The following is a 60,948-nucleotide window of genomic DNA, read 5'->3' as shown; positions in this document are numbered from 1 at the left end:
AATATCTATCATAATATTTGTGTATACCTTCTTTTACGTCGCATGCAGTATGTGGCCGAGACAGAACAACCATTAAAAGAACGCATGAATGGTCATCAAACTGACTACACCTGCATGCCCAACCTCCCCGTAAGTCTTTATTTGAGACCATCACCCGGGCGCGTACAAGCTGATCTGAAAGACTTTGACATCCTTACCATAGACCACAAAGAGGGGGGTTATTCGTCGGAAGACTTGCTCTGAAAATTTAGTTTAAATATATTTGTTTTTGCTTAAATATGCAAAAGGAATGAGACAAGTTAATCAAATTATATAGTCTTCTGTGCAGAGAAGGATGCGATGTTCTTATTCTTAAACAAAGGTTATGTTATATTTATAACTGGACGTTATCAAAAAACAACCAGTCATCATGAGTTCAGTGAACTGTAATTATTGAATCGCTTAAATTAAAAAAATCCATGTAATATTTGAAACTTATTCAAGTTATATTTGCAACTGGACGAAATATAACAACAATCAATTCATCAATCGGATTCACTTTTTATGAGGACTTTAAGTCAAATTATTTAGTCTCATGAAGTTTTGGGTGTACAAGTCTCTTCAATTTTGAACTGTATAGGCCTAATTTTACTCTTTTTTATTTGAGCATCAATAATGAGTCTTTTTTAGAACGTTCGTGTGGTTCGATTTGCTAACTCTGTAAATCAGTTTCTGTGTATTGGTTTTTATGAACTGTACCTGTTTCTCCATTTCATCTCGGCAATGCTGTCTGTCTGTTCGTTTTGATTTATGATGTAAAACGTATATTCGGTTTTCTGCATGCTTATTTTTTTTTAAACCAACACAAAAACGAGAAAAGTTTGGTTGCTGTAAGTTGTTACTTGTTAATTACAACGAGGTATCCTAAAGGAGTTCCTTCGATTTTCGATGTGTTCTTTATTTTTACGCTATTTTTTCTCTTTTATTGTAATATTTTTCTTGTTATTCTCTATTCTTTATGTTTTGCCACTATTTAATTTTTATTGTCTTTGTTTGTTTTGTCTGTGTTTTTTTCCATTCTATACTTTTAGGTAAATTTAATTGTAGTATTTTGGCCATTTCTGGGGAATTTTTGTTGACCACTGTATAACACAGACAGCATGACTGTGAACGCCACTAATTTCAAAGTGTTTCCAAAATCTTTTATACTTATTAGGATTGCTTGTCATAACGGGAAGTTGATAGAATCATTTAAATTTGTCAAATTTGGGTCACGGGGACTTTGATTGTTGCAACAAATGTTGCTATACCATTCGACTGCTACAATTTGCGAAGCTTATGTCGCAATCAGGTTTCAATTACTTTTTACTTTTCGTTTGAGTCAATATAAAACGTGCTTAGCTATAAACTCGCGGAAGGGCGGTATTTCATGTAAACTCCTTGTACGGGCACACCCATTTGGCTGTGTTTGGTGAAGAAAGACACATTCACGCCTCGGTGGACTTGTATGGGAACACCCATTTGGCTGTGTTTGGTGAAGAAAGACACATTCACACCTCGGTGGACTTGTATGGGCACACCCATTTGGCTGTGTTTGGTGAAGAAAGACACATTCACGCCTCGGTGGACTTGTATGGGCACACCCATTTAGCTGTGTTTGGTGAAGAAAGACACATGCACGCCTCAGTGGACTTGTATGGGCACACCCATTTGGCTGTGTTTGGTGAAGAAAGACACATTCACGCCACGGTGGACTTGTATGGGCACACGCATTTGGCTGTATTTGGTGAAGAAAGACACATTCACGCCTCGGTGGACTTGTATGGGCACACCCATTTGGCTGTGTTTGGTGAAGAAAGACACATTCACGCCTCGGTGGACTTGTATGGGCACACCCATTTGGCTGTGTTTGGTGAAGAAAGACACATTCACGCCTCGGTGGACTTGTATGGGCACACCCAATTGGCTGCGTTTGGTGAAGAAAGACACATTAACGCTTCGGTGGACTTGTATGGGCACACCCATTTGGCTGTGTTTGGTGAAGAAAGACACATTCACGCCTCAGTGGAATGTGGATTTTAATCCGTTGCATCTTTCACTGAGAATTCAATGCTGTGTACACCTTCAAAAATACCTGCTATAAATTGTTCAATGTATGTTGCCTTTAGCTAAATAGATATGTTCTTAATACTAAGAACATCTTATCAAACAACTTAGTTTTTTTTGTGTCAAATATTTCGCGCACTACTTTTCGACCTGTCTTAAGACTGCGTGCAATATTTGTCACTGGACGTTAAGTAAGAACATACCTATAAGTAGTCCCTTTTTGTATTACATGTACCGACCTTTGACTCCGGAGTACATTATTCTCTATTCTTTATATGTAAGCACCCTAGTATTATCTGTTCTTTATTTTAGTATCTGTTTTTCTTTCTTCTTCCTTTTTTCCCATTTTCTGTAGTATTACCGGTAATCCATTATTCTTTTTTCTGTACACCCCATTCTAACCCTCTTATACGGTCGGTTTACAGGCCATGTGACCGAGTTATGGTATAACAGACACTCTTTTTTTATGAAACTACTTCTTGCGCGAGCGTCACCGTACAGTATATTGGCATAGAGCGTTCTTGATGCAAGTAATTCCAGAAAAAGCTTAGAACGCGTCCAATTTATACATTGGTATTTTCGTATATTTGACATTTTCATTTCTATTGATATATTTGGTATGCATTAATAGTCAGAGATTACAAAATCAACCACCAGCTTGAAGGACTGACCTTTGACATGGATATGTACAATGGTGATTTCTGAAAATAGTCTTTGTATTATTGAACATTGTCCTTTTTATCTTTTATCAGTTTATTTTTATACGCATTAATTAGAGGAAGAAGAAAAAATCACGCGCCATGTAAATGAAGATACAGATGTGAAAAATATCCTTATTTTCAAGACTTTTTTCATATTACCGACTTTTGACTCCGGTTTTTATTATTTTTGACAAGTAACCTAATCTGTGGTAAGACATCCCAGTACTCAGTCAAGTAAGAGCAACCAGAAAAAGTAAAATCAAACATTTTATCGATGCAAGAATATTTTTCTTTAAGTTGCTCCTACCTGACTGAGTACCAAAATGTCCAAACACAGAGAAGTTACCTGCCGAACAAAAATAAAATCCAGAGTCAAAAGTCGGAAAGATGGAAGGTATCTAATTGAAGAAGAAAAGCAACACATGTAAAACTAAAACATTACATAATGTTTAAAATATCTCAAGGAATCAACATTCTTTGCTCATTGTTGAAGGCCGTATGGTGACCTGTAGTTCTTAACTTCTGTGTCATTTTGGTCTCTTGTGGATAGTTGTCTCATTTGCAATCACACCACATCTTCTTTTTTATATTCGAAGGTGGACTGTGGAATGCAAATATGGAAATTTTGGTCTTCTTATGATCGACAGTAAATTAGCCTTTGCCAAAGATGGGCGTTTTCGACTTTTCGGTATTTAAAAGTACATAGCCAGGTCCGGTCAAAATGTGGACATGAAATATGAAGCCTCGTGAAGAGAATGTCCAGCTCTTTGAAAGTTAAAAATCCTTGCAACAACTCTTAGAGGGGCCGTGGTTGTACAGTTTGAAGGTTAAATGTCTGTCAAATATATCTTTTATGAGTCTTTTATTTTGCTGTAGCAGTTCCAATTTCTCCGATCTTCATCTCGGTCGGCTCCTTTTAAAGGACATACCCATTATATTTCTTGTTTTTTTTCCTCGTCCTGAATGTTTTAAATCATGCTGCATTTTCAGTTAATAAAGAACTGACTGTCATATTTTGTTCTGTCTGTTTAAAAGTAGCATAACACGTGTGATGCACACTGAATAACCGGCGTCGCAAGCAAGCAGAATAAAAGTGTACCTCACATTTTTTATGTTAACTCGAAAAGAAAAGAAAAAAAAGTTAAAGTCATTCCTTATAATTGCATTCTAAATTCCTTTTCAAAGGTGTAATACATGAAAGAAAGATTTGATTACGTCACGGTCACATGACAAACATTATAAATATTGGAGCTGCGTGTTTATCCAAAATTACATAAAATAAATTAAGGCTGTTTCAAGATTTTTTAAGATTTGTCTCTTTTTGGTCTTATCCCGTGATGTGGTTTAACCAACATTTACGCAGTAAAGTTAATGTAACCCAACTATTGGGGGAATGTATAGAGGAAAGAAGATAAATAACATTTCAACAATCAACAATCAGTGTTTTAAAGAATTATTGTACGCAAACATTTTCTTTCAGTTCATTTATATGCTTTGGAGTTAGTATACACTTTTATTTAAGGGACAGCTGAGGACCATATCCTTATGGAGTTAGTATACACTTTTATTTAAGGGGCAGCTGAGGACCACCTCCCTATGCGGGATTTTCTCGCTGCGTTCATGACCCATGTTGTCTACATTTTGGTTGGGTTGCTGTCTCTTTGACTTACTCTCCATTTCTTTTCTTAATTGTATCAATGGAATGGAGCTCCATTTAAAGTCTATTCTAAAATAATTGACAAGTACACGTTTGACATATTTAATAAAAAAAATATAACTGTCTTTAATGAATCCAATCAGGTTTAATCATTAAAATCATCCTGGAAAATCTCCGCCTCCTGGAAAATTTCCAGGATTTTGTGTGTCACCGCCAACCCCACGACCACGACCAGGAAAGACATTGCCACCACCACCACCACCACCATCACCACCACCACCATCACCACCACCACCACCACCACCACCACCACCACCAGGCATTACTACCATCATTGTACCACCTCCGGTATTCGGTGTCCCTCTGAAATTAAAGAATTATGGGTAATTTCATTGTCCGTACCTCAAAATGAAAATAATGTCACGTCATTGGTTAAATTTCATTGTTTATGACATTTTTAACCAAACAGGACGTTTTGGTGTACACTTTTGAAAATATTATGCAGGATTCATTACATTCTAAAACGGCGAATTATGTATCCCTCTGAAATCATTTCGTAATTGTGCAGTGTTGTAAAAATATTGCGAAACATTGGTACTTGTTAAGAATTGCACAACTGTTTTTTTTGTTGGTAAAATCATTGTACATGTGACATGTAAATTAATGCATAATTGCAATTTGTAAAATTATTGCAATAAGTATTACTTGTCAAGAAATGCACAATTGGTATCTGTAAAAAATATATTACAAAAAAAAAAATATGATTGTGAAACTGAGATTTTGTTCCATGATAATTGCCCCAAAATGGGTAATAATTTATGAAATTGGGAATATCATTCAAAAATGGAATCTTTCAATTGGTTGTAACAAAAAAACAAACAGGCATATGAGTTTTTCTTCACCAATTAAAATTTTACAGTCATTATAACTAAAAAATCAGATTAAGAGAAAAAGTTAAGTTCTAGAAACTTTTTGCTGCTCAGAGGTGAACATCCTTCATTTCAGCTAATTCTCTCCCTTGCAACATACGGGTATCCGATACCCTTGTGGTGCCGTATATCTGGTAGATCCAAGTAGATAAATTACAGCGCGCACCGGTCTTAAATCGCATGTAGGGATAAGTGTTTAACACAATTGTTTGCGATACACTGTATGTAAAAGGAGGAGGGGAATTTTTTCAACTCATAAAAATAACGTTAATTTATGATTCTGTATCTTCAAAAAGGTGTGTCTCCTATATCTTCATCGTTTTTTAAAACTACGATAAATTGTAATTATGGCCATTTAATTATTTTTGATTTTAGCTTAAACAAATAGAGATCGTAAAGGGCCTTACAGAACATGACCCTTTTTAATGAACCTGGGTTATTGTTTTCTGCTTTTTGGCCGGGTTGTTGTCTCTTTGACTCATTCCCTATTTCTGTTCTCAATTTTAATGGTTTTTTTTTATATTATATTAGTCAGAGTAGAGAGTCGATTACAAATCTTGAGAAGGGTTATAAGGGGTCACATCGAATATAAGTGAATTAATGTGTCCGTTTCCGAATCACGATATAATTAAATCCTGATTTCTCTCAATTCCTGTATCTAAATGGCTCAATCTTGTAAACACTATAAAAGAGGGCCCTCATGGGGTTTTTGATTATGTGATTACTTGGCCGTTTTTTTAATGATTATTTGATTATTAAGCCAAATATGTCATGATTATTTGATTACCTAGGACTGTATTTTTAGTTTATGATTATTTGATTACTAAAGATAAGCAAATATTTAATGATTATGTGATTATATTGGCAAAAAAATGGTGATTATGTGATTACTAGGACCCCCCCATGAGGGGCCTCATAAAAGGTCATCCTACCTCTCAATCATGCGATACATACTATATACAGCACTCAAAATTAGGTAACAATAAAAAATAAATCCTCATAATAATAAAACATATTCATCTAAAATTCCGAAAAAAGCAAACATGGCATTGCTAAGCAATAATTTATCATACCCCTAGAATCATTTATCCCATGAAAGATCAAAATTAGATTTTCTTTCAATGCCTGCACAAATATTGATGTCATTTCTTTACACAAACACCATCAAACACTGACAGAATCGAAAGGAAAGTACCCGGATGACAATAAAGAGAACCGAACGATTGAGGTCGGTATCTTAAACAAAACGTCCTCCCCTCCATCAGACGATCATGTATACAGGCTTATGAAACTCAATAGAAACGGAAACAAGAATCTCCAAACTTTTCTCTTAATGACTTAATCTTGAGGTATCTGTGAATTATTTTATAAAACATTGCATGTGGTCCTCGCGTCATTTTCTCCTTTGTGATCTTTGTGCTGCTAGATACCAGAAGATGTGGTATGAGTGCCATGAGACAACTCTCCATCCAAGTCACAATTTATAAAAGTAAACCATTACAGGCCAAAGTACGGTCTTCAACACGGAGCCTTGGCTCACACCGACCAGCAACCTATAAAGAGCCCCAAACATTACTATTATAAAACCATTCAAACTGGAAAACCAACAGTTTAATCTATTTAAAAAAAGAGAAACGAGAAAGACTTATGTACCTTATCAACAATCGACAACTACTGAACATCAGATTTCTGACTTAGGAAAGGTACAAACAATTGCAGCGGGTTTACACGTTTTAATTGTACCAAACCTGCACCCTTATGTGAAACAATAGTGTAACGTCACACCATAGAAAGACACACTATAAAATATCTACTGAAATGGCTTAACTCAATCGAAAGAAATTATGATACAAGTGATCATAATCTGAACGAAAAAGAAGGACGAAATATACCAGAGAGACATTCAATCTCATAAATCGAAAGCAAACTGACACTGACAACGCCATGGCTAAAAATGAAAAAATACAAACAGACAAACAATATACACATGACACAATATTAATCTATGTTGTCTGATTTATTCGACTTCTACTTAAGCTTCCTGTTGCCATCTTTTTTGAACGGAGATATACTTTTTTTTCTTTCGTCACAACTCGGCCGATTCCGTACCTTCATCTAACGGATAGATGAAGTAGCATTCACCCGAGGATTGACGGTTGCATTTATTTTACTTACGCCATCATCATCATTCCCATCATGGTCATGCCTAAAACAGCCGCTGACGCCACTCCGTTCATATCCATTGTTGTTGTTGCTGCTGTTGCAGCTGCTTGGGTTCTCTGTTGTTGTAATGATCTTAATATTGCAGACAAGATTGCAATCCAAATCAAAGTACCAAAAATTCCTAAAAGGATATGTAATGAAGAAAAATTAGAAATTTTAGAGCAATCGAAATGTTTGTTTCAGTATCTGAACAATTCTGTTTTAAATTGAAAGTTGACTTTGTCTTCATAACAATGCATGCAGTTTACAGTGCAGTAGGTATAGACCCTGTTCTGTACTAGACTGATACGGTGAACTGGAATATTCACTTCCTGGTTCACAAGGTTACAGTCCGCAGGAAGAAAAATGACCCAACTTGACCCTGTCCTTTGTCTGTTTTGCTCTGATGCCCGTATGTTGCAAGACATTAATTTTCTAAAAAAAAGTCTCACTTCGAACCGACAAGTCTCGTCACATATTCCTCGTGCACCGCGGCTAAAGCAGCACATAAGATAAAATAATAGCAAAATTAATATAAATAATAATAGGAATAACAAAAATGAGTACTAAAACATATTAAAATTTCACAAATGATGTACAGAAAATATTAATTACAAGACCAGTATACTTTGGCTTAAACGTAGATGCTAAACTATTCCCACGGGGAGAAGTTGTGACGATACCCATACAACGGTCGGATTAATAAATATCATTGCCTAACTATTAGTGTTTCCCCTTAAACCGACATAAAAAAAGTAGTGAAACTCTCTTAGTCACATAAACATTATTATTTTGACCAATCGAGCTAACGATATCTTAAATAGTGAAGAATTGCAGAAGTGATATGTTTACATAATATTTGTATAATATTTTGTGAAATAATGAAAACCGAGAATTGACAGATGACTTCATCCAATCCGATATGGTGTAACATTGCATATTGTCAATTGACAGATGACTTCATCCAATCAGATGTAGTGTAACATTGCATATTGTCAATTGACGGATGACTTTATCCAATCAGATGTAGTGTAACATTGCATATTGTCAATTGACAGATGACTTCATCCAATCAGATGTAGTGTAACATTGCATATTTTCAATCGACAGATGACTTAATCCAATCATACGTGGTGTAACACTGTATATTGTCAATTGACAGATGACTTTATCCAATCACATGTGATGTAACATTGCATATTGGCAATTGACGGATGCCTTTATCCAATCAGATGTGGTGTAACACTGTATATTGTCAATTGAGTGATGATATTGTTCAATCCGATATGTTGTAATACTGCATATTGTCAATTGACGGATGATATTATCCAATCTAATCAGATGTGGTGTAACATTATATAAATAACACATAGCTGAGAAGGTGATAGAGCAGATTGTTACCCCGAGAAAACATTGTCAACCGCGGCGAAGCCAAGGTTGACAATGTTTTTCTCGGGGTACCAATCTGCTTTATCACCCTCTCAGCTATGTGTTATTTAATTTATTTTACTGAATGTCCTATCACTATTATCTTTTACAGATTAATTTTATTTTAAAAGTATTTTCTATTACGTCATGTGCATAACAACATTACGGGTATACATAAGAAAGAAAAAAAGTTAAGCAAGATGTTTTATTTTTTTTATTTTGAAAGTGAAATAATAAAATCTGAGTCAAAAAGTAGAACTTTAGCATTGTATTTAATTACTTGATGTAAATTCAATGCATTGCCCTTCAAATTATCGATTTTTTATTGGTGTACACGAGAGGGTAATTTAAAAATTAAAAAAGAAAATGTCACCCACTCAGCCATGTGATAAATAAATTAACACCATCGTATTAGCCAATCACAATATGGCATTTCAACGTGAAGTAAAATAATGTAAATTGTCAATTGACGTATGACCAATCAAATGTGCTGTAACACTGCATATTGTCATTTGACGGATGATTTTATCCAATCATATGTGGCGTACATGTAACATTCAATACTGCAGACACATTTCTGATTAATATTACTTTAAAATTATCACACGAATATTTTAGAAACATACCTCCGAAACCTCCACGAAAACCTCCTCCTCCAAACGAACCTCCTCCCGAACCTCCCCGTAAACCTCCTCCATCAGAAATAATAACTGGATTTCGTCTGATTGGACCTGCTTGAGCCACCGGAAGTTGATATGGTACATAGTAAGGTAATGGAACAACTCTTGTCCTGGATACACCATTGTCTAGACCATTTTGTGCAGTCGAGCAGGCGATAAGCGAAATCACGACCAATGGTAGGGATAACATCTTTGCCTAAATTTTTAATAGAATACAAAATTAATTCATTTACTTCAAGATTAATGTTCCACACATATTTATTCGATAAAGGAACTTTACGACTGAATAGGGATGCGTTTAAAAACTAAGGGCTCCAAAGAGGCTCTGTAGTAATTTTCATCTTGTAATTGTATCATATACATTTTGTCAATGAAAATCTATTCAGTGTAATTGAATAGATATTTCATGTAATAGAGAGGTATTTGAGAAAACAAACCAGATAAATACGACATTGAAGTCCCATAAAAGAGGGACGAAAGATATCAAAGGGACAATCAATCTAACAGTTCGAAATTAAACTGACAACGTCATGGCTATATAAGAAAAAAACAAACAACAAAAAATTGTACAAAAGACACAACATAGAAAGCTAAAGACTAATCAACACAAACCCCACCAAAAACTGAGGGTGATATCAGGTGCTCCGGAAGGATAAGCAGTTCCTGCTACATATGTGGCACCCATCATTAAAATTCTAGTTAATGACGTATCCATCTACATTACAATCCTGTCTACTGTAAACTAACTTATTTTCGCGAGCGATTTATTTTTGCGACTTTCATGAGTAAAAAAATAACGCGAATAAAAATCGTCGCGAATATGTTAAACTTTTATCTTTTATTGAACTACATCAGGTAAATCGCGAAAGCCGCCAAATTGTCTAGAAATGGTAAAACGCAAAATAAAGTATCCACGAAAATAAGTTGGTGTACAGTATTTTGTCAACTTTAGTGTACATGTACCCTTGTTTTTTGTTGAACAATAAGTTAAAAAATATTAGTACATTTTACGTGGCTTGTGATCGGTAACATTATTACAAAATGTTACTTTCACATTAATTTATCTAGTATTTGAAACATTAAATTTAGAAAAGCAAAATTGATGAAAGTGTATAATTATGTCTAACAGACATTTTTCAAAACAATTAATAAGTAAACGTAAATGTTTTTAAGTAATCAATTTGAATTTGGAATCAAATTGATCTTAATAAATGAACATTTCTCTAAAATTTATATCAGAAAAAAAACTTAATAAAACTGCTTTTATTAACTATGTATTTTTGAAAGGAAAAAAAAATATTGGAGCGCAATAATCATGATAATAAAGTTTCAATTCTACGATTGATAACAAAATCGTGCAATTCCCAATTTGCAATTTATTTATTTATGGAAAAGGTAAACAATCCTAATGTTAGAAAAATTATATCCCTTTTTGCAAAGATAAAGTTTAGAAAATAAAAAAATAATTTTAATTTATTACAATTCAGACTAAAAATTAAGTTTAAAGTCCAAACCTGCCGTATCACATAAGTTCCTCTCCGTTAGTCCGTTGGTACAATCCGTAAGATCAAGCTCGACTACTCTATAATCTAGAATTAGCTGGTTTTAAAGTTTTTAGCAACACCGAAGGGTAGGAATTAGCATGATACCAGTTCAAGTTGGTACGTCACGTGATTAAGGAATAACCGATATAAAATACAAGCCGGAATGGCTACTGGCTTAATGTATTAATAAGCATTAACATTTTCATGTACTTAAAAAAAAAAAAAAAAACATTCATTCAGATCTAAATGTGATGGAACTGACATCCTTGTTTAGTTGTTGTTGATTTTATATTCATAGGTATGCTCTTTGGTAACTGTAGACGGTGAGCCCCGCCTACTTCCAGCCATCTTTAATTTTCATTGGCTGTCAGAATCTTTTCACCAATGGATGTATAAGTCGAGATGTAATTGAATCATTTACGTATCCTTGAAATTGGAATCAATCATATGTGTAATATAGAGTGAAGATGACTATTAAGGGGTGATATTAATAAATAGCTTACCCAAAATCTACCAACTTCCAAGCAAGGACCGAAGCACATAAACTCGGAAATCAATTAAACGCAGGACTTCGGGAATGTCCGGAGAGCCGACAACCTTGCTTCGGAAGTTGAAAATCTACCTGTCTTCTATACATGCAAGTTTGATTGCTCATAATATTTGATTTCTAAAGATGGTGCCAATACCTCGTGATATTTGTGCCGTACAAAAGGCGAATTACGCTATTCTCTGCACAATAAATATTGTTTCAAGAAAACATCAGGTACGCGTAATTTTTTGCTGCAGTATTGTATTCTTCGCTGTCTTTTATTTAACAATGTACGTGTATTCTTTAGTGTTAGTAATTTTAAATGCCACTTTCCACACTATTGTGCTATTTCGTGCTGGTCAGTGTTTATTGAAGGTGGAAGTCGGAGTGCTCGTAGAGAGCAACCGACCTTTGAATGGAAGACTTACAATTCTTGTCAATTAATATGCCGGATTCGAACTATACCCCACAGTGTTGACAGTTAGGCTTGTTAAGCCTACTAGAACACTCGGTACACGATGCCCTGTGTTTGTTTTTGTGTATCTTTCTTTAAGTATTTGTGTTGTTTGGTTAAATGTATTTTATTGTTTTACGAACTCAACTTCCGGTTCTTGGTGGGGTTCATATAGATGAATCTTTAGTGTAGTGTTTTGCGAACTTGTTTTTTTTTTTCGTTTTTTTCGCCAAGGCGTTGTTAGCTTTTCTTCATCTTATGATTTAACGGCATTTCACAAGACAACACACCTAATGGAATGTATGGATAGACAGTTTTCAAACCTTATATGTAGTTCGATAGGACAAACATTTGTATGTCTCTGACCGCAAGGCACTTGTTAATTTTCTCAAAACATTAGTTAAGGAACATAATATGTTTATCATTTGGGAACTAAAAATATTCTGAATCAGAAAAAAGACACATTTTTTCATAGGTTTCTTTCATTAAGTATGTTTTGGTGCCGGAGTTTTCTTTAAGCTTATGATAATATTTCAAATAATTTTCCTTTGTTCGTTGCACTATTTCTCTTATTTATACGATCTTACAATAAATGTAGTCTTTCTAGGATATAATGGTAAACATTGTGCCCTCTATTTTGATAATGCAAGAATAAGTTTACAGCAGTATAAATAAAATCAACAGTAGTATACCGCTGTTCAATAATCATAAATCGAGTAAGCAAAAACAAATCTGGTTTACAAACTATAACCGAAGGAAAGACATGACCTATAACATAAAAACAGAAATGGAAAACAGAAATACTGAACTACAACAAAGGCAAATGCCAACATACACAGAAACGGACTATAAATACCAAATGCCACATTCCTGCCTAGGTACAGGAAAATTGAAGAAAACAAATGATTGATTGAACCTAGTTTTATGGTAAGCCAAACCTCCCGCTGCTATGGCAGTATTAAGCATACCGCTTAAATAACAACACCACGTAACAGGAACACAATACAAACTAACGCAAGAACATAACGGTTCATAATGTAAGATGTATGTTTAGATGAAGTGAGTAGTATTCACAAGTGTTGCACATCTTCTCTTAAATCATAATATAGATTTTCCTATATAAAGCCCAATTACTGTAACTGTATCTTATTGTTTGTTGTATTTAACCACTGTGATGTGTTAGTGAAAAAGATATGAGCGCCAAGAAACATGCTGAACCATGCCAGATTTTGCATATGTCTGTTATAAAAGGGGGAGCTTGTAGCCCACAGTTTAGCTTTTAAATGAACAACACATCGGGCGCCACATATAGAGCAGGATTGGCGTACGATGCCAAAGCACACGAGGTAATACGCGGTTTTTGGTGGGGTTCGTGATATTCCGAGTTTAGATTTGTTAGGTTGTTTTCCGTTTTCCGTTCACGGTTTGTGTTTGTAGTGTATATTGTTTTGCCCAGGCATTGGAAAGGAGAAGGTTCACGAAGGGTTAAAATTGGCCCTGATTTTTTTTTTGTTTTTCAAATTGGGGCAAAAAATTACAAATCTCACATAGAAATACTTGTGATAATTCTACTAAGACAAAAATATTTTTTTCTGTCACTTTCCTTTACTATTTATGGAGCAATGACCCCTTAAATGAGCATAATTTGTATTAAAAGGTCAATTTTGGTACTTTTTGTCCATAATTTTAATTGTTTTTGGCATAATTAACCTTGGCCTCCATCTACGATCCAAAAAGTTTTTATATTGATGAAATCTATATCAAAATTGGAATCTTTCGGTTACAACACATTCTGGATCGTAGGTGGCGGCCAAGGTGTTTCAAAAGCTTTTAGGTCTGAAAAATGCACAAAATCATCATATTTTGACAAAATGTCCAAAATCGGCTTACTTTGGCTAATATCTTGTAGTCTTATGAAAAGAACTGATATATTTAGCATTTATACTTTTGAAATAGACCCATTTACGAACCAAATTGAGACCTTTTTGGTGTTTTATGATAAAGTTGATATTTTAGGCCATTTTGTGCCATTAGTGAACCTTGTCCTTTGTTCTCGACATCTGAGTTTGGTTATTTCATTGGTATGATTAGCCACTCTTTTTTACCGTTTTGACTGTAAACTGTAATTTTTTTAGTTGGTTCTTTGATTGTTTACTTTGATGTGCGAGCTTCGATTTAACCATTTACATATATACCCTACATTTCTACTATTGATAGAAGTGAAAATGCCAAAAATTGTAAGCAACACCTTATGATATATTTCATACGTGCAACGCGCTGTCATGGATTCACCTTCACCAGAGACGTTCAATGCCGAGTATATACCCAGGACCTAGAATAATAGCAAAAGTCCATGAAACCTTAGTTTCTTAATAATCTATGAATTTATGAACGGAAACTTTAGAAAGGCTTGTTATAAATAATGTCGGCACCCAAGTAATGACTACTGAGCTGATGATACAGTCGGGGACTAATAGTCTACGATCAGTGATATCAACTCCTGAACAGTGCAATGAAAATTAAAAAACAATATCTTATGAATTGCATTCGTCCGTAGCACTCTTCTAGGATTTGCCTTCATTAGGAACAATCAAACTGAAACATTTAGAAACCAAGGATGTACAAATGAATAAATGTTGAGTAGCTAATATAAATGACATAAAGACAATACATTACTACTGAACTTGAGAAACGGAATGGCAAACGATACATCAGGTTGAAGGTCCGATACATTGAAAAATCAGGTTGGAGGTCCGTTTATGCATTATATATGTCAACGAACACGAATAAAACAAAAAATAAGTAGAATAACAACAACAAAAAACGAACTCAACAGGAAATACAAAAGGTAATTCGGTTATCAATGGTACTTAGTACATCCATTATCTTATGTAGAAAATGGTGGATTAAACCTTTAACGTATTTGGCAGTTGCCTATAACTCGATTATATTGATATGTGTCAGCAAAACAAACAGATGTAAACATGTCAAACATTGGGGTCTTTTTGGTAATATAATCTTCATTACTATAAAAACAAATAGCTTTTTAACTTTTTAACAAGTAACTATTTACCAAGTAATTAAGTAATATGATCATATTTTGAAAATACGCAGGATGCTCTACCCTAGGAATAAATTGCCTTCGCTATATATGGCTTAACCTCTTGGAATTTCTCCCAAATGCTCTTAAATTTAGTATTTTATTTGGAATCACTGATGAATCATTTGTTGTCTGGAGTACAACATTTAAATCCTGATATCTATGACGAGTTTATATTTTTTTTATATTAATATTCGACTGATATTTTAATCATTCTTTATCATTTGATTTCCAATCATAAAATGTCCTTGGTGTCTGTTTGTAATCTAATTTTTAATGTGACATTTTTCACTTTACTACAAGTAGTTGTCTTCGAAAATCCAATCACAAATATATTTAAAAAAGTAACCTCTTTAAAATATTTTTCAGGTAATACCCATGATACCACACATTTTTGGTGTATCCTTACCTGAAGTGATGGTATGTTTTCAGGTGATGAATTGGCTTGTTAAACTGTTTTACAAAAGAACTCTTATCATAGAATATGGAATATCACTGGATAGTTTGGCTCATTTACCCACTGTTTGATGTTTTGATTGTTTCTAGAGGATATGGAAACAGTCTTTGATACATCTTTTATTGTGTCAGCCTTGGAACCTCTCCATTTCACTATCCAGACCCCAAAATGCCAATCTGGGTGGAATTTTGTGTGAACAACTTCCATTATTGAAAACTGAACTGAATTGTGTCTGTTGGTCATATATAGTTCTCCATAGTCCATACCTTATTAAAGAAAGACAAATTATAATCCTAACTGATATGCATGAAAATAAAGGAAAAGTCAATATGAAACAGATCGAAACAGTAACATTTGACTCACCAAGTTTATACATAAGACAGTATTGCATAGTAAATAATGTATGTTTTATCACAGTATTCAGTCCACTAGGAGTTGTTATGAATATTGAATGAAATGCCTAAATGGACCATATCAATGCTTGCGAGACACATTATGAGAACGTGATGGGAATTAGATATTTAAAATCAAAGAAATATAAGTTAGTCAACATATATATAAAAAAAAAATGATGTGTACCATTATATTTGAGTACCAATATCTTCAGTTCAAAATTTAAAGTATAATTACTATAAACTTATAATACCAGTGGTGTGTGCTCGTCTGTCTTATACTTACGCTATAACTGTGTTCTTGTTCTTGTTCTGTCCGGTACAGTTATCCATGTGTAATTTCACATCAGTTTCATCATAACTTTTATACCACATGCTGGCCACAAAGTTTGCACCGTTTCCTGAATGTTGACCGTCATCATCTATGTTAACAATTTGGGACCCTGTAAAACAAACAATTTATCTAATTAAACTTGTTCCCTAAACATAATGAAACAAATCATGTATTTGTCAGACATACTTAAACTTTTTGACTGCAATTTAAAAGCAAAATTTTAATTTATGTAGTAACTGTAAATACAATTTTTAATTGTTTTCGTCTGTGTTTATCTTTTCTCCAGGTTTGTCTTAGTCCCTTGATTTCCTACTTCTTGACTAACATGACTTTATAGGTTGCATTTCTGTAAATATTGACAATGCAATTTCCCATAGGAACTCCTTTTACGGCTAAAACTGTACCACTTTTACCATGAAGTTTTGAAAAAAATCTTATCCTAGAATTGAAAGTTCATATGCACTACAATTTTTTTCAAAGGTCAAAATATAGGGCTGTGCGGCATATTTTCAACGTTTATATGCCCTGAAATTTTCAGAGTTTAAACTAACACTAATTTTCCTAACTACCCCTACCTCGAATGAAGGGTTACCACACATTTCAATGTAACAATATGCACATGTATATTTACTGGTAACATTCGCAAGTTATGTCTCTATGAGATGGAACACAGAGAGCATAACTGGGAACCAGTATGTTAACAAAATTAATTTTATATGAATTCTTAATCTCCCCAAAAGAGACGTGGTTTGAAAAACACCTGTATTTAAAAAGTGCAACCTATAATGCTTTGGTTGTCTGCCCTTTTCCCTTTAATCCAAAGCATTTATTTACTTATTTACAGAACTTAATTTGACTGAATACTGTCAAATTAAATTAAAATAAAAGTATTAATGTACATTAACACGAATATTACCTGAACATATTCGAAAACACTGGCACTTTCTGGGTGTTTTAAACAAAATGTTAAAGAATAGTGGTCAAACCTGCAGAGCCTAATGTGGATACTGCACTTGCTGCGTTATAATGTTGTACCCCTTCCAAAGACTATGTTTTCTCGGGGTAATAATTTGCAATATCACCCTCTCATCTATGTGTTATGTTTTAGTGTGTCTTTCTATGTTGTGATGTTACACTATTGTATAAGGTAAGGGTGAAGGTTGGTACCTATTAAAACGTTTAAATGGTTCTCGTTTCTCGTTTATTATATAGATTAGACCGTTAGTATTCCTGTTTGACTGGTTTTTCACATGTCATTTTTGGGGGGGGGGGGGCAATGGCTCGTTCAACTGCACTAACAGTGCAGCATGGATATTTGTATTACATGCACATTTGCCATCATCATTCAGACCAATCAGAAGAGTTAAATGGACAAAGGCCTATAACATGTATAAGATAAAATCATAGACCCGAGAACACAATTATTTTGTGTTGCATTTTTTTAGACAATAAATGAAAATAACAAAAACTCTTGCGCTTTCTCAATAATTTTTTTTCAGTTTGTTGTACTACTTTGGAGAATTATATCAAATTATAGAAAACTGCATCCACTCTAACTCAAAATATAAACAATTTTATGTAAAGGGGTCTTGAAATCTTTTAACAGCTTCCGAAATGCTAATGTTTGACCTTTTTTAGCTGGACGAAATCACTACTTTACCTAAAATTCATGACCCCAATTTTGTTTACAGTGTAACTTCATCCCCCTACTTACCATTTAAGGCATGAAACATGAAGAAATAAATTTGTAACGGATATAAAAGAAAATTGGCAAGTAACATACTGCCACATTAGGGACTACTAGTATATAAACTAATCACAGAAACCAGGATTAAAATTTTAAATTTGGGCCAGACTACTTAAAACTCATCGGTGACGCTCGAATAAAAAAAGGTTAAAAGGGCCAAAAAAAGTACGAAACTGAAGCGCATAAAGGACCAAAAAGTCCTTAAGGTTTTGCCAAATACAACCAAGGTAATTGTCCATCGAAAACCGGTTCATTTTGGTACAGAGATATCGGAAGTTCCGAATTTTGCTAGGTGTTAAAAAAAATGATTCGTGTGAGTGATCAAAGGGCAAACGACAGGATATTTTTTATGCTGAAAGCGTTTCGGCTCGACATATATACTGAATATTGATATAAAAATTAACACTTCCGAAATGGTCTTGGGTGAAAAGGTTTGAAAATGTAAACAAAAATATTTATTTTTTATGTAGAAATTAGTATGAACTTAACAAGCTGGCCTGGGACACTGCTTTAATGTTCTCGCATTGAAAAACATTCCATTTTGTTACTTTAAACATCCACATGGTAAAAGTTAAAACAATTCATATACCTGAAAATATTAATTTTTATATTGTAGTTTGATAATTCAAAGGTGTTTTTTTATCATATAATTTCCATATTCATTTTTTGTATGATTTCAAATTTCAATGGTTTTGTGGTATCAATTTCAAATGGTGTTGATAGAGAAGGTATCAACGTCTGCTGCTAATGCTTACAAATTTGACGAACGTGTTGTTCTGTTTTCTCATTTCAATCTTAAAACTTGTAATCCGAACAAGCAGTGTTCGAACTTAAAACACGATTGTGGACTGACTAGTGATAACCACTAGGTCACCGAGACACAAGGAGCATACAACCCCTGTTTTTAATTCATTTCACGTATGAAGATACACGAGCCTAGGATACATGAACGACTGTTACTATTAACAATTTGAAAAGTGGCAATTCGAAAGTTAATAAAACATTCATTACAGATTCTATTGTGAAGTTTTGCATTAGTATCAATATCGATGATAAAATCGTGTCACGAGGCATACCTCCTTAATTCTGTAGTATTCTGAATCTCAAATTCAATCGGATATATCATATGCAAGTAACCACTGAAATATAGAGTATTATGTGACAGGGTATAATTATTATATCTGATGTACTAACTATAGTTAAGAATGTAAAATGCTATTTTTTTACGTTATGTGTGTATATCGCTTCATACGAGTTATTCAGTAAAAGCATTCGTTGCTTAATCCGACTATATGTTAACATATTCATCCATCAGTCGCATCAAATATGTTCCCGGACAACATGATCAGCATTTTGATTACTAGTATATCAAATTCGATGTGATCAATCTTTTTTTTATATTATATCCTAAAACATTAGATTTTTATCTACAAGTCTTATTGTAGTAGAAAATGTTCTGTTTTATAAAATGGTAAAATCGATATTTCTTTTGACCATGAACAGTGAACTAGTTCTCAGAAAATCAGAATTGAGATATTGCAGTAAACTGTAGAGATAACAATTGAAAATTTTTAGTCAGTCCTTTTCAGAAAAGCAAACTTCATGTTGAACACCTTAAAATTTAAAACGAATTTAAAACTTTATCATTATTTATGCTTATGAAAATGATAAAATTATTCAAATAAAAGGCAACAGTAGTATATCGCTATTCATTTGTCCAGAGGAAGAACATCGAGATATTAACCTACCATCTGTCAATGTCAAATGGTATCAAACTAAACAAATATATTAAACAACCTGTCGTTTTAGGAATAGATGTAGGAAGTCACCTGAATAACCTTTTAACTGGCAAACGACATCAAAATAAGATATCAAATATAACATATTGACCCGTAATTAGGACTACATACATGTCATTTGAACAGTTTGGTAACACGTTCATTGACGTAAAAGGATCAGTTTTCCTCGGAGTTCAGTATTACTGTTATTTAAGCTTTTTTGCCAGCTTCGACAGTTGCTAAATTTCATCCTCTATCGTTGTAGGTTTCGCATTCAAGATTTTTAAATTCAAACCTAAATATTTCTGTACAATTAAAGGACACAATTCCAATGCAAAGCAGGGATAATGACCACCCTAAAATGTTAGCATGACTTTCTCAGGTAGTTTTTGGTTTCGCGTTCTATAATATATTTTATGTTTTTGCTTAATTGAATTATGACTATTGAACAGCGCTACACTACTGTTGCCTTTATTTATCCGCTATGTTTACTTAACAATAAAAGGATGTGGTCTGATTGTCAATTAGATAACTCGCCACCACAGACCAATTGACATAGAACATTGCAACTGTTTAAAGAGAGAGTCTTTTGGACTCCTGGAATGGAATTTTATTGTATAATTTTATATCGACTCTAGATAGGCAAATTTACAATCCAAAATCTGAAACTGTAATTTATTGGTACTTTGTGATTTGATTCGTATTATCGCTCGTAGCCAGTATTGAGAACTAATACTTTAAGTTTATTCCAAAATTGTTTATAAATTTCCGCCGTAAGGCAATCAAACCCTGTAGATTTATAAAATTTCATTTTTTGAATGCCTTGTATGCATTCCCCCATCGTTAGTTTCCTATCACATATTAGTTTCTCATATTCGTCAATTTTGTTTTTTAGCATTGTGTCATTGATATATTTTGCAGTTAAATTTTTATATAATTTTCTTTTTACATTATACAAGTTTTCATAGATCTATACTTATCGATTTTTTGTTTCAATTGCTTCTTCTTTTCTATACCAAGGAAACAGGAATTGTTTTTGATGTGTCTATTTTTAATATTATAATTAATTTTGTGTATCGATCATTCCTTCTATATATTTTATATTTCGATTAGCTGTGTATTATAAAACACGTATAGCACAAGTCATAAATATGCTGATGAACATCTTAATTACAAGAGCATGTATGTTAATACCAATCAGTTTGCTTAACAATCATACAGGATAAATGCCTATAACATAACAGGAATCAAAAATATATTACACAACACAACGGACAACACAAAACCTACAACACATGTAAATGCTTTGTATTTTATTGTAGATTACAATGGCAACCCTATCGATCATCACCGTCGTGTTGATTGCTGTTTCATTGGAGTAACTCAAGGATTTTTTCCGGGAAATATACCAACACTGGGAGCTAATATAGTACCTTTTCCAAGAAATGTACCAACATACGGAGCTACTATAGTACCTTTTCCAGGAAATGTACCAACAAACGGAGCTAATATAGTACCTTTTCCAGGAAATGTACCAACAAATGGAGCTAATATAGTACCTTTTCCAGGAAATGTACCAACAAACGGAGCTAATATAGGACCTTTTCCAGGAAATGTACCAACAAATGGAGCTAATATAGTACCTTTTCCAGGAAATGTACCAACAAACGGAGCTAATATAGTACCTTTTCCAGGAAATGTACCAACACGTAGAGCTAATATAGTACCTTTTCCAGGAAATGTACCAACACGTAGAGCTAACATAGTACCTTTTCCAGGAAATGTACCAACACGTAGAGCTAACATAGTACCTTTTCCAGGAAATGTACCAACACGTAGAGCTAACATAGTACCTGTTCCATATTATGTGCCATATAGAGTACCAGAACGACAAACACCTGCCCGAATAGTCATATCACCTGCCTCTCGCTCTAGATCTGGTGGATCAGGAGGATCTTTCGGAAACTTTGGAGGTAAGCTGTGTTTTCGAAACAGTGGGTTTTGTTTTTTTAAAGCTTGTAAATGTTATCAATTTATATTTGTTACCAATTGGCAGAAAGTTTGAGGAACTATATTCTGTTTACCATATATCAATACAATGGTGAGATATGTTACCATTTTACAGAAAAAGATTCTTTTAATCATAAACCAATACACGAGCTGGACCACAGCGGGTTTTTTAATACATATTTTAAAACTAGTACTGTTATTAAGATCGAGAGAATAAATGTAAGGATATTTTGTTTCAAACTTTATTGAACTTGTATCAAACAGACTTGAACGTTAGTTGGCAGTTTGATCCAAAATGCATTCTTTGTGTTCCTGTTCCAAGTTAGGAGCCTGCATCACAGGGGTTGTCGGTCGTTAGTTTGTGTCTGTTTTATTTGTAGTTGTAGAATATTTTTTTCATAAATTAGGCCGTTAGTTTGTTAGTTTTTCTCATTGAATTGTTTCATATTTTCCAAGTCGGGGGATAAGGTCACACTCAGCGGCTTGTGGTTATTTTCCAAGTCACACTCGGCGGTCACACTCGGCGGCTGGTGGTTACGACGATTGAAACATATTCATCGTCATCAGTGAAACAGACCATATTGGCACACAAACTAGTGATGGTGTTCATATTTTTTTCGATAGGAGGATTTCATTTTCACCTTTTGGAACTGTTCGTTTAACAGCAACCTACTATGATGATTTTGTTGGCTGTTCTATAATATTTATGTCACAGATGACTATGGATGTGTTATAATCAGTGAATTCTCAAATCAACATCAAAAGAGCACATCACCGAATCTACACTTACTAAGTGCAACATATCAGATGCCACATGTCAGAACATGATATCTACTATTCCTTTTGTTGTGCTTTGTGGGTTGTTGTTTGTTTTGTCGTAATTTTGTTTTATTTTGCCATAATGATGTAGGCTACACTCTCACTTGTGAATTTTGATGTTACCTTGACTATCTTTTGGTCAGTATCATTCATGTTATTGTACATAGGAAATGCGTAGTTATCATAATGTGTAATAAAAAATCTATGCTTACTATATGTCACCTGTAAAAAGTAAAATCACAAAAATACTGAACTCAGAGGAAAATCAAATCGGAAAGTTCCTAATCACATGGCAAAATCAAATGACATAACACATCAAAAACGAAGGAACAAGAACTGTCATATTCCTGACTTGGTACAGGCATTTTCAAATGTAAAAAATGGTGGATTAAACCTGGTTTAATAGCGCCAACCCTCTCACTTTGTTGACAGTCTCTAAAAAGAGTTGATAATTAACAGTTAATAAAAGTTATAACATATGTACAACAAGCCCCTGATTATAAGTGAAGTAACGTTGTTTTTTTTTAAATTTTGTTTTCAACAATCTATATTATGAAGTCTACCCTCTAACAGAAGTAGAATGTACTAATAATTAGTAATTCCGTCATCAAATTAAATACGGAAATTGACATTCAGCGACAAGTATGCGTAAGCGTGCGATAATCGCAACTTATGGTTATGTAACTCTCTAAAGGAAGTACTTTCATTCTATAGATATCATAATTTCGTTATAAACCACGGTTGATACCTGCGTTAATCACTCATTAATTAATAATAAATGCAATACTTTACTGTATTACAAGCTTAAATAACCCGGATTTGTTTTTTCTCTATCGATTTATGAATTTCGAACAGCGGTATATTACTGTTGCCTTTATTTAAATAACATCAACAGTTCTCTTAGCTTTCAAATTTAATTTCGATACATTTCATAAATCGCTATGTCAAATCAGGAACTGACAAAGAGAAAGATTGTCAGTATGTGATAAGTTATACACGACGGGTGCCACATGTTGAGCAGGATCTGTTTACCCTTCCGGAGCACCTGAGATCACCCCTAGTTTTTGGTGGGGTTCGTGTTGCTTATTCTTTAGTTTTCTATGTTGTGTCATGTGTAGTAGTGTTTGTCTGTTTGTCTTTTTCATTTTTAGCCATGGCGTTGTCAGTTTATTTTTGATTTATAAGTTTGACTGTCCCTCTGGTATCGTTCGTCCCTCTTTTATATTATTGTTATCTTTTTACGATATCAAACCTCATCATTTTTTTGTAAAAATACAAAACAAGATCACAAAATAACAAAATGTAGAGCATTTATCTAGACCAGGCAATCATCGTGATAATTTCAATTCAGAAATGTTCTTAAAACTGCAGACTGTTTCGAGATAGGGCTGAATTAAGGGCATACGATACAGTTTTGATCCCGTATTTACAGTTTGATAAAAATTTCCATATAGACTAATTTTTACATGATTAAATCAAATATATAATAAAAAATATACCTTCATGTGCTACTTTTTGAACAAAATGAGGTCGAAATTTTGTATATTTGCCCAAAACTCGGATTTGTGGCCGTATTTTCCCTTTCGAAAGATAGACATAACTTTTTTGTTTTAAAAGTTAAACACAAATTGTTTTTTGTTGAAAAATTTGTAATTTCTGTATATTATAAGTATTTTAAAAATTTATATTTTTTTTTCTTCAGAAATAACTCACATTTATCAAATGTTCATGAATGTAGAAAAAAACATCATTTTTTGCTGTATATTTTTCAAATTTAAAAAAAATCACTATTTACGTTCTCATGAAAATTGGCACACATAATCTTCTTACGTAATCAAACCAAATGGCATTTTAAAGAAGAGGGGTCCATGAACTCGTTTTCAAGTTAAATAAGTTTGAATGATAAAAATCAGTCGAAAACTGAATCTTTTCCCGATAAGTCATAGTTTGACGTCGCGAAAATAACAATTTACGTTAGCAACGTCATTACCTCCCCTGTAACTGTATCGTATGCCTTTAAGTAAATAGTTATCAAAGGTACCAGGATTATAATTTAGTACGCCAGACGTGCGTTTCTTCTACATAAGACTCATCAGTGACACTCAAATCAAAATATTTATAAAGCCAAAGAAGTACAAAGTTGAAGAGCATTGAGAATCCAAAATTCCAAAAAGTTGTGCCAAATACGGCTTTATAAATAAGCTAAATAAGTTTTGTAAACAGGAAATTTATAAAAAATGACCACATTATTGATATTCATGTCAACACAGAAGTGTTGACTACTGGGATGGTGATACCCTCGGGGACGAAACGTCCACCAGCAGTGGCATCGACCCAGTGGTGTAAATAGTTATCAAAGGTACCAGGATTATAATTTAGTACGCCAGACGAGTAACACATGGGATGAATGATAGGCTTTCGATGCAAATTAGACGAAAGGTCAATATATTAAATCCTGGTTAAATGTGTCCTGTGGTTTGATCTGGTAGTTGTCTCTTTGACACAATTCCTGTTTCCATTCTCAATTTATTAGCCCACTTTTTCTCACAAACTCTATGTATCAAGTGATTAATAGTATATTGAAGATATTTTACTTGAAATTGAGCAGTGTAAATATGGACATATTTTCAATATAACTAGACGTTCAAAATGTGTGGTTTTTTTTTTTATCATTTTAGGTATATTTTCTCTTATCATTTGGCTATCTATCCTGTCTTCAATTATTATGGCATTACAACGATCACAAACGATGCAGCAAGTTACAATGGCAGGTACAAATACTAACAACATGGCTGGTACTGCAGTTGGAGCCGGAGCTGTCATGATGGGCATGATGGGTATGATGGCAGGCATGATGATGATGTAAGTATTGTAAACTATATTGTATTACCGTTCATAGTCAGATCCGATTTCGAAAGTATATAGTATAGGTAGCGTCCTGTTGAAGTGGGCACATTAACCTCTGTCATCAATTTAGCAAAAATTAGGAATCTATTTCCTTTTTCAAGTTGAGGGTCATTCTGTTTGTAGCTTGACTGCAAGTTTTTTTAATGTGTGTTTTATTCATTAAGATATGTTCAAGATATGTCTAGATAGGTTAAGGCTAGTGTTAACCTGTAGATACCATAATTGTGTACGCCAGGCGTGCTATCGCTCAGTGTAAAATATCGACAAATATAATGCTTACCAATGTAAAAATGAGCATAGAGCATGACATGAAGGAATTATTTTTAATTTTATACTGGATATAGTCTAAGGTTCTGGTTCGCTTTTCCCGTTTGTTAGTATGTGTTAAAATTGTGTTTAGATATAGCAATCAATGGATACTAGATAGCAGACATTAAATCATCTTGAATATTGTCATATGGCAATCAATGACCAACAGGTTGATGATATTTTGAAAAGCAAACGTTAAATTCATTTTAAACAATGATGTATACAATTATTTCGTCATCTCTGTTATAGTGAGCGCGTCTTATAAATAAATATTCAAATTTCAGTTGATCTAAACATGCTACACCTGTACTGATAATATAAATCATCTTTGATAGAATATGGTATGGGTTTTGAGCATGTAAACATGGTATATCGCATATAAAATATGTACCAAGAACAACAAAAATTCAATATTATAGCTTTTAAAAGTTTACTGATTTTCTTTACAGTAAAATACATTAACTTCGTACTTTATTTTACTCGGTCTTTTAAAGGCGAGCCCTGGTATCTACACGTTTAACATATGATTACGTACGGGAACAATTCGCCGTTTCAGAATCTAATGCATCCTGGGTAATATTTTCAAAAGTGTACACCAAAACGTCCTGATTGGTTAAAAATGTCATAAACAATGGAAATTTAACCAATGACGTGACGTTATTTTCATTTTGGGGTATGAACAATGAAATTACCCATGATGCTTTAGATTCTGAAACGGCCAATTGCTTGATAGTTTTGATTATCTGCATGGACATAAGCTTGATATTTTTTTTTATTTATCCCCTAGGAAACACTAGCTTCATCGCTTGACGGTTCTAATTCTAATTTTGCAATTTGATATTGGTTCCTAGTCTGGCATTTAGTACTGGATAGGATTTAAGAATCGTCCTGGCTCGACAATAAATACTGGGATGGAGTTTAGAATCTGTTACTGGCTTAATACTTTGTGCTATATGAGATTTTGAATACAGTCCTGGCATGACAATTGGTACTGGATTGGAAAATTTAGTTCAGTTTGTTCCTGGCTTGCCACTAAGTACAGAATACGGTTTTTGGCTCCGTTCCTGGCTTCACACTTAGTGTTGGATTGGATTTTGGTATTCCTTTCTCGTCACTTTCACAACTTGTATCTTTGATGAGTTTTATAATACTTAGTAACGAATGGAGTTTCTGAATTCGTTTCTGGCTTAACACTTAGATCTAGTTGGGAATTAGGAATCCGTCCCTAGGACTTTTTTTGGGGATGGGATAATATATTTTGTTCCAGTCCCGTCATATGATACTGGATTGGAGTTTTCCATCAAATGAAAAGTGATGCACGCCTACTTTAACCCCTCAATAAGTGCCCTCCAAAATTATAATTCTCCTGATTGGGTCCTTTTATTGTAATGGTTTTAATTTTTGGGTGAATTTGATATTGAAGGCAAATCTTGGATAATTCCTGTTAAATTCAAGTCGACTCGGTGTAACTTCTACCATTTTCTACATAAGAAAATGCCTGTACCAAGTCATGAATATAACATTTGTTATCCATTCGTTTTATGTATATGAGCTTTTGATTTTAACATTTGATCAGTGAATTTCTGTTTTGAATTTTCCTCGGAGTTCGGATTTTTTTTTTATTTTACTGTTTTCCAGCTTTGCATATATTTGGTTATACTAGTATACACGAGAGTTTGGAAATCAGAAGGTGTTTTCATTCATGTTTTTTTTAATGGCCATTATTCTGTGTTATTTTTATTGTCATATTCCATGCTCTTATTTTTATCCATTATTCTCTCATTGTATAGTGTACTTTCCTTCAGGTTAATATTACCTCATCAAGACAAACAGACGCCACTTCGTCCCAATTGACCTTTGATATTATTTGAACTTTTGTTGTTTAATATTTTGAAGCATTCATACAAAAAGATTGAGAATTATACGATATTTGTCATCACAATATATAGGCAAAAAAATAAATGTCGCCAAATAAGTTCTAGAAAATAATAAATCAAAAAAATAACCGACAAATTTGGACGTCAATAATTTTAACAAATTTTGTTCATGAAATGTTATTTAAAAAATACATGACTGATTTATTCGTTTTATGCAGGGGCACAACTGGTGGTGGCGTCAATGGTGGTACCATGGTCATGATGCCCGGTGGTGACGGAAGAACTTTTCCTGGTCAAGGACGTGGTGTTGGTGGCGATCCAGGATCAGGCACAGGAGGGAATTTCCCTGGTGATGGTCGTGGAAGAAACCCGGGAGCACCTTTTTGAATTATCGATTTAATGTCCATTCAAACAGAAAAGTGATTGTAAAAATGCTAAAAATGATTATAATATATTTCAATTGATTGTTTAATTTTTTTTTTACGTCAATTCTTTTATGAAAAGCACATCTTTGAAATGATAATACAAGTCAACACAGTTATCTTGTATTCATGGTTGAGTTAAGGTTTCGATAAAACATGATTTGATATTTTTCGATATATTAGATTGTAGTTCAAAGTTGACATAAAAATAGATACTTTGTTTTTGGAACGACATTTTGAACTGAACGAGATTTCAGTATGTAGAAGGAAAATTAATAAAATTAAAAACCAATTGTTCAGAGAACAATTGAAGGTCTTTCCACATGAAAGAAATTTTGAAAAGAAGCTAGTAACTGTATACTGATGCGATACTGAAGTGGTTTCGATATACTTTTGAGTGAAATAAGGGAGATAATTTGCTACTTCTGGTGAAGTAAATGTCACTGCCGGTATCGTATGATAGCTTCTTTCAAAATGATTCCAAAAATATATAGTTTCTATATACCTTTGCCTTAAAACCAGGAGATAATTGGCAACTTTCGATTGATGGAAAGTCATTTCTAGTCTTGAGTGATAAGTTTATGTATTTAAATTACAAAATATATGAATTCCAATCACTTTTTCATGAAAAAAAGTGCATAAATGTCTACATCCGGTTTACTCAAGGTCACTTCCGGTTGTCATTTTTCAAGGTCATATGTCACCCACCCTTTTGTAAAAGGTGATATGGCTTTATAATGAACCAAGTTGAAGTAATAATCAGTTAACCTTATAATAAGACATTTCAGGGGCACTTACTCCTATAAGATGCAATAAGATTGTATCAGACCAAATGTAACATATCTTCATTACCATAGAGCAACAGTTTGCAATTGTTCTTTTATAAATTTCTTTTAAAGTGTTGGAAAATGCAAAAACAAGGAAAAGTCACAATTCAGAATTTGACCTTGACCTTTGACCTTGATCTCATTTTCTAAGTTAGGACCTAGGGGACTCAAATAAAAACATTCCAGGGTTATACGGTTAACGCTTTATAAGTAATAACACATACCGACAAATTTATTTCGTAAAGGTAGATAACTCCTATAGAATTTCATCGAATAGCTTAGATTCAAATAAGCCAAAAATTCCTGAGGATGTAACGAACAATTTGTAAAAGAAATTTTGTCGATATCTTTAGGTAGCAATACACAGTTAGGAAAAAAATTGACACTCATAATTTTTAAAGACCCTCTTTCCCCTTCTTTCTAACAAATAAGGCTTAATATTTGTGTTATGCATGTATATATTTATAGAAAGAGAACCTTCCATAGATTTGATTTCTGATGGTCATAATGGTGAAATATAATCCCTTTTGGGTGTAATTATGGCAACAATCTGCATTTCTTTTATACAAAATATTGCAAAACAGGGGGTGAACATGTCATAAAAGTGGCCTAAATTTGGTCAAAAGGAAAATTTCAATCAATTACAGTGATACCTTTCCTGAAACCATAGGTTTATATCTATCAAGTGGTCTAAAAAAATCATATGCATTTCTGCTCGTTTTTCCATAAAATTGAATTGAAAAGATCGAGCGCAAAATCTTTGTTGATAAACACTACAATAATTTATGGACCTATTGGCGATACGGATAGGAAAATACGACTTTCAAACAGATAAATCCTATAAAACATGCTTAAATCAATCTGAATGTACATATAAACCCACTAAGAAGGCTAGATTATTCTTCAATTATCTAAAAATCAATTTTAGTGTACAAAAACTTTCATATTTAAAAAATTCACCATGGCCATAATGCGAAACTAAACTTCTAACTGTGTATTGCTACCTTATTACGTATGAGATGCACACATATGATAAACAGTGAATAGGGAGATAACTCTTACAAAGAAAATGGTTCGGCTTAGCAGGGTGAAATTTGAAGCGCATAAACTGTACGATACAATATGAGAAATATCTAAGGGACATATTGGGAAACAAATGTTTATCGCAAGAAAAAAATTAGGCGGAAGAAAAAAAAGAAAAAAAAATAATAATTAAAAACCAACTGTTCAGAGAACAATTGAAGGTCTTTCCACCAAAAACCCTGTATTTTAATATGAAAGTAGTAAGATTAGGTTTTAAATGTCATTTTAATCGTCAAATGATAGCTTATTGTACGCTGATTCCTAAAATATATGGTTTCTTTACAATATTTTCTAAATAAGGGAGATAATTTGTTATTTCCGGTTTGAAAAATGTTACTTCCGATACTATTTGAATATTAACTTGACACTTATTCCAAAAATATCTGGTTCTATATACTTATATATTAATAAAGTACAAAAAATAGCTACTTCCGGTTTACAAAAGGTCACTTCCGGTTGTATTTTTCAAGGGTAAATGGTTTGAAACATCCTATTGCAAAAAGTCTCATGGCTTTATTATGTATACATACATTGAGGTAAAAGCAATGGTCAAAATCTAGAACGTCAAATTAAGCTATGACCTTGAGATCAATTTCAAGGTCATCAATCAAAGACCTCAAGTAAAAAGACCATAGGTCTTAATTATATTTGATTAATGAGTTATATCACCATACGCGTATTTTATAATACAAAAGGGGAAAAAACTTCCTTTAACGTTCAACGTACCCTTGCAATCAAACTTAACGTGTTAGGACATGTCACAACTATCAATTTAGTGAAAATAATTTGTCGATATCTTATCTTGATTTTGGAAAGAAGTCAAAATAAGCCAAATTCAAAATTTAGAATATGACTGACCTTTGACCTTGACCTAATTTTCATTTTTTGGGGCCAAGGATCTCAAATCAAAAGATCCTAGGTCTCTATCACTTATGGTTTACAAGATAGAAATTCAAATCACTTAAATCAAATGCATAAGGGGAAATAACTCTCATATGGAGTGTTCATATCGCTTCGGTTAAAATAGAACAAATCATGAAAAGGATATAACAAGCAATTTCAATATAAATTAAAAAATTAATTTGTCACTTTCTTTTACGATTACGGAGGAGATGCGGGCACAAGGAAAACAGAGTTCGGGGAGATAACTCATACAAAGAAATGTATTTGGTTACGCAGGGTTAATTTCAAAGGTGCATAAACTGTTCAATATCATATACCAAATATCTAAGCGCCATATTGCGAAACAAATATTTATCGCAAGAACGAAATTAGGCGGAAGGAAAAAAAATCAGAAGAAATACATAAGGTCTTTCTACAGTAAAGTGGAAAGACCAAATAATTATCAGAAGAAATACAATAGGTCTTTCCACAGAAAAGTGAAAGACCTAATAATCAGAACAAATACAATAGGTCTTTCAACAGAAAAGTGGAAAGACTTAATAATAATAATCAGAAACAAATATAATAGGTCTTTCCACAGAAAAGTGGAAAGACCTAAACAGAAGTGACTTAACTTTGTTCTACTGAGTTTCATCAACGCTTTTAAGCGTTCGTGTGAAACAGAATTGTAAAAAAATTGGTCCCTACACCTAAATCAGCCTCTATATTATACAAAAAGTGTTCAGGTGTTAGAGAATGGATTTGATTAACATGAGCTTATAATAAGTTATCGAGACATATCTGTAAAATTTCCTAAATTGTAAAAAAATCCAATGGCAAACAAGGAAGCTACAGGCTCTCAAAGAGACATGTATTAAATGTGAATTTCTTTTTCTAGTAAAGCCGCCGCCCAATTGAGTATGAAAACCGGAATATTCTCTATCATGACAAAAGGTCAATTTGTTACAAAAAAACAAGTCCGGTTTTATATAATGAAGTCAGTGCAAACAATGCTTTCCCCATTTAAAACAATGTCGCTTCCAGTATTTATTTCTTTATTACGGTCCCTGCAGGGTAGCGATTACAAGCAAAAGTTTGAAAAAATAGAATATGACGTTGTCCGTTGATCTCGACCTCTAACCATGACTTCAATTTCTTTTTGGGGACCAAAGACCTCAAATTTAAAGACCCTCAGGTCCCTATCACTTACGGTTTATGAGGAACAATAACATTTCACTAATGTCGAATACATTTAGGGGGAAAAATCTATTATGGTGTCTCCATTTTGTTCCATTAGATTATTCATGACATGCTCATGATATAAAGAACAATTGCGAAATAATAAATTTTGTCGATAGCATTTACGGTTGCGACGGGGTATAGTGATAACAAGTAAAATAGTGTTATAGAGATAATTTTTTTTTAAGTTCTCGGTTAAGCGGTGTCAGTATCGAAATCGCATACACCCTTCGATATCATAAACACCAAATATCTAAGAGAGCCGAAAGATACCAAAGGGACATCCAACTCACAAGTCCAAAACAGACTTACAATGCCATGACTAAAAAAGAAAAAGACCAACACACAAACAACAGTACACAAAACATAACATAGATAACTAAAGCCTGACCAACACGAACCCCCCAAAAAACAGGGGATGATCTCAGGTGCTCCGGAAGGGTAAGCAAATCCTGCTCCACATGTGGAACCCGTCGTGTTGTTCATGTTAATCGACATTTTGCAAAACAAAATAGCAGCGAAGAAAACAAGGGAGGTATGATCGGACCATCGATTTGGCCCCTGAATGTGAAACTTGTTCAAGCAGTTCAGAATTACGTTATTGATGATCGTTACTCTTGTTTTTTGACTTTTTATCAGATATCCGGAATCCTCTAGTTTTATCCATGTAATGCCAATGAAAATTATATCCGCTAATCCCTACTTTTCTTTTCATAATTTTATTACACATAATCTAAAAAGACATTCTTGAAAATCTTATTATTTTTATTTTTTTGTAGTTTTTTTTTAAGGAAAAAGGTGCAAATTTTAAATGTAAGAAAATACTAGAGAGAATCATTTCCCGCCAAATTTTTAATTGGTTATAACTCAAAAACAATGACATGAACATATCTTTAAAAAAAAAACATCCTATTGATAAATAAACAGGTTACTATAACCTAGATGCCTAAGGTCAAGAAACAGTAAAAGGGTCATGTCATAGATTGTGATAACATCATGCATACAACTTTTGCTCTATGAATTATAACTGAAAACCGAAAAAATAATGCATTTATCTCTTTTCTCATGGTAGAAAGGTCACGAGGATTTTCTGACATATCACTGATTGAATACTTGAATATCTGTAACTTTACCTTTAGTGTAGAAAGGTGACGATGATGTCTTTAATATGCTCAAATTTACATATATTACTTTAAATGGCCATTTCACGCATAGCTTTTTGTCGCAATATATTTGAGCATTAGTCTTACCTTTTGGTATCTTTTGCTTCTCTTTCATCATATCTTCACCTTGGAAAAAACAACAATAATCAGATCGAAATCCACGGAAATGCGGAAATATCATCAGTTAATATGCATTACAATTAACCTACTAATAATAAATTAAACAAAACTTGTTATTCTAAGTATTATTAGGATGGTAAGTACTTTTTGTGTTATATGGTTGAACTTTTATGAAACAACACAAATCAAAACCATGCGCTTATCGGGAATAACCTATATCTGGAACGCTCAAATGCAAACATTCGGAAGCATGGAAGGTAAAACGTTAATTTTGTAAGACCCTATAAATTGATTGAATTCGGTATGAAAATTTATATAGGAGTATATTATCTGTAAAAATAACGAAATTTTATTTAAAGGAGTAATTTTTTATGTCAGGTGCCATAGTTTCATACATAACAAAGTTAAAAGGTAAGCCATGTGCATCATGCATATGATTGATACATGTGTAAAGACATAAAATTACTGCGTAGTTAAATTCTTTCAAGGTCAAGGAACATAAAATGGGATATGTCACATATTTTGGTAACATTTTGCATACAGCTGGCAAATTGGCTAATTGAACTAAATGGACCCTATTATTATTTTCCATCAATAAAATAGAAATTTTTGTATCAGCAACATACATTTTTTTAAGAAACGTCTATGTATGTGCCTGTCCCAAGTCCGGAGCCTGTAATTCAGTGGTTGTCGTTTGTTTCTGTGTTACATGTACATATTTGTTTTTCGTTCATTCTTTTATACATAAATTTGGCCGTTAGAATTGTTTTACATTTGTGATTTCTGTGCCTTTTATAGCTGACTATGCGTTATGGGCTTTGCTAATTGTTGAAGATCGTATGGTGTTAATTTTTGTGTCATTTAATCCCTTGTGAAGAGTTGTCTCATTGGCAATCATACCACATCTTCTTTTTTATATTATGTACTAGAAGCTGGATATTTGATGATTTTTAGACAAATTAAAGAAGAATTTTGGCAGATTTTAAAAGATATATATACAAATGTCCAATTATTTTGTCAGAATTCAATCGGTAAAATTTTAAAAAATAAAAGAGATGCATTTGTTTTTCGATTTTCAGTTATAGCTCAATGAGCCAAAGTTGTATTCAAAATTTTATCAAAATCTGTGAAATAACGCTTTTACTGTAACTTGGTCTTAACATTGTATTATAAATGCGAGTGCATATGTTCAAAATAGAAATACTTACTTTACACATGTCGCACAACAAATTATCCTTTGTGAATTCAAAACGCAGACATCTTTACTATAAAGTAAAACGTCCAATGGTGCAACTAAAACTGATAGAAGAAAAGATTTTGATACAAATTAAGCACAACAAAATATCTCCTAAAATTATGACCATCTTACGACAGTTAGAAGACACCTTACTTGGTGTCTATAACTTTCGTGTCCATGACAATTCGTATGACGTACCATAAGGTGAGATAAATCAATTTAGAACAAAAGTATGTCCCAAGATTGTCCTATACCTACGACTGCTTCGATATACGAGCCTCACAACGTGTCACCATGTTTAACATGTATGGGAATGATTTATGACTATCCTAGACCTTATATAATCATAAGACATGTATCATATGATCATTTATTACATAACCAGACGACAGATAATTACGTCACATGATGTCTTGATGGATGTGCCATGCTCAGAGAGATGATCAATGTACGACTTTTGACTCCAGATTATGTAATTTTTCTACATGTTGCCTTAATGTACTCTGTGTTCGGATATCCTGGTACTTTGTAAAGTAAGATCAACCGAAGGAAGTAAAATCAAACATATAACCGATGCGACTCGGAGGGGAGGTTAACTGTTCCAGTAATTTTGTCGTGAATAGAAACCATACATGATATAGTTTTAATTTCCCCTCACAATTTTACCACCTAAAAGCTTACTTTTACTTTTTTGCGTTTCTCTCAATCGAACCAGAACCAGGATGCCCTACCACAAAGTATGTAATCTATAAAAAAATATAAATTCCGAAGTTAAGGGTTTGTTTTATGAAAAAGTCTATTGAATGGCAGATGATTCTTGCAATTATAACGAACCGACCACAACTGTAGAGATAGACCACCCAACCAGGTAAATAACAGTTCCAGAGACCACCAAAGAATGTGAGGGCATTCGAAGGTCATGATGACATTTTACGTCTTCGGGGTGTATATACATGTACATGTATTATTCACCTTACAGTACATATAGCATATATATCGAGCCGTAAGGTTGAAGCAAGACATTTTGTTGTGATTCTACGTTTTCAGCAAAATATGAGCCAGCAGAAGCAACAGACATGAAATTACCCTTTTTCCGATTTCTCGATTAAAAGTTCTTTTATTAATGTGAGATTCGGATGCCAAATAAATGCATGAAATATTGTAACAGGGTCATCCCCCATAAAGAACTCAGATAACTACAGGATATTTACACTGTAGAAAAGATAAATCTCCAGGCCCGTCAGCCTATTAATGAGCTGCAGCTTTTCTTATGAAATTCTATCATAAATGGGCAACTTGAAATATTTCCTTTTAGATATTTTGTTCCAGTATTGTATTCCTTAACTGAGTGTGTTAACAGGTAGCAGAACAATCAACATTAATTACATACTAATGATTACAAGTGATTCAATATGATTAAGACACAATGTTATAAAAACACTTATTAAGAAAAGCAGAAGAATACAACTAGGCTATGCTAGGTGGTTTTAACTCTTTTCAGTTATATTCCTTCCGTCTTGATATATAGTTTGTTTTATTTGACTTTGTAAACTATTACTGTTACTGTTAATTTGGTAACATCCATTTGACGTGAATAATTACTGATACATCACGTCATTGTGTTATTGTGCCAAGGTACATGTTTGTATTTTTATCTTTCGTATTTGCTAATGTGCTTTGTTTATATATCTTTCGGATTTTTTTCTTGACATATTTGTGTGTTTTTATAGTGATTAAGATATAATCACAATGTTGACCGTTTCACATCTATTTTGGCGTTGTTTTTAATTATGTTATTTTTAACACATCGATGTCAATGTAATAGAATGTATTGCGGCTGTCATACAGGCTAAGTGTCTCGATTTTCTACATTTAAGGAATGACTGTAATATTTTTTCTGTCTATGAAGAAATAACATAAAAAATGTGGTGCACACTGAATAACGCGCGTAGCGGGTTATTTAACAGTGTGCACCACATTTTTTATGTTATTTCGAATAGACAGAAAACATATTACAGTCATTTCTTATAATTTAATTCTAAATTCCATTTTAAACCGTAGAAAACCATGAAAAAACGTTGATGACGTCACGGTCACATGACTAAATTATGTCTATGGGCTCATAACAAAATAACGTCAGCCAATCAGAAGACGCGTTACATCCAAAATTAAATTATAAGAAAATGCCTGTACCAAGGGAGGAATAAAACAGTTGTTATCCATTCGTATGATGTTTTTAATCTTTGGAGTAAGTATTTTTGTGTTGTTTTTAAAACATAATTGTTTAATTACATGCAAATTGCAGAATGTATTTGTCAATGGTGATAGTAATAATTAAACTATCCCTTTACTAACAAATAAGTGATAAGTTTAGCTACATGTCGCTGTAAAACAAGGTTTTATCCATCATTTTTCTACTTAAAGAATTGCCTTTATTTAGTCAGTAAATTGACAGTTGATTTCCATTCGTTTTATAAATTGGAGCTTTTGATTTTCCCATTCGATAAGGACTTTTCGTTTTGAATTTTAGTTCAATAGTTGTGTTGTTTTACTTTTTAGCTAGGGAATAAATATTATTTTGATGCTTTCTTAATAAGTCATGGATCTAAAATGCAGATAGTTTAATTTAAAACGGCAATACAATTCCATAATAATTCTCATCGCGAAATAGAAACAAGCTTTCATATTCGTTCACTTTAGTTGTCCTTATCCACTGGCATATAGTTCTATACTAAACTAATTACACTTATGTTTAAATTCGTTAACTCATCCGAACATAAAGCATTTATCAACATAATACAAAATCCTCTCATTGGTGTAGTACTTGCAAAAGTCAAGAGCATTTTTATTCTAATAATAAGAACATGTAATTCATTTTACGTTTTATGTCAATGAGATTCGTTTGTCTTTAAGGTGGTACCTAACACCTTCGCTAGAATTAATTTGGATCTTTTAATTTTTTTAAATTTTGACAAAGTATTTACTTTGATCCTTTGACAAAAATATAAAAATTTCAAAAAAGTTGAATCAACCATTTTATCACAAAAATTACACTGGTTATATAGCAGTTTGACAAACACTAATTTTGATTTTGAGAAGCTTAATATTCCCTTAACAACACAACGTAATTAAAACGTTTAACTGATTTTACAGAGTTATCTCCCTGTAGTGTTAGTACCACCTTAAATATATTTGCGACCAAACTTGGACAATCAGCTGTAAATAAATAAAATGATTGATTTGGAAAAAAAAAAACTCATGCATACTTGACTGCAATGACTTGAATGATTTGAACTACCATCAAACCACCCATGCATGAAATTCTAACCGTATACTGTAATATATCCTATCAAAGAATTATCAATAAAAATTATAAACACGTGTACCTTAATACACAAAAAAATGGAACGATCTATGTACAACTTTGATAAATATAAGTATACATAACTAGAGGCTCTCAAGAGCCTGTGTCGCTCACCTTGGTCTATGTGCATATTATCAATGGACTGAGATAAATTCATGACAAAATGGTGTTTTGGTGATGGTGATGTGTTTGTTGATCTTTCTTTACTGAACATTCATGTTGCTACAATTATATTTATCAATAATGAACTTGGTCCAGTAATTACAGTGGAAAATATTTTCAAAAAATTAACAAAAATTAACAAAAATTTATGAAAATTGTTAACAATTGACTATAAAGAGCAATAACTCCTTAAGGGGTCAATTGACAATTTTGGTCATGTGACTTATTTATAGATCTTAGTTTGCTGAACATTATTGCTGTTTACAGTTTATCTCTATCTATAATAATATTCAATATAATAACCAAAATCTGCAAAATTTCCTTAAAATTACTAATTCGGGAGCAGCAACCCAACAACAGGTTGTCCGATTTGTCTGAAAATTTCAGGGCAGATAGATCTTGACCTGATAATTAATTTTATCCCATGACAGATTTGCTCTTAATGCTTTGGTTTTTGAGTTATTATAAGCCAAAAAACTGCATTTTACCCCTATGTTCTATTTTTAGCCATGGCAGCCATCTTGGTTTGTTGGCGGGGTCACGCCACAATTTTTTTTAACTATATACCCCAATGACGATTGTGGCCAAGTTTGGTTTAATTTGGCCCAGTAGTTTCAGAGGAGAAGATTTTTGTAAAAGATTACAAAAATTTACGAAAAATTGGTCAAAATTGACTATAAAGGGCAATAACTCCTTAAGGGGTCAACTGACCATTTTAGTCATATTAACTTATTTGTAAATCTTACTTTGCTGAACATTATTGCTGATTACATTTTATCTCTTTCTATAATAATATTCAAGATAATAACCAAAATCTGCAAAATTTCCTTCAAATTACTTATTTCGGGGCAGCAACCCAACAACCCAGTTGTCCGATTCATTTGAAAGTTTCAGGGCAGATAGATTTTCACTTGATGAACAATTTAACTCATGTCACATTTGCTCTAAATGCTTTGGTTTCAGAGATATAAACCAAAATCTACATTTCACCCCTATGTTCTATTTTTAGCCATGGCGGCCATCTTGGTTGGTTGGCCGGGTCACGCCACACATTTTTTAAACTAGATACCCCAAAAATAATTGTGGCCCAGTTTGGATTAATTTGGCTCAGTAGTTTCAGAAAAGAAGATTTTTGTAATAGATTACTAAGATTTACGAAAAATGGTTAAAAATTGACTATAAAGGGCAATAACTCCTAAAGGGGTCAACTGACCATTTAGGTCATGTTGATTTATTTGTAAATCTTACTTTGCTGAACATTATTGCTGTTTACAGTTTATCTTTATCTGTAATAATATTCAAGATAATAACCAAAAACAGCAAAATTTCCTTAAAATTACTAATTCAGGGGCAGCAACCCAACAACCGGTTGTCCGATTCATCTGAAAATTTCAGGGCAGATAGATCTTGACCTGATAAACAATTTTACCCATGTCAGATTTGCTCTAAATGCTTTGGTTTTTGAGTTATAAGCCAAAAACTGCATTTTACCCCTATGTTTTATTTTTAGCCATGGCAGCCATCTTAGTTGGTTGGCGGGGTCACACCACACATGTTTTAAACTACATACCCCAATGATGATTGTGGCCAAGTTTGATTAAATTTGGCCCAGTAGTTTCAGAGGAGAAGATTTTTGTAAAAGTTAACGACGACGGACGACGACGGACGACAACGGACGACGACGACGACGGACGCCGGACGCCAAGTGATGGGAAAAGCTCATTTGGCCCTTTGGGCCAGGTGAGCTAAAAAGTAAAATCACTAAAATACTGAACTCAGAGGAAAATCAATTAGGAAGGTCCATAATTACATGGCAAAATCAAATAACAAAATGCACCAAGAACTGTCATATTCCTGACTTGGTACAGGCATTTTCAAATGTAGAAAATGCTGGATTGAACCTGGTTTTATAGCTAGCTAAACCTCTCACTTGTATTACACTCGCATCAAATTCCATTATATTGTCACCGATGCGTGAACAAAACAAACAGACACAATAGGTAACTAGAGGCTCTAAAGAGCCTGTGTCGCTCACCTTGGTCTATGTGAATATTAAACAAAGGACATAGATGGATTCAAGACAAAATTGTGGTTTGGTGATGGTGATGTGTTTGTAGATCTTACTTTACTGAACATTCTTGCTGCTTACAATTATCTCTAGCTATAATTGACTTGGCCCAGTAGTTACAGTGGAAAATGTTAGTAAAATTTTACAAATTTTGTGAAAATTGTTAATAAATGACTATATAAAGGGCAATAACTCCCTAGGGGTCAATTGACCATTTTGGTCATGTTGACTTCTTTTCAGGTCTTACTTTGCTGTACATTATTGCTGTTTACAGTTTATCTCTATATATAATAATATTCAAGATAATAACCAAAAACAGCAAAATGTCCTTAAAATTACAAATTCAGGGGCAGCAACCCAACAAAGGGTTGTCCGATTGTCTGTAAATTTCAGGGCAGATAGATCTTGACCTGATTAACAATTTTACACCATGTCAGATTTGCTCTAAATGTTTTGGTTTTTGAGTTATAACCCAAAAACTGCATTTTACCCTTATGTTCTATTTTTAGCAGTGGCGCCCATCTTGGTTGGTAGGCCGAGTCACCGGACACATTTTTTAAACCAGATACCCCAAAGATGATTGTGGCTAAGTTTGGATTAATTTGGCCCAGTAGTTTCAGAGGAGAAGATTATTGTAAAAGTTAACGACGCAGGACGACGACGGACGACGGACGCCGGACGCAAAGTGATGGGAAAAGCTCACTTGGCCCTTCGGGCCAGGTGAGCTAAAAATGTCAAAAAATAGGGGTACAGCAGTCAACATTGTATTATCATCTTAATCACTATAAAAACAACAAAAGTAACGAAGAAGCACAAAAATGCATACATCAAATTTAACATCCTTATTTTGTTTATATTATACGATTTAATTTATCTATGTAAAATGCACCCATAAAGGATGGAAGGTTTTAAGTACTGGTGTAAAATTGCGCGTTTGAAATTAGCACAGGTAGACATAAAATAATTTTGTCGTTCAAAGTATGACGGGATACATATCAGTCACTGAAGGTATCAGCTTAGTAGTTAGAACTTCGATACTGACATAATTTATATGATTTTCTTGAAAGAGGATTGCTACTCACAAGGAAGATATTATACCAACAGTTCAAAATGGTGAAGTTGAAATCATCCCTTCGTAAATTTTACGGACGCCATCACGAGTTGGTTGACCGTTATGGAATAACCGTTTCACAGATGATATAGGATATGTTCCTTATGTCTTAACTACAATACCCATTCTTTTTCAAGAATGTGACCTACCGAATTAGACTATTTTTCGGATTTGTAACAATATAAGCAACACGACGGGAACCACATGTAGAGCAGGATCTGCTTACTCTTCCGGAGCACCTGAGATCACTCCCGGTTTTGATGGAGTTCGTGTTGCTAAGTCTTTATTTTCTATGTTGTGTCTTCTGTACCATTATTTTTCTGTGTGTCTTTTTATTTTTAGCCAAAGCGTTGTCAGTTTATTTTCAATCTATGAGTTTGACTCTTCCTCTGGTATCTCTCGTTCCACTTCTTCAGGCTAAGTAGCCTTGGATAGATACGACTACTTTAATTTCCTTTTTCCTTATATGGTTGCTCTTCAATTTTTTGGTTCTTACACATCCTTGGCTTTCAAATATTCGGCTTTGGACGTTCATATGAAGGTAAATCCAGAAAAGTGCTTCGGAATTTTTTCTATTTATTTTTTGTAATATGTTTTTTTTTAATTCCGTTACACATACACAGATATTTATATTTGTATCTTACTAGCTTTGTTTGTGTTGTCACTTATGTACATTATAACTTCATCGTAACCACAAGTATATTGCATCATAGTGCAAACTTGAAAAGTCCAATGTCAATGTCAATATATGATTTATTGTCGTAAAATATTCTCATATGAATGACATCGCTGAAAAACGCATATGTTCCCATAAACATAGTGGATTAAAGAGCTTTCAAAACGCCATATTGATATTTTCTTGATACCAGAAATAAACAAATTCCTCAAATTTACATTACTATTTATATCGAAGTTGTGTCTCGTCATGATATTTGGGTAACATTTTTCTGGCAAGTTTGGCATGTTGAAGGGGTATCGGAACTATTCGACTGCGCATAATTTCACGCATGAATTACCAAGCACAAGAAAAGTTTGTGTAGTAAACTAACTATTATTTTTCTTGATATTTTGATTGAACACAAATGTTAAATGTCTTAAATTATTGTATTTTTGTCACTAAAAAAATATCATCGTTATTTTGTGTATCTGTGAAAGGCTCTAATAACATTTTACCCAATTTCACCATTTTCCCGACAAAATTCTTTGAAGCTATAATTCAGCTTTTGATATTACAGTTTTGGGCCAAGTGTCACAGACAAATTTTTTGATATTCCGATAAAAATATGTCAACACCTCTGTTTTTCCTATCATTTCATTGAAAAACGGTTCCTTTTACATAGCTTTTTAAAAGTAAAATTTTAAGCTGAAATGGTACGGGACCCCTGTTTTTTTCGACCAATTTGATTCACTCTCTGTAAAGATTAAAATAACAAAAATAACGGCACTTCTGACAAAAACTTTGAAAAGGCACGAGCCACCGAAATAAGCTAATGTAAATACAATATATGTTGTGCAGAAACGTCATCCTTATATTTGTATTTTAATTACAAATTATTGTAAAAAGCATGTGAAAGATTTTGTTTGTCATGTTCTTACCACTACCTGGTTCCTTAGACAAATTGGCACTTAAATCGTACAGATACGATAGTCAGATTCATAATCTGTAAAGATAACACGAAGCGATATACGCATACCAGACGTATATAGTCTCTTGGTATTCTGCTTCTGGTGCGAGCGAACAGTTCTGTTTACATCACAATTTAATTTGGAAACCTCAATGCGGGCCGCGTTTCAGTCATGTCAATTTCTTTCACAAGGTGGCTCGAGGGTATAAATCGAATTTTTTTTTTCAAATATAGAATTTCGCAATTTTTTTCTAAAATTGGACTTTAGCATATACTTAATAGAAAATTGAATACAAAAATTGGGTCACCGTTCATTTAAGATCACAATCTAACTTCAAAGATGGATGAATTTTTGTTAAGGTACGTTTTTCTGTTGAACTAGTATGAGAAATATTTTTTGTAATGTGTTTATTGGCAAAGAACTACATATATATTAATAATAGTAAATAAGTTCATAGTACATCAGCAAAATCGAGACAAGTACATAAAGTTGATATTTTGAATCCTTCTATAAACGTATAATATTATTAATAATAATTTTAAAAAAGAACAGAAAATCTTACTCTGAGGTAGCATAGATTGGGTAGATATTTTTTATTACGTGAAAATTAATTTATAAAATCATTCTATTAGTTGGAGCCAGGGGTTCCAGCAGGTGTACGCTCTTTGCAATGGTTTATTTTTATAAAATATTATTTTTTCAATGAACAAATTTTCTTTAAGATAATTTTTTAAGGCTACACTATTTACTTGTCTACATTGCATTTTTGTTTTGTATATATATAATATTTAGTTAATAGTATTATGAGATTTCTTATGTAGTTTTTTTCTGTTTTTTTTCTAATATCCCAAATAAGACAATATCTAAATTAAGTGGTAGTTCAATTTGGACTTTTGAATATATCCATTTATTAAGTTCTTCCCAAACATCAAAAACTTTTGGACATGTCCAGAATATGTGTTCAATAGTTTCTATTGAGTCCGTACAGAAAGTGCATTTATTGTTTTGTGAAACTTTAATTTTGTAAAGTAATATATTAGTTCCCAAAATTCTGTGATTAATCCTGTATTGGAGCCAATGTAATTTTGAGTTTTTAGTAATGTAAAATGGAAGTCTGTATATTTTATTCCAAATAATATTATTTCTATTTAAGATTAAGGACCACTTTTCCTGTGATGTGATATTTGTTATTTTTTCATTTAAAACATTGTACATGTCTTTTGATCCTTTTGTAGATTTCATAAATATGGAAATAGTAGTTGGTATAATTGGCCCATAAGGCTTTGTAAGCTGATTACTTTTAATATTAAGACTTTTCATGTAGGAATAAACAGCTGACATTACTCCTTGAAATATAATAAAGTTGGTATCAATATCATATGTTTTTTTTAAATTGCTGCCAATTCATTAAATGTCCACCATTATCAATTAAATCATTTATTAGCCAAACGCCCTTTTCAGTCCATTTTTTATACAGAGGGATTTGATTATCAATTTTAATTTCTTTATTATTCTACTTTATTTTGTAGTTTAGTCCAAGCATTAAAAACCTCCTGCCAAAAAGGATTTCTTACTTGTGTTCTTGGACCTACCAAGAATAATTCATTTAATTCAATTTGTTCAGTACAAGTTAGTAACTTACAATAATTATTAGTTTGTTTGATTTTTCTTCTTATCCAAGTTAGTTTTAATCCTTTGATGTATTGTTTTAGATTTAACATGTTAAGTCGACCCAGTTCATATATTTGAGCAATTGTTTCTCTTTTAATTTTGTCTGGTTTACTATCCCAAATAAAATCAAATATTTTTTTTATGAATTGATTTAGTAATCCATTATTCAGATTTGGTAAAGTTAGAAATAGGTGATAGAGCTTTGAAATTATAAATAAAGGCAACAGTAGTATACCGATGTTCAAACTCATAAATCCATGGACAAAAAACAAAATCGGGGTAACAAACTAAAACTGAGGGAAACGCATTAAATATAAGGGGAGAACAACGACACAACACTACAATGTAACACACACAGAAACGGACCAAGCAACAGACAAAATCCCACGAGAATAACAAATATAACATCAAAACCAAATACATGAATTTGGGATAGACAAGTACCGTGACACGTCTTATCGCAATGTGAATTTACACTCAAAAATAAGAGAAAACAAACGACGCAACGTTAAGACTTTTAATTATAGTAATTTTTCCAATTGGGGATAAGTATTTGTTAGACCAGCTTTTCATTGTTCTTTCTATCTCCTTAAATTTGGGTTCAAAATTTAGTGTTTTCATTTCTTGTAAGTCTACTGAATATTTAATACCCAAGAGCGTAAATCTGTTGGAAACCCACTCCAATCCCCACTTTACACACATTGTATCTTGGCTATATTTCTTTTCCCAATCCAGACTACCTCTGTTTTCTCTAAATTCATCTTGAGACCAGACCATTCAGCATATAGATCTAAAACACAAAGAGATGCATCTAAGGATTCTGGTGAACCATATAAAATAAGTTTGGTGTCATCAGCATATTGTGATATCAATAATTCTCAGTCTTCAATAGTAATACCTTTTATATTTTCTTTTTTTCTAAGTAATATTCCTAAAATTTCTGCACATAACAAGAAAATGTAAGGGGATAAAGGATCCCCTTGTCTGCAACTTCTTTCAATTGTAAAAAAATCTGATAGAAAATTATTCTGCGTTATTGCTGATTTGGTAATTGTAAAAAAAGTTTTAACCCATTGTTTTATGGAATTTCCAAAGTTGAAAAAATCAAGAACTTGTTCTATGAAAATCCAGGATATTGCATCAAAAGCTTTTTCAAAGTCAATGAGGAGGAGAATGCCTGGGATATCATTTTCCTCAGTGTAGTGTAGTAAATCGTATATTAATCTGGTGTTTTCACCAATAAATCTACCAGGTATAAATCCTGTCTGGTCATTATTAATTAACATTGCTAAAACTGACTTTATCCTTTCTGCAATGCAACTTGATGCTAATTTATAAATATTATTTAAAAGACTGATTGGCCGCCAATTCTTCTTGTATTGGTTTGGTTTGTCACCTTTTGGTATGCAAGTTATAATACCTTGTTTTGGGGTAATAGACATTTCCCCTTGATTATACCCATATTTAATTGATCTATGTATGAATTTACCTATAACAATCCAAAAAAAATTTAGGAATTCATTTGTATATCCATCCGATCCAGGGCTTTTCTCATTTTTCATTCTTTTAATTGCAACAGTCAATTCTATAAATGATATTTCCCCTTCTAACGACTCTTTAATATTTTCAGATAATTTTGGTATATCTTTATGGGGTAAAGCATTGTTCAGATTAATAGATTTTATTGTCTCATTTTTGGAATATAGATTTTTGTAATAATTTTTGGCTTCGTTTAGAATTCGTTTTTGGTTTTCAATTATATTTCCTGATTTATCAATTAATTTAGGAATTGTTTTATTTACATAATTTTTTGTCTCTAAATTTATGAAATATTTTGAAGGTTTCTCTCCTTCTTCTACCCATTGTGTTTTTGACCTTATGCATTGACCCCTCATTTTATTTTGTCTGAGAATTCTAAGATCTGTTTTCTTTTTTTTCTATCTGTTCCAAAATTTCATCTGTTTGGGTTATTTCTTCCAACTTGTTTATATCTTCAGATAGCAAATGTTCTGATTTATTTGTTTCTTTCTTTTTAAATGAAGCATATGATATTGTTTTCCCCCTTATTTCAGTTAACAAAGTTTCTAAAAATAATTGATCACTAATTGTGAACTCAATTTCACTAGAGTCTACTAAATTACTAAGTTTAGGTTTTCTCAATTATATACAAGAGAAGCATATTGCTCTTTAGTTTTATTTATTACCTCTTTAACAATATGGACATAATCTGGATCATATAGAAGAGAGTTGTTAAATTTCCATAAACCCTTCCCAATTCTGAAGTTATTAAGTTTTATTTGTAAAATAATAGGCGAGTGATCTGATCTATAACTATTTTGTATCTTTAAGTCGTGTACATTTGGATAAAAGCTCTGTGAAACTAAAAAAAAATCTAGTCTGGCCTGTTTTATAGGGTTTGGTTTCCTCCAAGTATATCTTTTACTTTCTGGATATAGTTCTCAAAAGGGATCAGTTAAGTTGTAAATTTCCTTTATATCTAAAACCTTTTCCTTGGCTTTTGGATTATTTATATTTAAGTAGTTAAAAGTATCAAGGTCTTGATTTTGCACTAAGTTATAATCTCCTGTCACAATGACAGTATGATTATCAAATTCTTCAATTATTTCACTAACTTTATCATAAAAATCAGGGCTGTCACTATTTGGACCATATAATGTAATTAAAGTAATATTGCTATTTTCAATTTTAATCTTTTTTACTTTGTAAAATCTTATATTCAAAATTATTATTAAATAAAATGGCCACTCCTCTTTGATTTGAAGAAAAGGAACTAAAGATTTATTCTCCACCCCATTGATTCTTAACAAATTGTTCATCTTTTTCAGAAAAGTGTGTATCTTGAAGACAATACATGCTACAATCTTTTGCTCTTAGATAGTCTAAAACATCTCTTCGCTTTTCAATTGAATTAAGTCCTTGGCAGTTGTATGAGACAATCTGAATAAGATTATTTTTCATTTATAGTATAAATGACACAAATAGTTTGAAACATAATTTATATAAAATGACAGAAAAAGTCCCACACAATTGGCAATAAGTAAAGAAAAATTAACACAATGTATATTATGTAGTAATGGTCTGGTCTCTGATTCAAACATGATGTTAATAGTAATACTTCTGCTATGAATTTCTATATCTTCCATGTATATTTGCCAAAAAAAATAATAAACAAAATAATAAAACATTGTAAAGAAAAGAAATGAAAAAAATGAGTAAAACAAAAATGAAAATTGCAATGTATACTAAAGCTTCCTATTCAAAATATGAAGTCATAGCTTATTGGACAATCATGAGAATGCAAACTTTATGCTAATTCTGATTTCAGTATGAGAAATATAGGTAGATTTCGAAATTAAAAAAGAACTAAATCACAGATGTTTAATAAAACCAGGTTCGATCCGCCATTTTCTACATTTCAGAATGCCTGTACCAAGTCAGGAATATGACAGTTGTTATCCATTAGTTTGATGTGTTTTACCTTTGATTTTGCCATGTGATTAGGGACTTTCCGTTTTGAATTATCCTCGGAGTTCGGTATTTTTTGTTATTTTACAGATATCGCCCAAATTTTAAAATTGTTTAGTACAGCTAATTTGAAAATAATAATAAAAAATATAGGTCACCGATGAATTAAAAAAGATATTTCAATTTTAATGCAAAAAAAAAAGCCTTTTTGAACCAAAGGGAAATAATTTGGAGTTTTTTCAATGATTTCAACATTTTAAAAGTCATCAGCGGCCAAAACGAGTCGATTATTTTGGTTGATTCTTGTACCAATGATTTTTTTTTCTTAATTTTTCTGAATTTTGGTACCCTTGAGCCTCCTTAAACAAATTAAACGACAGTTTTTGTCTATGCATGTACCAAGTTAGGACTATGACAGGTGTTTTTCCAATCGTTTTATATGTTTGAGCTTTGGTTTTGCCATTTGATAAGGGAGTTTCCGATTTAAATCTTCCTTGGAGTTCAGAATTGTAGTATTTTACTTTTTATATCGTAAATGGATAGAAAAAGGAACATGTAAAAATGCATAAAAACTATAATCATTCAATATAATCCTTGGTATGTGCGTAAAATTACAAGATGTTAAATACTTATGTTAGTATTAATAATATCGTGTTCCCCCGATCTTACAAATGTCTCAATTACGAAGGTAAAGCAACTCTATTCAAAAGTGATAAAAATACACGGTTACATCTTGTTAAAACGTCAAACATTTATGTTTTGCTCACATCAAATGTCGGTCGGCTACTTCCGTGATTAGTGACTAAAATTGACAAATTATTTATAAATGGGTAGCCACATTCTCAGGAATCAACGAACCCCTCAGAGTGTCCCTTCCTTCCATATAATATAACTGTCGATATTTTTTTCTTCAATTCTTTTTTTTTTTATATTGCTTAACATTATTTTTGTGTGTGCGACTTTGTTTTATAAATGATCATCGTTAGTTTTTTTCGTTTGAATTGTTTAACATTTGTGATTTCGGGGTCTTTAATAGCTGACTATGTGGTGTGTGCCGTACTGTGACATATAGCCATTAATTTATGTGTAATTGGGTCCCTGGTGGAGAGTTGTCTCATTGGCAAAAATCTTCTTTGTTTTTTAAAGTAAATACATTTTATAATCTGGCAATTTTGATTGAAACCTAAATTGCAATTGCTGCTACACGTTACTTTTTATACCTCATTATTCATAAATAAACCCCCAAAAATGCAGGTATAAAAAATACGTGTAAATACAAAATAGGTTGACTGTTGAAAGATTAAAAGAAAAAGATATCTTCATCAAATGACATAAAATGCCTAGTATGAAATGAGGTAAGTAAATAACATATCCAGAATGACTCTACCAGTCGGCCCATGTTTACTACGGTTTAAATTCCTCGACTATATCGTCTGTAAATAACTCGGTGCAAAGTATATATCGTCGCTGGGTTTCTAAAATGTCGTATATGACTTTTTTGGCTAAAAACACTTTTTGACACCAATGGTCTGGGCGAGAGAAAATCTTTGGTATTACAAAATAGCATACAGTTAGACCAATCAAAATGTGTAAAATAAGACATATTACAAAATTGCCAATGTCAGTTGTTTGTAAAGTTTGCTTCCAAAATGTTGTATGAAAACTTGAAAATCGTTGTAGAATGGCTTTGGGAAAAAATAATTGTACATTTCTTTATTTCTGTGAAAATAATTTAAGTTTTTGGATGATCCAGAAATGTTAAAGTTTTTATTTCACTGCTATTCACAAAAATGTTCAAGTCCACATACGACATTTTGGAAGCATGCATTTTGCCAAAATTTTCAAAGCCTGTTTGTGAGATATTTTTTTCTTGAAAAATTTGTAATTTACAACATTTTAGAAGCCCAGCGACGATACGCCACCTTGTATGCTTTTAGGAAGTATAGTATGCAATACATGTACTGTATTGCAGTTGCACATCATTAACATACATTATATTGAGACTTTATGACGACGTCGGTTCAGTCATTGAGTGTATTTGTATATGTGTTTGCTAGTAAACAGGAAGTTGTCTTATTTCACCTTGAATTCATGATAACATCCAACGGTTGAAAATATTTTTGCGTTCAAAAAGGGAATTCTATCAAAAAATGTTACTTAACTTTTTGGTCGTTAAATAATTTGTACTTGTAATTGTGTAGCTTTTATTTTAGCAATAACAAGGCCACCTTATCCGGCCTCGTTTTATTTGAACCTCATGAAGGTTCTTGACATTTTGCACTCGAGATGACCAATCAAATATATGAACATGGAGATGGTTTCTATTGTGGTCATCGTGTACTGAAAGTGTAGGTGCTTTTGTGACATCACTAACAAGCCTGCTGGCTAAATTGTTATTCTGCAAGGCTAAATTGTTATTCTGCAACTATTGTGTTTAAGATTTTGACAAAACAAAATGACGACGTGTTAATGCTTACCCAATTCCCCTCTTTACAAATCATTTCTTTGTAATGTTATTGGTTTTTTTTTTTGAGTGATCTAAGCAAATTATGTCATGTTTTTCCTCTGTCCTAGATTTATCCTCAAACGTCAGATGACTCTAAAAATCAAAAACAGATTATGCATAAAATTGTCTGGATAGTTTACTAATACAATCAAATTGCATTGTTCTCCAATGGCGGATCTCTATGAACACGTATGACCCAATTTTAATCAAATATAAGTTAACAATGAAATTGAACCTATTGTTAAAATGGTCAAATACTCATAAAAACTACAAAAATTGATTGGAAATTGAATGTGAAATAAAAATTAACTGATTTCTTATACTTTTAAAGTACAATTTTAATTTTGTGCTTAATGCAATTGACAAACACAGTGACCTTTTTATACCTTAATAACTTCATAGTTTACAAATGTCGACATCATCCTTATCTAAACATGAAAACCACGTGATATAATTTCTAAGTTCTGGACATAATCTAGGAAGTGTAGATTGGCACAGTCAAACTTATGATTTGTTATCCGGAAATCTCATTTGACTTGATTTTTATTTATAACCCGCAAGGGTATATATATGTTGTACAACATGGTCAAATCAATAGTAATTTAGCGGCGTATAGTGACCTTGTCTACCGATGTTCATTTATTATGTATAGACAAATTGAATGTCAAAGAACTAAAAGATAAGTTCTATATAAAAACAAAAACGTAATTGATATAAGTAACAGTGTATACGTATGTAAACAAACAGTCGAAAATAGAAAATTGATTTCGTTTTTTAAGCTACTGCTGTCTTTGTAATGAAACAAACATCGACACAAATAAATGGTCCGATACCTATTTGTCTCTCAGATAAATTGTGCGAAACGCTAATTCTGTGCCATTACAGTTTATGTTTCATTTACGCCAGTTAAGCATAAATACAATTGCGCCAATTTTATCAATTAGTCTTCTTTTACTTAAATTTATCTAATAGATGATTGACTTTCCTCTTCATTTATAACCCACATCTACTGGTTTAAGAAACGCTAATCCGAAAAGAAAATGTCCAGTTCCATTTTGAATGTATTCTTTTGCGAGACTATATAAACTCTTTCACAATACTGTCAAAGATGGAGTTTACAATATCTAATAACGATGTTTGTAAGCATGTCTCTTACTGTTTAATGCATTCTCTCTTCAAAACCTAGATGAATGGTTTGAATGTTTAAGGTCAGACTACACTTAATTTAGGTGAATAAAAAAGTATACAGAAAAATGACGTGCAATTAAATTCTATCAAAAAAAGCAGAGAGTGTCGCAATTGATACCATTACTAAATTTTAATTGACGCAAATTAATTCTGGCAAATAAATGTACCGCTAGCAAATATTAATCTAAGCTAATTATGTGCAAATTTTACTTTTTTATATACCAGAAATGTTGCAAGTTTTTGATGCTTTTTAACATCGCTTACAACCAATATCCTTCATTAATAAATTGCATCGCATACAATTCATATACATAGATATCTATAGCCTATAGATATACATGATTGAGGAATTACCTGTTCATGAAAGTCAAAAGTTATTTTACACTTTGTTATTATGTAAAAGCAATGCAATAAGTTGTAAAAGATATAGGACAACATATGAAGCATTATATATCGTATCGATTACATGTATATGCACCCACACGTAAACAAATTATGATCTGAACAGATTTTAAAAGACTGAACAATAAATCATTAATTTATTCAATCTTTATGTCAATTTTCAGGCTTATTCACTGCGGTTAATTCACCACTGTACAGACATTCATTTACTGGCAATTATGTTCTTTTCAAACTGTTCAGTACTAAATATTGACTTGTACAAATCAACATCATACTGAATTGTCTAAAAACTACTTAAAAGCACTAAATTGACTGTAAGCAAAATGTCTGAACAGTACTGAGTTTACCGCAGAGGATACGTCTGACAATTCGTAGTTCAGGCTTTTGGGTTGATGTTAAGATCAAATTACCATTAAGAACTAAGATTTATTTATGTTTGACCTATGTGGTCGTTATTCCAATTGGATATAATGAACTAGTAAACCACCATGATAGTAGGGTTAATTCCAAATGATAACTTTAATGTTAAATACTCGATATATATTCACTCTTATAGCATCAATGTTAAATTGTATAACATTTATCAAAGCATGTACCATTTGATCAGTTGTTTTACTACACTATACGTTTTTGTAGCTCAAAGGCCAGCAGAACGAATGAAAAAACTAATTGAAGAGTGAAATGTACATTGAATAAGATTTTTATTCCTTGTGAATGGATGAATTTTAATCTTGCTTTCAAGTGTGCTTATAAAGTAAATACTGAAACATGGTTCTTTAAAATATGCTAGCATCAGAGAACCATCGAATGTTTACAGAGTTGACATTCATGTAGTAACCTCAACCAACTAATATAAGAAGATGTGGTATGAGTACTAATGAAACAACTATAAATCCAAGTCTCAATTTATAAAAGTAAACAATTATAGGTCAAAGTAAGGTTTTCAACACGGAGCTTATAATCCTGGTACCTTTGATAACTATTTGGCTCGCAGCAAGCTACATTTATCAAAGGCTCCAAAAAAATTCCTAGTGTCAAACAGAAAAACCAACGGTCCAATCTATGTAAAAAAAAAATAGAAACACCTTATAAACCACAAACATGTTTGAATCATGCTAACTTTGTTGGTTTCCTGTAGGGTGCTATTTATTGACAAGTGCAAGTTACAATCTTTAAAAGTTGACAGAATTCACTCACTTATATATTATTTGAGCTTTTGTTAAGTTTTGATCAACAAATCGCTATTAATAAACTTTATGTAAATTGATTTTTAAATAGAAATAAAACATGACATTTATCACAACAAGACCGGGAAAAATTAACTTTCACCTTTAAGTGATAAGTATGTCAATTTCTCCGAGATTCCCGTCTTGTGTACTTAACAGATTCATTTTCTTGATTTTGCTAAATGCTAATCCTATATGATCTTGGCTATTTCCGGAATGGATCACTGTCTGACATAGGCCATTTGTTTTAATCCTAGATCTGATCTATCGATTGGCTATTTTCAATATGAAATAGATGCTTAGACATCTAAATCAACTATACAGATGTAAATATATATGTATGTGTGTATTAATGTGCCTTGTAGTTGATGTCATACAAGTCGGGATTAGATTGATGTTCAAAGATTTATCAATAAATAAACCCTGGATTTTTCAAAACTGGAAGATGAGCTGCATAATATTAAGAATTTCTTAATTTTTAGGCCATTTTTCTCTATTCTTTGTATTTTTTGTCCATCATATTCTAATCAGCATATTTTCTAACCCCATGATTCTCCATTCGTTAATAGAAAAGAAAGGATATAGGGTATGTATCCATTAGATACACCAGAGACATATGATACAAAAGATTCGCAACTCGACGAACAGATGCATATCGTCGTGATATCTTTAGCAGTTAAAAGTATTAGATCTAGAAGTACTAGAAGTAGAGATGGGTGTTTGAGCATACACTGTTATGAAAATATAGTTGGCTTTCAATGTGAAAATCAACAAAATATGATAATATAATTTGGATTCATATCCTATTATACTTTTTATAAATTATTTGCTATGATTACTCCTAAATCATGATCGGCTTTGTATTATTGATATTATATGTCTCTAGATACACCCGCATGTGGGCCTCAGCTTTTTTCACTGTGCTTTGCGTGTTTAAACAAATACAGAAACAAAATTGTGTTTGAAAACAAAATTCGAAACAAAGGTCAGATGAGCGGACATTTTAACAGTCAAATGTAATATAGGATTTTTCACAATTTGGTATGATCATAGTTTCCAGTGAATAGACACATTTTATTTTTTGTCTTAAATTCATGCTATATTAAAGGGTGTCAAATTCATGGTCACCGATTTTACTCAAATTCTCATATTTGATTTATAACAATGTAAAACATTTATCCAAACTATCAAAAGTCTAAAATGAACAGTTTACAGAGCATGAGGTAGATAATATGTAGGTTCGTTTCGTGTGTATTTTAGTCCAGACGCCATCTAATTACCTACCGATTTGACCTCAGATTACCATATAAGCGATGTAAACATAAATAAAGATAAGAATAGATTAAACCAGCACGTGCAATTGGATTTTTATAGGTCTCTTTGATTTTATTTTATAGATTGAAAATAGATGTTTCTCATTGTTTTTAGCCGTATAAGAATGATTTTATGTGCACCGAATTAGTAATCAAATGATAACCGTAGTCTCACTTTCATTGTTGACATTCTTTTTCTTAAAATAACCAGTACACGTACAATGCATGCGTTGTCAATCTCTAGCTAGGGGTTGAATTGAAGTTCACATGAATACGGATTTAAAGAGGTCGACTCATTCACTTGAAGTGAATTAGTAATTATCAATGTTTCTTTGCGTCATTTGACTAATTGAACCTTTTTGGCTGCAAAAAGTGAATTGTTATTTCATTATTTCACTTTCATTAATGATTGAACAGAAAAAAATCAAACTTTAGATTTTTTATATATCTCGTAGCTAGTGCCCCTTTAACAATTGAAAGTTACATTTTTTGAAGGTAATTGAAATCACGTACGTATTTTTGTTTGAAGTTGTGTTTAGTTTTGATCCAAAAGTTGTTAACTTTTAAATATTCATTGATTTCTGAATCATGTGAATAGAAATGAAACATGTAATTAAGAATTGAATGCTTCTTTTTGTAAGTTCATTTGGGTGTAAAAGCGTTGACCGAAGTACAAAATGTGCGCACGGTCAACGCTTTTACAACCCTATGAAGTTACAAAAAGAAGCATTCAATACTTACAATTACATTTTTTTAGCAATGATCATGAAAACACGAATTTTATTATTGTTTTATTTAATTCACCTGTGCACTTTATTGTGGGAGCACGTGTTATCATGAATGAAAAGTTTTATTGAGCAATGCAATTGCTTACGGAATAACACGTGATGTGCAGTTAGCCAATCAGAATAAAGTGTCATAATGAAACATACATCTAATGTAATTATTTCATCATAACAAAAATGGCAACCGTGAGAAATGAACTTTCACCTGCACGAGATCAGTATGTCAATTTCTCTGGGATTCCCGTCTTGTGTATTTTACAGGTTCATTTTCCAATATGTTGGTTTGCCAGTAGAATAACCTTTATGATCTTAGTTATTTCCGGAATCGATCAATTTTTGACAATGGCCATTTTTTTTTTATCCTTGATCAGATGTATATTTAAGAATTGAATGCTTCTTTTTGTAACTTCATTGGGGTGTAAAAGCGTTGACCGAAGTACATTTTGTATGAAGCGCGGAAGCGCTTCATATTAAAAATGTGCGCACGGTCAACGCTTTAACAACCCTATGAAGTTACAAAAAGAAGCATTCAATAATTATAAATATATTTTTTAGCAATGATCATGAAAACACGAATTTTATTATTATTTTATCTAATTCACCTGTGCACTTTATTGTGGGACCACGTGTTATCATGAATGAAAAGTTTTATTGAGCAATGCAATTGCTTAGGGAATAACACGTGATGTGCAGTTAGCCAATCAGAATAAAGTATCATAATGAAACATACATCTAATGTAATTATATATATATATATTCGTTCGAAGACTTTTTCGATTGGCTGTTTCCTTATAAAATAGATGTTTAAAGTGTCACATCAGCTATATGTATATATATGTACCAATGTAATTGCCTTGAACTTGTTCTACTCGTCAGAATTAAATTGATGTAAAATAATTTATCAATAAATACAAACCTTTTATTTTTCATAAGTGGAAGAGTAACTGTACAATATAGTGTGTTAATTTACGACACAAAACCTGTACAAACTTTACAAAACCAAAAGCAAATTGTGGGTAGTATATAATCTTATTGGTGTTATATTATTCTAAGTTAAAGTGAGGTTTATCACACGTAAAAATTATATAACGCTAAAACTGTCAAAATAGGTTTTTGCAAAGGAATGATCTGACAAGCTGCCAAGTCATTGATATCTAAAATGATGCCGTATTTTCCCGCACAGACTCGTTGTAAAATACAGATTCTACCAATGACAATGCACTAGTGCACATCAACCTATATATTACGTTGCTGAAAAAATAAATAAGATAGACTGCAGACTAATTCAAATAAACCAGGATATGATTTGTATGCCCTTCATTTTTGCATTCATTAATTTCTTACAGTGGCAGATTCAGAAATTGTCATAGGTGGGGCCCACTGTATGCCTAAAAGGGGACATACTTCACTCATGCTTTAGTGTTTTTTTTTCCACAAAAGGGTGGAGCCGGGGCCTTCTACCCCTTAAATGCGCCTCTGTTTCGGCAATTTTCTCTATTCTTTGTATTTTTTACTCACCATTCTCTTTTTCTTAGATTTTCGGACCCTATTTCTTTCTATTCTTTATAAAAAGATGGGATATCTATCCATGACTACAAATCAGGACTTGGAACAGCCAAAAACAAACAAACAAAAAAACAACACAAAGGAATATTTCGTTATTTATCTCAAAGGCCAAAGTCACAGTCATTGTGTATTTTTTGTCCTATTTTTCTCTATTCTTTTCTGTCTTGGTCCATTTTTCTGTAATGTTTGCAAATTATTCTCTCTTGGTATAACCCCATCCAGACCTTCATGAACTAACAGGCCGATTGAGAATTATTGAGGAAGATATAATCATATGTATGTAAAATACAACAACGAAAAGGACAAAAATGTTGACCAAACTTTACTTTAAAAAATCATGGGAAGGAGACATGGTGAATGTAAAAATCAACCAACAAATATTTATTGTTGACCCCTACTTTACACAAAATATCATGGAAAGATATTTAACTGATACATTAATACATGTATGTCGGTATATGTCCCAAGTCAGTGGTTGTCTTTGGATATTTCTTTTTGTTCTGAAAAGTTTTAGTTGATGACTTTACTTTTGATTATTTCTGTCTAATTTTTTCGCAATCATTCGTGACGACTTGGATTTTGTCGTATTTGATTATTACATTTGTAATTTTAAAAGACTGTGTGTTGTCTTAAGCTTCTAGATGTCTTTATGGCTGCTATTTGTTTCGTTAAACTGCAATCGTCACAACTCGGCCGATTCCGTCCCGAGCGGGATTTGTGTTGCTCTGTCCTTTTCATTTTTTTTTGTGATTTGTAGACTGTTGTTTGTCTTTTTGTCGCTCAACTTTTTTTTTGTTGCCATGACGTTGTAAGTTTGTGTTCGACTCATGAGTAAATTGACTTATTGTGATGTCAAAAATTTACATGAGAGTTTCAGATATGCTAATATCTATTTTCACAGATGTATGTGCGTTAAAAAAAATATATGATAATATCTATTTTCACACATGTATGTGCGTTTAAAACAAACATACATAAACTAAAAGTGATGATTACTTTATTTGATAATTTCAATATCCCTTTCATACTGGGATGTTTGAAAATGTTAGATAGCAAAATAAGGTTGTATTCGTTAAATGATTGATCCCTCTTTCTACTTCCTTTCACATCGACAATAAATTGTCTTTATTTTCGGTGCTGGTAGTACTGTTTAATATCTTCCTCACTTATTCTTCCTGGCTGCCTCTTTGCCGCTGCACCTCCAATTTTCCTGGCAATTGGTACGTTTTGTACAAGTAATGGCTGACCATTTCTCCTCTTACAACGGGATTGACAAGCTAGGTTTCGTCGAGTACAATGGTCGTCACAATAATAGAATTTAGCGTATGTTGGTTGCCATTGACAACGAAAAGCACAGTGATCTGCCATTCGGTCACATTCGTGACACTCTAATTTATCATATGTAGCATAGCTTTCAGGAATAAGTAATAATCCTGCAATCAGCAAACCAAGGAGTTTCACACAAAACTAAAATAAAAACAAAAAAAAAACATTAAAATTATTATTTAATAAATAGTCTTAATGATACATGTAAGTAGCGGTATATCGTATTGTTTACAAGCATTATTATTGTAACACGTTAAAAGGATAATAAGGAAACGACCGTTTAACTTTAAGGTGGATTATAGCATCTTCCTAAAAAATAATTCTGATTCGAAATTTGATAAAAAAAAAAAATATTGTGGTCAAGTAGATGGCAAAAAAAAAATCTGAAAATCCAGATTTTCCCCATACCTTAAAGTCACTGTTGAGTTAAAAAAACAAATAATAGCGTCGCAAACTTAAAAGCTTCGCGCGAAAAAAAATATTCCGACACAGAAAAAAGACGCATCCCTTTTGAATTAAATGGTTGCTCCCTAAAAATAACAAAAAAGATAATGATTTTCAAAAAATGCAGAATAAAGGACAACCAAAATAAAGAATCGAGAAAAATAAGAAAAAAAACTACGAATAGAGGGTGCTAAAAATTGAGTATAGAAAATAATGGTCAAATTGATTACTTATTACAGAAATAGGATTTTTTTTTATAAAGAGGTGAAGAAAAAGGGATTGAAGCTTCCCCCTTCAAGACCATCAGATTTCAAAAAAAAAAAAAAAACAACACCAACTACATGAATGAAAATGTTTTCTTGTGGTAACAATATGTTCTATGGCCTTCTAAACTATGTTATATTTATGAAGTGTTCCATTGCAGTAATCCGAGCTCTGAATAGAATAGCTACGTAAACTTGCACTATGTTTAATCCTACTGAACAAATGAATATATATTTCTACTTGAGCGAAATTTAAAGAAACAATTAAGACAAAAAAAAATGTATTCGTTTTTTTTTATTCGTCTTTTTAATGAACCTGTTTAGGTACTAACACATGATAATCTGAGAATCAAAATGTTTAAATGATCTTATTTGCTAAACAATTCTTACAAATATTGGCTATTTCAGCATGTTCAGAGCAAATCAGCGAAACACATTACAAAACTAAAATTGAAACAGTGTTTATACTTTATCTAACTCTTGTTCGAGTTTGAGTTATCTTTCGTTGATTGTTTGATGAACGTTTATTTGATTTTGTATGAAAGCCAAATGACGCAATGAAAATAACTAAGGTCACCGTATTGCCTTATACAATGAGTAAATCCTAAACCGTAAAGAAAGCTATAAAAGTCTCTGTCATAACAAAAAATTAAGATAGTTAAAACGAAAAAAACAATTGCCTGCTTTATGTTATGTACTGCGTATTTGTTTATTTGTTTATTAATACTCCAACGATGATTTTAAACAATGTTATGTGCCGGTCAAAAGCCAGGAGCCTGTAATTCAGTGTTTGTCATTTGTTTATGTGTTACATATTTGTTTTTCGTTCATTTTTGTATATAAATAAGGCCGTTAGTTTTCTCGTTTGAATTGTTTTACATTTTAATTTCGGGACCTTTAATAGCTGACTATGCGGTATGGGCTTTGCTCATTGTTAAAGGCCATATGGTGACCTATAATTGTTAATTTCTGTGTCATGTTGGTCTCTTGTGGACAGCTGTCTCATCGGCAATCATACCACATCTTCTTTTTTATATAGTTCGATTTGCAAGGTGATATATGCTTTTAAGTTCAGAAAATACTGTGTTACTATTATAGGACATAAAAATGTTATGTGATATACTAGTACTAGTATGTTTAAACCCTGTGTTTCAGTTGACTAACACACTGCGAACGATTGTAAACGTATTTGTTTTGATTGGTTAATAGCCAGTGTATTTTTCACCAATTTACTGTTATCAAAAGAATATCGTTCATTTTTAACGCCGCCGGGGTATTTGCTAAAAGGATGTGCCTTTTTTACCCTCTCTGTCGTGGTATTTGCCAAAAAATACTCTATCCGACTGGACGCTTGTAACGTCACGATCATCAATGCGTTTTAGTACATTAACATTCGGTGTAATTAAACAGATATATCATGTTATTGAGGGGTATTTGCGAAAAATACCAGTCTTGAGAATGAATTTCCCTCGCCTTACGGCTCGTGAAATTTAACATTCTCTCGACTGGTATTTTTCGCAAATACCCCT

General features: G+C 32.5%; 2 protein-coding genes and 1 long non-coding RNA gene across 11 annotated transcripts in view; all 3 read right to left on the bottom strand.

Moving 5' to 3' along the window:
* Positions 1-4,601: 4,601 nt before the first annotated feature.
* LOC143058077 (uncharacterized) lies at positions 4,602-10,920 on the bottom strand. The gene is made up of 3 exons (XM_076231542.1): positions 9,629-10,920; positions 7,548-7,716; positions 4,602-4,806 (listed from the first exon to the last, which is right to left on the bottom strand). The coding sequence occupies exons 1-3, from the start codon at positions 9,870-9,872 to the stop codon at positions 4,602-4,604; spliced, it is 618 nt and encodes a 205-aa protein (XP_076087657.1). The 5' UTR covers positions 9,873-10,920.
* A 7,968-nt stretch (positions 10,921-18,888) lies between these two features.
* Positions 18,889-35,221, bottom strand: LOC143059758 (uncharacterized). Of its 9 annotated transcripts, none has more exons than XR_012973594.1 (3): positions 34,884-35,164; positions 33,643-33,681; positions 18,889-19,378 (listed from the first exon to the last, which is right to left on the bottom strand). XR_012973594.1 is itself a non-coding variant. In XM_076233312.1 (3 exons), the coding sequence occupies exon 3, from the start codon at positions 21,863-21,865 to the stop codon at positions 21,401-21,403; it is 465 nt and encodes a 154-aa protein (XP_076089427.1). In that variant the 5' UTR covers positions 21,866-23,068; positions 33,643-33,681; positions 35,171-35,201; the 3' UTR covers positions 21,265-21,400. The 9 variants fall into 9 exon arrangements, 4 of the variants coding, with proteins under 4 accessions (XP_076089427.1, XP_076089426.1, XP_076089425.1 ...); XM_076233312.1 differs by lacking the exons at positions 18,889-19,378; positions 34,884-35,164 and adding exons at positions 21,265-23,068; positions 35,171-35,201; XM_076233311.1 differs by lacking the exons at positions 18,889-19,378; positions 34,884-35,164 and adding exons at positions 21,265-23,068; positions 35,167-35,197.
* A 23,145-nt stretch (positions 35,222-58,366) lies between these two features.
* Positions 58,367-60,948, bottom strand: part of LOC143058018 (uncharacterized) — a 5,830-nt gene continuing 3,248 nt past the window's right edge. The window contains exon 2 of the long non-coding RNA XR_012972919.1: positions 58,367-58,853. This is a non-coding gene — a long non-coding RNA (uncharacterized LOC143058018). The remainder of the gene's footprint in view (positions 58,854-60,948) is intronic.

Source organism: Mytilus galloprovincialis, chromosome 14, assembly GCF_965363235.1.
Source record: "Mytilus galloprovincialis chromosome 14, xbMytGall1.hap1.1, whole genome shotgun sequence".
Classification (NCBI taxonomy): Eukaryota; Metazoa; Mollusca; class Bivalvia; order Mytilida; family Mytilidae; genus Mytilus; species Mytilus galloprovincialis.
Note: the sequence above shows the minus strand (reverse complement) of the source record. Positions and strands in the feature narration are given on the sequence as shown.

Bases quoted from the DNA above. Each gene is read 5' to 3' on its own strand.
- LOC143058077 (XM_076231542.1), bottom strand. From the start codon at position 9,872: ATGTTATCCCTACCATTGGTCGTGATTTCGCTTATCGCCTGCTCGACT. The intron at 7,717-9,628 runs GTATGTTTCTAA...ATATCCTTTTAG, and splicing joins TTTTCGTGGAGGTTTCGGAG to GAATTTTTGGTACTTTGATT. The intron at 4,807-7,547 runs GTAAGTAAAATA...CTTTAATTTCAG, and splicing joins ATGGGAATGATGATGATGGC to AGGGACACCGAATACCGGAG.
- LOC143059758 (XM_076233312.1), bottom strand. From the start codon at position 21,865: ATGTTAGCTCTACGTGTTGGTACATTTCCTGGAAAAGGTACTATGTTA.